At 47.0% G+C, this 72,089-nt stretch overlaps 1 protein-coding gene across 1 annotated transcript; it reads left to right on the forward strand.

Annotated features, from left to right (window-relative positions):
• The first annotated feature begins 27,704 nt into the window (after positions 1-27,704).
• On the forward strand, positions 27,705-57,453 carry VBP1 (VHL binding protein 1). The gene is made up of 6 exons (XM_063937272.1): positions 27,705-27,867; positions 37,429-37,553; positions 37,642-37,708; positions 38,222-38,320; positions 54,110-54,248; positions 56,486-57,453. Exons 1-6 carry the CDS (start codon positions 27,790-27,792, stop codon positions 56,554-56,556), a joined length of 579 nt encoding a protein of 192 aa, XP_063793342.1. The 5' UTR covers positions 27,705-27,789; the 3' UTR covers positions 56,557-57,453.
• The last annotated feature ends 14,636 nt before the right edge of the window (positions 57,454-72,089 follow it).

The raw sequence follows: 72,089 nt of genomic DNA on the forward strand, positions 1-72,089 counted from the left end.
CACGTCCCATGTTTTGCACTTACCTTGAATTTGGTGGTGCAGAATTTTTTAAAAAACGACAGGGGCGTGCAAGAGATGCTGTCGGTGGCCAGAAGAATTGCGGGACACTTTCGGCGTACAGGCACCACGTACAGAAGACTGGAGCACCACCAAAAACGCCTGAACCTGCCCTGCCATCATCTGAAGCAAGAAGTGGTAACGAGGTGGAATTCAACCCTATATATGCTTCAGAGGTTGGAGGAGCAGCAAAAGGCCATTCAAGCCTATACAATTGAGCACGATATAGGAGGTGGAATGTACCTGTCTCAAGCGCAGTGGAGAATGATTTCAACGTTGTGCAAGGTTCTGCAACCTTTTGAACTTGCCACACGTGAAGTCAGTTCAGACACTGGCAGCCTGAGTCAGGTCATTCCCCTCATCAGGCTTTTGCAGAAGAAGCTGGAGGCATTGAAGGAGGAGCTAAAAGGGAGCGATTCCGCTAGGCATGTGGGACTTGTGGATGGAGCCCTTAATTCGCTTAACAAGGATTCACGGGTGGTCAATCTGTTGAAATCAGAGCACTACATTTTGGCCACCGTGCTCGATCCTAGATTTAAAACCTACCTTGGATCTCTCTTTCCGGCAGACACAAGTCTGCTTGGGTTCAAAGACCTGCTGGTGACAAAATTGTCAAGTCAAGCGGAACGCGACCTGTCAACATCTCCTCCTTCACATTCTCCCGCAACTGGGGGTGCGAGGAAAAGGCTCAGAATTCCGAGCCCACCCGCTGGCGGTGATGCAGGGCAGTCTGGAGCGACTGCTGATGCTGACATCTGGTCCGGACTGAAGGACCTGACAACGATTACGGACATGTCGTCTACTGTCACTGCATATGATTCTCTCCCCATTGAAAGAATGGTGGAGGATTATATGAGTGACCGCATCCAAGTAGGCACGTCAGACAGTCCGTACTTATACTGGCAGGAAAAAGAGGCAATTTGGAGGCCCTTGCACAAACTGGCTTTATTCTACCTAAGTTGCCCTCCCACAAGTGTGTACTCCGAAAGAGTGTTTAGTGCCGCCGCTCACCTTGTCAGCAATCGGCGTACGAGGTTACTTCCAGAAAATGTGGAGAAGATGATGTTCATTAAAATGAATTATAATCAATTCCTCCGTGGAGACATTGACCAGCAGCAATTGCCTCCACAAAGTACACAGGGAGCTGAGATGGTGGATTCCAGTGGGGACGAATTGATAATCTGTGAGGAGCGGGATGTACACGGTGATATATCGGAGGATGATGATGAGGTGGACATCTTGCCTCTGTAGAGCCAGTTTGTGCAAAAAGAGATTAATTGCTTCTTTTTCGGTGGGGGTCCAAACCAACCCGTCATTTCAGTCACAGTCGTGTGGCAGACCCTGTCACTGAAATGATGGGTTGGTTAAAGTGTGCATGTCCTGTTTATACAACATAAGGGTGGGTGGGAGGGCCCAAGGACAATTCCATCTTGCACCTCTTTTTTCTTTAATTTTTATTTGCGTCATGTGCTGTTTGGGGAGTGTTTTTTGGAAGGGCCATCCTGCGTGACACTGCAGTGCCACTCCTAGATGGGCCAGGTGTTTGTGTCGGCCACTAGGGTCGCTTATCTTACTCACACAGCTACCTCATTGCGCCTCTTTTTTTCTTTGCGTCATGTGCTGTTTGGGGAGTGTTTTTTGGAAGGGCCATCCTGCGTGACACTGCAGTGCCACTCCTAGATGGGCCAGGTGTTTGTGTCGGCCACTAGGGTCGCTTATCTTACTCACACAGCTACCTCATTGCGCCTCTTTTTTTCTTTGCGTCATGTGCTGTTTGGGGAGTGTTTTTTGGAAGGGCCATCCTGCGTGACACTGCAGTGCCACTCCTAGATGGGCCAGGTGTTTGTGTCGGCCACTAGGGTCGCTTATCTTACTCACACAGCTACCTCATTGCGCCTCTTTTTTTCTTTGCGTCATGTGCTGTTTGGGGAGTGTTTTTTGGAAGGGCCATCCTGCGTGACACTGCAGTGCCACTCCTAGATGGGCCAGGTGTTTGTGTCGGCCACTAGGGTCGCTTATCTTACTCACACAGCTACCTCATTGCGCCTCTTTTTTTCTTTGCGTCATGTGCTGTTTGGGGAGTGTTTTTTGGAAGGGCCATCCTGCGTGACACTGCAGTGCCACTCCTAGATGGGCCAGGTGTTTGTGTCGGCCACTAGGGTCGCTTATCTTACTCACACAGCTACCTCATTGCGCCTCTTTTTTTCTTTGCGTCATGTGCTGTTTGGGGAGTGTTTTTTGGAAGGGCCATCCTGCGTGACACTGCAGTGACACTCCTAGATGGGCCAGGTGTTTGTGTCGGCCACTAGGGTCGCTTATCTTACTCACACAGCTACCTCATTGCGCCTCTTTTTTTCTTTGCGTCATGTGCTGTTTGGGGAGTGTTTTTTGGAAGGGCCATCCTGCGTGACACTGCAGTGCCACTCCTAGATGGGCCAGGTGTTTGTGTCGGCCACTAGGGTCGCTTATCTTACTCACACAGCTACCTCATTGCGCCTCTTTTTTTCTTTGCGTCATGTGCTGTTTGGGGAGTGTTTTTTGGAAGGGCCATCCTGCGTGACACTGCAGTGCCACTCCTAGATGGGCCAGGTGTTTGTGTCGGCCACTAGGGTCGCTTAGCTTAGTCATCCAGCGACCTCGGTGCAAATTTTAGGACTAAAAATAATATTGTGAGGTGTGAGGTATTCAGAATAGACTGAAAATGAGTGGAAATTATGGTTTTTGAGGTTAATAATACTTTGGGATCAAAATGACCCCCAAATTCTATGATTTAAGCTGTTTTTTAGTGTTTTTTAAAAAAAACACCCGAATCCAAAACACACCCGAATCCGACAAAAAAAATTCGGTGAGGTTTTGCCAAAACGCGGTCGAACCCAAAACACGGCCGCGGAACCGAACCCAAAACCAAAACACAAAACCCGAAAAATTTCAAGTGCACATCTCTAGTTCAAACCAGTGTGATTTAAGGAACTGCAACACCACGTTCAGGTCCCATGGTGCCACCGGGGGCACAAAAGGAGGCTGGATGTGTAGTACTCCTTTTACAAATGTCTGGACTTCTGGGAGAATATTGACAAGGCCGAAATCTGTACTTTAACAGAGCCTAACTTTAGGCCCATATCCACTCCTGTCTGTAGGAAGTGGAGAAAACGACCCAGATGGAAATCTTCCGTAGGAGCATTCTTGGTTTCACACCAAGAGACATATTTCAGCCAGATACGGTGATAATGTTTTACCGTCACCTCCTTCCTAGCCTTTATTAGAGTAGGTACGACCTCCTCCAGAATACCCTTCTCTGCTAGGATCCGGCGTTCAACCGCCATGCCGTCAAACGTAACCGCGGTAAGTCTTGGAACATGCAGGGCCCCTGCTGTAACAGGTCTTCCCTTAGAGGAAGAGGCCAGGGATCTTCTGTGAGCATCTCCTGAAGATCTGAGTACCAGGCCCTTCGAGGCCAGTCTGGAACAATGAGTATTGTTTGTACTCTTTTTCGATTTATGATCCTCAACACTTTTGTGATGAGAGGAAGAGGAGGAAACACGTAGACCGACTGGAATACCCACGGTGTTACCAGAGCGTCTACTGCTATTGCCTGAGGGTCCCGGGACCTGGCACAATACATCCGAAGCTTCTTGTTGAGGTGTGACGCCATCATGTCTATTTGAGGAACTCCCCAGAGATCCGTTATCTCTGCAAAGACTTCTTGATGAAGTCCCCACTCTCCTAGATGGAGATCGTGTCTGCTGGGGAAGTCTGCTTCCCAGTTGTCCACTCCCGGAATGAAGACAGCTGACAGAGCGCTTACGTGATTTTCCGCCCAGCGAAGAATCCTGGCGGCTTCCGCCATCGCGACTCTGCTTCTTGTTTCGCCTTGGCGGTTCACATGAGCTACTGCTGTGACAGTGTCTGATTGAATCAGAACCGGTAGGTTGCGAAGAAGAATCTCCGCTTGTCGAAGGCCGTTGTATATGGCCCTTAGCTCCAACACGTTGATGTGTAGACAGGACTCCTGGTCTGACCATAGTCCCTGAAAATTTCTTCCTTGGGTGACTGCTCCCCATCCTTGGAGGCTCGTGTCCGTGGTTACCAGGATCCAGTCCTGAATGCCGAACCTGCGACCCTCTAGAAGGTGAGCACTTTGCAGCCACCATAGAAGAGACACCCTGGCCCTGGGGGACAGTGTTATTTTTTGATGTAATTGTAGATGGGACCCGGACCATTTGTCCAGAAGATCCCATTGAAACGTCCTTGCATGGAACCTGCCGAAGGGAATGGCCTCGTAAGTTGCCACCATTTTCCCCAGAACCCGAGTGCATTGATGAGCTGACATTCTTTTCGGCTTCAGTAGTTCTCGGACCATGTTCTGGAGGTCCTGGACTTTTTCCAACGGGAGGAAAACTTTCTTTTGTTCCGTGTCCAGTATCATGCCAAGGAAGGCTAGTCGAGTTGTCGGAACCAACTGTGACTTTGGTAGATTAAGAATCCACCCATGTTGCTGAATCACTCTCTGTGAGAGTGCCACGTTCTCCAGTAATTGCTCTCTTGATCTCGCTTTTATCAGGAGATCATCCAAGTATGGGATAATTGTGACTCCTCGCTTGCGCAGGATCACGATCATTTCCGCCATTATCTTGGTGAAAATCCTCGGGGCCGTGGACAGCCCAAACGGCAACGTCTGAAACTGGTAATGACAATCCTGTACCGCGAATCTCAGGTACTCCTGATGAGAGGGATATATGGGGACATGAAGGTAAGCATCCTTTATGTCCAGTGACACCATAAAACCCCCCCCTTCCAGGCAGGCTATCACCGCTCGGAGCGATTCCATCTTGAATTTAAATCTTTTCAGGTACAGGTTCAGGGATTTTAGGTTTAAAATGAGCCTGACCGAACCATCCAGCTTCGGGACCACAAATAGGGTTGAATAATACCCTTTTCCCTGTTGGCTCAGGGGAACCCTGATAATCACTCGCTGTTGACACAGCGTTTGAATTGCAGCTAGCACTACTTCCCGCTCTGGAGTAGAAGCTGGTAAGGCCGACTTGAAAAATCGGCGTGGGGCAGCTCTTCGAATTCCAGCTTGTAGCCCTGGGTCCACGTCTGACTGAACCCAGACTTGGCTGAATAGTCGAAGGCGTGCCCCCACCTGAGCGGACTCCCGCAGGGGAGCCCCAGCCTCATGCGGTGGACTTAGCGGAAGCCGGGGAGGACTTCTGCTCTTGGGAACCAGCCTCAGCAGGTGTCCTCTTGCCTCTACCCTTACCTCTGGCGAGGAAAGAGGAGCCCGACCTCTTCTGGATCTATGCGACTGAAAGGACTGCATCTGATATTGTGGGGGTTTCTTTTGCTGTTGGGGAACAAAAGGTAAAAAGGTCGACTTACCCGCGGTAGCTGTCGAGATCAGGTCCGCGAGGCCGTCCCCAAACAATACATCACCTTTGTAAGGTAAAACCTCCATATGCCTTTTTGAGTCTGCATCCCCCTTCCATTGGCGGATCCACAAGGCTCTTCTTGCCGAAATAGCCATAGCATTGGCTCTTGAACCCAGTAAACCAATGTCTCTTTGAGCGTCCCTCATATATAAGACTGCGTCCTTAATATGAGCTAATGTTAACAAAATTGTATCCCTATCTAGGGTATCAAGGTCAGCTGACAGTGTATCTGTCCAAGCTGCTACTGCACTACATACCCATGCCGAAGCAATTGCCGGTCTAAGCAAAGTACCAGTATGAGTGTAGATAGACTTTAGTGTAGTCTCTTTCCTGTGGTCCGCAGGGTCCTTGAGGGCTGCTCTGTCAGGGGATGGTAGCGCCACCTTCTTGGAAAGGCGTGTTAAGGCTTTGTCCACTGTGGGAGAGGATTCCCAACGTACCCTGTCCTGTGTAGGGAAAGGGTACGCCATAAGAACCCTTTTGGGAATCTGCAGTTTCTTATCTGGAGTTTCCCAAGCTTTTTCACATAACTCATTAATTTCATGGGAAGGAGGAAAGTTTATAACCTGTTTCTTTCCCTTAAACATGTGTATCCTCGTGTCGGGCACCGAGGGCTCATCAGTGATATGTAACACATCTTTTATTGCAATAATCATGCACTGAATACTTATTGTCACCCTGGGATGCAACCTTGCTTCATCATAGTCGACACTGGAATCAGAGTCCGTGTCGGTATCTGTGTCCCTTATTTGTGAGAAGGGACGTTTCTGAGACCCCGACGGGTCCTGTGAGTCGGCACAATCTGTAAATTGATTACCTGCCGACGCTCTGGACTCTGCTTTGTCCAGTCTTTCATGCAGTGAAGCTACACTAGCATTTAACATATGCCACATATTCATCCAATCCTGAGTCGGCACCGCCAACTGAGACACACCACTCAGCTGTTCCACCTCCTCTTTGGATAAGCCTTTCGTTTCAGACATGCAGACACATATACCGACACCCCACACACACACTGGGATATAACTATAAGGGGACAATTCCCCAAAGTAGGCCCTTTGGAGAGACAGAGAGAGAGTATGCCAGCACACACCCGCGCCAACTGACCCAGGGAAAAACCCCAGATAGCGCTTTTACATATAAATGTATACAGAATTCCCCACTCACTGCGCTTTAAATATGTGCCCCCCTCTCTTATTTTCAGCCCTCTGATGCTCAGCAGGGGAGAGTCCGGGGAGCCAGCGTTCTCTGCAGCCTCTGTGGAGAAAATGGCGCTGATTAGTGCTGAGGGAAAAGCTCCGCCCCCTCGTGCAGCGGGCTTCGGTCCCGCTCGAGATTTTGAAAAAAATGGCGGGGATTCGTAGTTTACTGCCCCGCAGCCTAACTACATGCTTCTCACCTAAAAACGAGGTTTATTGCTGCCCAGGGCGCCCCCCCCCCCCCGCGCCCTGCACCCATCAGTGCCATGTGTGTGTGTGTAAATGTGGGAGCAATGGCGCGCAGCTACCTGCTACGCGCTTACCTCATGAAGATCTGAAGTCTTCTGCCGCCTGACGTCTTCTTATGATCTGTCATACTCACCCGGCTTCTTTTTTCCGGCATCTGTGAGGAGGATGGCGGCGCGGCTCTGGGACGAACCCCAGGGTGATACCTGTGTTCCGACTCACTCTGGTGCTAATGGTGTCCAGTAGCCTAAGAAGCAGAGCCCTTAACTCTTAAGAAGTGGGTCTGCTTCTCTCCCCTCAGTCCCACGATGCAGGGAGTCTGTTGCCAGCAGAGCTCCCTGAAAATAAAAAACCTAACAAAATTCTTTTTACAGAAAACTCAGGAGAGCTCCTGTAATGTACCCTATCTCCTCTGGGCACAAGATCTAACTGAGGTCTGGAGGAGGGGCATAGAGGGAGGAGCCAGTGCACACCATACTAGAAAGTTCTTTTAGGTGCCCATGTCTCCTGTGGAGCCCCGCAGCCTAACTACATGCTTCTTACCTAAAAACGAGGTTTATTGCTGCCCAGGGCGCCCCCCCCCCCTCGCCCTGCACCCATCAGTGCCATGTGTGTGTGTGTAAATGTGGGAGCAATGGCGCGCAGCTACCTGCTACGCGCTTACCTCATGAAGATCTGAAGTCTTCTGCCGCCTGACGTCTTCTTATGATCTGTCATACTCACCCGGCTTCTTTTTTCCGGCATCTGTGAGGAGGATGGCGGCGCGGCTCTGGGACGAACCCCAGGGTGAGACCTGTGTTCCGACTCCCTCTGGAGCTAATGGTGTCCAGTAGCCTAAGAAGCAGAGCCCTTAACTCTTAAGAAGTGGGTCTGCTTCTCTCCCCTCCCCACGATGCAGGGAGTCTGTTGCCAGCAGAGCTCCCTGAAAATAAAAAATCTAACAAAATTATTTTTACAGAAAACTCAGGAGAGCTCCTGTAATGTACCCTATCTCCTCTGGGCACAAGATCTAACTGAGGTCTGGAGGAGGGGCATAGAGGGAGGAGCCAGTGCACACCATACTAGAAAGTTCTTTTAGGTGCCCATGTCTCCTGCGGAGCCTGTCTATACCCCATGGTCCTTACGGAGTCCCCAGCATCCTCTAGGACGTAAGAGAAAGACTGATACAAAACAGTAACACACACTATCACTGACTGAGCTTCTGTGTGTGCATTATTGCTGCTGCTGGTCAGCCAATCAGCAGCAGCACATAGGACAAGGGACGGACTGTTTATCAGCTATTGTGAGTTCAGTGAGTGACAGTCTATTCATGAAGCAGTGAGAAGTTGCCAATGGTAACCATTCAGTGTTGAGATAACATTTATAAAATGCATTCTATAAAAATATACGTAGCAGCTGATTGGTTGCCATGGGCAACTTCTCCACTGGCTCACTTCTCCACACTTTCACTGCTTCATGAATAGACCCCAATGTCCACTTCATCCCCAACTCTTTCCTGCATTGTGCATACCCTCCAACATTTTACACATAAAAACCGGTACAAATTAGAAAAAGGGGTATAGCCAGTGGCGTGACAAGGGGGGTGCGGCCCGCTCCGGGTGTCACCCGCCTAGGGGGTGACACCAAAATGCCAGCTCCTGCTTAGAGACAGAAGCTGAGTGCTGCACTGTTACATTATGTGCAGCACTCGGCTCCTGTCACTCTGTAGGAGCCAGCACTGCAGGCACAGCACTCCCCGGGAGTGAGCCTGCACCTCCTAAACCCCACAAGTGACTAAAAAAACGGGTGTCGGGCCGCGAAGCCCCGCCCCTTCTCAGAAAGCCCCGCCCCTTTCCAGTCAGTCAAGCTGTGAAAACGGATGCCGGTCCGTGATGCCCCGCCCCTTCTTGTGAAGCTCCACCCCCTCTTTTGCCACCACATCGGGTGTCCAAGAGGTGAGTGACGCCTCTGGGTATAGCCACAGGTAGCCACGCCCCCTTTCCTATACTTTCAATGGAAGTTTGGATAGTCAAAAATCAGTACAGACCATAAAAAAAGGTACTGTACCTGCCTAAAAGGTACAGTTGGAAAGTATGCATTGTGCTGCCTGCTCCCTACCCATCTCTACATCCTGTATTGTGCAGACCCCCACCGACATGTTCTCATACCCTCCAACATTTTACACAGAAAAATCGGTACAAATGAGGAAAATAAGATTTTACTTACCGGTAAATCTATTTCTCGTAGTCCGTAGTGGATGCTGGGGACTCCGTAAGGACCAGGGGGATAGACGGGCTCCGCAGGAGACAGGGCACTTTAAGAAAGAATTTGGATACTGGTGTGCTCTGGCTCCTCCCTCTATGTCCCTCCTCCAGACCTCAGTTAAAGAAACTGTGCCCGGAAGAGCTGACAGTACAAGGAAAGGATTTTGGAATCCAGGGCAAGACTCATACCAGCCACACCAATCACACCGTATAACTTGTGATAAACTTACCCAGTTAACAGTATGAACAACAATAGAGCATCAGATCAACCCTGATGCAACTATAACATAACCCTTATGTAAGCAATAACTATATACAAGCATTGCAGAAGAAGTCCGCACTTGGGACGGGCGCCCAGCATCCACTACGGACTACGAGAAATAGATTTATCGGTAAGTAAAATCTTATTTTCTCTAACGTCCTAGTGGATGCTGGGGACTCCATAAGGACCATGGGGATTATACCAAAGCTCCCAAACGGGCGGGAGAGTGCGGATGACTCTGCAGCACCGAATGAGCAAACACAAGGTCCTCCTCAGCCAGGGTATCAAACTTGTAGAACTTTGCAAAAGTGTTTGAACCCGACCAAGTAGCTGCTCGGCAAAGCTGTAATGCCGAGACCCCTCGGGCAGCCGCCCAAGAAGAGCCCACCTTCCTTGTGGAATGGGCTTTTACTGATTTTGGCAGAGGCAATCCAGCCGCAGAATGAGCCTGCTGAATCGTGTTACAGATCCAGCGAGCAATAGTTTGCTTTGAAGCAGGAGCACTGAAGGGTTACCTCTTCTGTCTTTGTACATATTACTTTTTATATGATCAGTTTCCTTATAATAATTACAGTGTAAAAGTGAATATTTCTATTTCCCTAGTGAAGGGTTAAAACATGCTTTATGAACTCTTATGTGTTTGCAATGGATGCTGCTGCCCTGTGTTAGATGCCTTTGTCTCTCATACAGATACCAGGCTTGTGTGGGTCTGGCATCCAAGGTCAGCTCTCTACTAGATGAAACCTGCTTTTTCTACTTCTGTGTGTTACTAAAAGATCCTTTGTTAAGTTTCGCCTGATGCAACATATATAACATCTGCCTGGCAACTGCTATATCCAATTATGTTATGTCAAGTATTAACCACCCCTACGTACCCCACCCAGGAACCTACCCCTAAGCCAATGAGCCCTTTTACACTTGTCAGTTCCACCCATATGCATTGTCTTATATACTCTTGTTAACTTTATAATAAACAGTGTGAATTTTAACTGCTTGTGTGTGCATGTACCTTGTGGTTAAAAGTTTACACTCCAGACGTCTGTAAGGCCATCACATCGAGGGTTAAAGAAAATAAGGTCAAATCCTTTCAGCTGGGGGTTATGTCCGGGATTCAGTGATCGTCCCCGAATAATAAAGATAGAAGATTTATTGTCTGTCTTTGCTATGCGGGATTGCGGTCATACACTGAAGCTGAATCCGTGTCAGTGTTCCGGGAACACGTGACAAGGTAATATTTAAGTCCGGGACTTAATATTACGAAGTTTTTAAAACAGGTATCAGGGATACCATAGAATCTTTAATGTCTGGGACTTAAAGATACGTCTGAGAAGGGACCAGGGGTCCGAGCGCACTTCTCCAAAGACGTTAGTATCTGGGATACTTAAAATAGACCTGGGAGTCTATACGTAACGTAGAGAATACCCCGATTTGATCGCCTATATATTTTTGTATGTTTGTAGTGAGATAAGTTCTTATATTTGGTCCAGACGGCTGGTAAGTTTTCGTCTGCCAGATATCTTTACTCAAACACTTTTCTTGCTTCCTGTCTAAAACGCTGTATTTTTTCTGACATCTTGTACGAAGGTAAGCGTACCCGTCAAAAGATTTCATGTTCTCATTATACAGATAATATTGTGATATTGTCAATGACTAATTAACTGGTGTTAGCTAATGCATGCATAGAAAGTTTTTGTAAATTGCATTTTTTTTGTTGTGAAATTTCATAGAAAGTCTTTTTGTTGTGAAATTGCATAGAAGGTTTTTTTTGTAAACTGCATTTTTGTTGTGATATTGCATAGACAGTTGTTGTGGGTTGTTGTGGAAATTGCGTAGAAAGCTGGTGTAGATTGCATTTTTACTATGGGAGGGACCTATGTATAAGTAGAGTGTTGTATATTTTAGATAATTTTCTTTTAAAAGTTGTACTGTTGATTTATATTACTGTCTGACAATGGGCTCTAGTCAGAGTAAAAAAAACTGCATATCCCCCGCCCCTCCCTGGTGAGACATGCAGGATGTATGTTGCCCGTAACTCTACCTCAGAGTATTATTTAGTTAACCCATGGGTGGATAATTTAGCGGGATGGACAGAGAAAGCAGGACGGGACCCATTCCTACGGGAAGGCAGTAATTACCTTTTCTATATGGAGATTTAAGAAAAAATGTCAGTTTCCAATAGCACAGAAGCGAAGCTGCAGAGGAATTGTAAGTCTTTGAAATCCCTCTCGCCCCCCCCCCCCCTTTTGCATTCCAATGTATCCTGCGCTCAGAGACACAAATTTCTTGGCAGCAGTAACCCTTTCACACTAAATGGGATCGCTTCCAACTTCACTGCTGGAGGGTGCGTCCACTAGCTCTATCCCTAACGCACCAATAACCCAGAGTTTAGATAATAGTAAAACACTGTCCCAAGCCCACCATTACCCTCGATGGCTGTATATCTTATTTACGCAAAACTTGCAAAGGACGCAGCTATACACATATGAAGGAAGTTTTTTTTTTTTGCCTGTGTTTTTTTGCCTGTCGCTGTAGCTTGTAAAAAGAAACCTGCGCCCACTCATAACTATCAGAGCTCCAGACGCTTTGACAGACAGAACCAACCCCGCAGTCAGGGAACATTCCAAAGACCCCGCGCACTGACGGGGCCCGGAGGAGGGTATCCCAGCCTTTATTCAACTCTCCCGTCATAGTGAGATTCACCTCTGCTGCCACTTATTATAAATGGAAGTAAAATTCCCTTTTTAGTGGACAGCGGTGCAGCAGCCAGTGTTTTGTGTTCTGACTTATGCAATACCCCCTCTCACCAGAAAAGATAGAAGGTCTCCGCCCCATGATACAGCAATTCTTACAACAGGGTATTCTCAGACATGGTGTATCACCATACTGTACTCCTGTGAACCCTGTTGCCAAAGCTGATGGTAGTTTGGGATTTGTACAGGATCTCAGAGCGATCAATCAGTTAATTGTCCCAGTTGCACCAATTGTTCCAGATGTAAACTCACTCATTTCTGCAATCCCTGCAGATGCTGTGTTCTTCTCTGAAATTGATTTGAAGAATGCCTTTTTTTTTTTTCAGCATATCTGTAGATTCACAGACACAATTACTTTTTGCCTTTTCTTTTGAGGGTAAACAACTTACCTGGTGCAGATTATTGACGCACCTGTTGTCTCCAGGCCACATTGAGGCCCTGGCAACCTCACCATGGTTCAGTCCTGCTACAGTATGCAGATGATCTGCTGCTCTGTAGTAAAACTGAGGAGGCCTGCCGAGAGGATGGTGTTTCATTACTAAACTGGCTTTGTGAATGTGGACACAAGGTGTCCAAAATAAAAATGCAATGGTGTAAAAAGCATGTTGATTACTTAGGTTTTGTGCTCACTCAGGGAGAGAGAAAAGTCAGTCCACAATGCATACAGTCTGTATTGGGCCTGGTCACCCCAACTACCCAGAAGGAACTACTGTCCTTCCTGGGTATGGTAAATTACTGCAGACAGTGGATATCTGATTGCTCTTATTGTGATAACATTTTGAGACAAGCCACACTGAAGGACAAACCTAAAACTGTACAATGGTCACAAGAAATGTTAACTGCATATGAAAGTTTAAAATGTATGTTGATGAAAAGTCCGGCACTTGGCCTCCCCAGTTATGTACTACCTTTCCATCTATATGCAAGGGACAATTGTAAAACCATGGCGGGGGTGCTCACACAGTTTCATGGAGGGAAGTTGCGCCCCGTGGCATTTTTTTTTTTCCAAAGTCATGCCAGTGTCTGTACAAGGTATGCCTGCCTGCCTCAGGGCTTTGGCAGCCTGTGCAATGGTTGCAGAAATGGCCACTACCCTCACTTTAGGCCACATCACAGTACTCCACACCACACATGATGTCCTGGCAATACTTAAAGGCTTACACACAGCACATGTCAGCACAACGCCTTAGTGGATATGAAGTACTCCTTTTGAGTAACCCTACCCTTACCATTAAGTACACTGCTGGTTCTTCTGGCCCTGCACCCATTCTCAATGCCCTTTTAGGCTTGAAAGGTCCCGAGGATGAACCACCCGACCTACATGACTGTGCTGCTTCCATTGAAGCTGAAACTTCTCCCAGACTTGACATGTCTCCCGTTCCCATACCAGGCGCAGACATTGTTTTTGTTGACGACTCCTGTAGTAGGCCCAATGACAATACATACCAGGCTAGCTATGCCATTGTCACCCTCCCTGATACTGTGTTGGAAACCCTACCAATACCTTATCAGTCCGCGCAAGCTGCAGAACTCATTGCACTCACTAGAGCATGTCCCTCCCTTGACAACGTCCATCTGCTCACTCAACTTCAAGCTGCTGCGACTAATACTGATCTCTCCGACTGGACTTACCCAATTCTGCAGAAAAAATCCTAAATCAGGATTAATCTGCAAAGAGGGGAAACCCTGTATACCCCAGTCCAGTGCCCCTTTGCTCGTTGCCCAGTGCCGTGGTGTTGGTCACCGTGGTGAAGCCACAACACTCCTCCTACTAACCAGTGATTTTTATGTTACTAATGCCAAATCACTTGTGGACCAGTATGTTAGCAGATGCATCACTTGCCTCAGGAACAACCCTAATAAAGCTAAACACCAGCATCTTGAATACCCCACAGAAAACTCTAGGTTACTCCCCATTTAAAATACTAATGGGCAGGCCTTTTCCCACACCCTGGGCTAAGAAACCACTAGTAATACAGGAAGGAGATCTAGAACTCATCAGAGAAGAGTATGTCAGGTCCCTGATAACAAAACTGAATGAAATTGAACATGAGGTTGTTTGTAAAAACCCTTTTGAATCCACAGGAACCTACACACCCCTTTAAAGTCGGAGACAGAGTCGTGGTGAAGGTGCTCCCCAGGAACAAGAGCCCAGGAGACTTCACCTATGGTCCAGAGACAGAGGTCGTAGCAGTTACCCGAACAGCAGTCCTGACAGAGGAAAGTCCTACCTGGATCCATGCATCCCGAGTAAAAAAGGTTCCTAGACCAGACCTAGAGAGGGAAGCAAGTGATTCCAGTGAGGTACGAACCGGGGCAGACAGCCCTGACCTCCCACCTAGCGAAGAAAGAAGAACAGAAGAAGATGAGGAACCTGTCCCCTATCTTTATCCTGGGGACTACCTTGATAGCCCTACTGGCCCTCACTCACCACACAATATGTGAGGTTGATATTACACAGACTAATGGGATCCCCACCTTGTGGTACAATTCCTCCAATACACACGTAGCCACATATATCCTTGACTATTTTATGTTCCCCAAAATTGCTGATGACAAATATTATATACAACAAAGGAGGAAATCAGGAATGTCTGAGACAGTATATATTTGTGTTACTGACGAATGGTACTATGACAATAGATATTATGGATCTAATTGTAATTCCTGGGAAGCTGTGGGGTGGAATACAGGAGTAGATTGGAAATATGGCCCATCGTTTGCAAAGAATAGATGGAGCAAATATGGAGTACCCCTACTTTCTAGACTATCCATTCATAAGATGGATGAAGGCCCAAATTCATACAGGTTTAGACTAAACATAGTGAACCCTAGCAGAAGCGACAATGAGACTTATGTACTTGGTATATGGTGGCAAGCAGGGTATTATAGTGCAAGGCAAATGTTTTATTTATGGGATATGTATAAAAACCCAAAATACCAGCCTAAAATTGCTCCCCAAAACAAACCTTTAAAGCCCCATATTGCCACTTTTAAAGATATGGTGGCTATTACTAACCCTACCTTTGAAGACACCCTAGCTATTGAAACTGGTTTCTCTGACATTAATTTTTGGTTGGAATGGATGAAGTATAGTGCTAACAAACACAATAAAAGCAACTGTTATGTCTGTGGCAAATCTAGGCCCCACCTAGGTACAGTGCCCCTTAATATACCCCTAGAACAAGAAAATTGTTTTTTTCAGCCTTTTTAATGACACCAAAACAAATGACAGTCAGTGCGAAATGTGGAAAAGGGAATATCCCATATTGTCAAAAAAATCCCAACCCAGGAAGCACCATAACCATATATCCTGGAAACTATACCTGTTATACATCTAACATCACCCCAGGGAGAAATTTAAAAACCTTCCCACCAGGGTATTGTGCAAATAAAAGAACAACTGTTTTAGTCAACCAAACTAGATCATTAGGCGACATTTATTACATATGTGGGAAACTGTAAATAAAAACGTAGCCTGGATTAATTATATATATTATAATCAACAAAGATTTGTTAATGATACCAAAGATGCTCTTAAAGGTATAGCTGAACAGCTAGAAGCCACTTCCCAAATGACATTCCAAAATAGAATGGCCCTTGACATGATCCTAGCAGAAAAAGGCGGTACATGTGTTTACATTAGTAAGGTGGAAGGCTGTTGTACATATATTCCTGACAACACTGGTCCCAATGGTAAGGTTACTTTAGCCATAAACAAGTTAGAAACCTTATCCATAGAACTTAAGAAAAATTCAGGTATTGATAACCCATGGAGCCAATATTTTGGGTGGTTTGAAAATTGGAAACAGGCTCTTGTGCAAATAAGCATATTTAAACTCATAACTTTAATTCTTTTAGGCATTATAGTTTATTGTGTAATTCCCTGTGGAAAGAAACTTACCTCCAAAGGCATTGATAAGGCCCTGATGTATTATGACATAACCACCAGTCCTGTCACCTCCTCTGATAGTAAGGGACCCGACGATTATGTCCAATATCTCAAGAACTGGAGGAACAAGAAAGGAGCCTCACTCAAGAATCATGTCATATAATAATCATGATTCTAAGAGGGGATTGAAGGGTTACCTCTTCTGTCTTTGTACATATTACTTTTTATATGATCAGTTTCCTTATAATAATTACAGTGTAAAAGTGAATATTTCTATTTCCCTAGTGAAGGGTTAAAACATGCTTTATGAACTCTTATGTGTTTGCAATGGATGCTGCTGCCCTGTGTTAGATGCCTTTGTCTCTCATACAGATACCAGGCTTGTGTGGGTCTGGCATCCAAGGTCAGCTCTCTACTAGATGAAACCTGCTTTTTCTACTTCTGTGTGTTACTAAAAGATCCTTTGTTAAGTTTCGCCTGATGCAACATATATAACATCTGCCTGGCAACTGCTATATCCAATTATGTTATGTCAAGTATTAACCACCCCTACGTACCCCACCCAGGAACCTACCCCTAAGCCAATGAGCCCTTTTACACTTGTCAGTTCCACCCATATGCATTGTCTTATATACTCTTGTTAACTTTATAATAAACAGTGTGAATTTTAACTGCTTGTGTGTGCATGTACCTTGTGGTTAAAAGTTTACACTCCAGACGTCTGTAAGGCCATCACATCGAGGGTTAAAGAAAATAAGGTCAAATCCTTTCAAGCACCCAGCTTGTTGGGTGCATACAGGATAAACAGCGACTCAGTTTTCCTGACTCTAGCCGTTCTGGCTACATAAACCTTCAAAGCCCTGACCACATCTAGTAACTCGGAATCCTCCAAGTCACGAGTAGCCACAGGCACCACAATAGGTTGGTTCATATGAAAAGATGACACCACTTTTGGCAGAAATTGCGGACGGGACCGCAATTCTGCCCTGTCCATATGGAAAACCAGATAGGGGCTTTTATGTGACAAAGCCGCTAATTCTGACACACGCCTAGCCGAAGCCAAGGCTAATAGCATGATCACCTTCCACGTGAGAAATTTTAACTCCACGGTTTTAAGTGGCTCAAACCAGTGTGACTTCAGGAAACTCAACACCACGTTAAGATCCAAAGGTGCCACTGGAGGCACAAAAGGGGGCTGAATATGCAGCACTCCCTTTACAAACGTCTGAACTTCAGGTAGAGAAGCAAGTTCTTTTTGAAAGAAAATGGATAGGGACGAAATCTGGACCTTAATGGAACCCAATTTTAGGCCCAAAGTCACTCCCGCCTGTAGGAAGTGAAGGAAACGGCCCAGCTGGAATTCCTCCGTAGGGGCATTCCTGGCCTCACACCAAGCAACATATTTTCGCCATATACGGTGATAATGTTTAGCCGTCACGTCCTTCCTAGCCTTTATCAGCGTAGGAATAACCTCATCCGGAATGCCTTTTTCTGCTAGGATCTGGCGTTCAACCGCCATGCCGTCAAACGCAGCCACGGTAAGTCTTGGAACAGACAGGGCCCCTGTTGCAACAAGTCCTGTCTTAGAGGCAGAGGCCATGGGTCCTCTGTGAGCATTTCTTGCAGCTCTGGATACCTTCTTGGCCAATCCGGAACAATGAGTATTGTTCTCACTCCTCTTCTTCTTATGATTCTCAGCACCTTGGGTATGAGAGGAAGAGGAGGAAATACATATGTGGCATACTGGAATGTTAGGAGACAAGAGATATTGGAAAGTTCCAAAAGCCATTTAATTCTTATCAGTGAGTGGGGGAGTTTTATGTCCCCAAAACCAGTTCTGGCAGACCCTGCCACATGTAGGGGTTTAGGACAGGAAGTGCAGGGGGATTTTAGCAAAAGGAACAAAGCACAGGACAGTTGAGTGGGAGCTAAGGTCTGAGGATGGAGGGCACAGGCTAGTGTCCGTGAGAAACGCAGTCCGGGGACTGTGGAACAAGCATGGTCCACAGTCCCTGGCATGATGGAGAGAAGAGCAGCGTGTGGGTGTTGCTATGAAGAGAGGGAGAGCCCATATCTGCAGTGTAACAGGAGAGCCAGCAGCTTCAGTGAGAGATGGAGAGTGCAGTGTGAGATCCACAGTATGCAGAGTACAGTGGAAGGAACCAGGAACAAAGGACGTTCAGGTGTACCCAAGAAGCAGGACGGGAGGTGTGAGTCTGCGGGAGAGGATGAGCTGGGTGAGTGGTAGGAACCACGTTTGGCGGAAGGCCCCCAGTAACGTGTCCATGAGAGATCCCGTTTAGATAGAGCCCCTAGCGAATGGGTGAGAGCACACTGAAATGAATCTCAGTTTGCGGAAGCTGCACTACTGATTCCCAGAGACTGCGCTGGTATGTACTGTACTGTAATGCTGTCACATCATTGTTAATGCTGTTATTGCCAGTGAAGCAAATGAAAGGAGATGTAACCTGATGTAACCCATATGAATATTGTGCTGTTGAGAAGAAAAAGAAGTTAAATGTTATTGTCGTGATAACCCTGTCTGATCTGTGAATAAACTGCTTGCTTATGTGATGAGACGGCCTGGTGTGCAATGCTTTTTAATATGACTGATGGACCGGCCGCTGCCCGGCTATCACACATAGACCGACTGGAACACCCACGGTGTCACTAGTGCGTCTACAGCTATCGCCTGAGGGTCTCTTGACCTGGCGCAATACCTCTGTAGCTTTTTGTTGAGGCGGGATGCCATCATGTCTACTTGTGGCAGTTCCCATCGACTTGCAATCTGCGTGAAGACTTCTTGATGAAGTCCCCACTCTCCCGGGTGGAGGTCGTGCCTGCTGAGGAAGTCTGCTTCCCAGTTGTCCACTGCGGACAGTGCTCTTACGTGATTCTCAGCTCAGCGAAGAATTCTGGTGGCTTCCGCCATCGCCACCCTGCTCCTTGTGCCGCCTTGGCGGTTTACATGAGCCACTGCGGTGATGTTGTCTGACTGAATCAGCACCGATCGGTCGCGAAGCAGGGTCTCCGCTTGTCGTAGGGCGTTGTATATGGCCCTTAGTTCCAGGATGTTGATGTGAAGGCAAGTCTCCTGACTTGACCACAGACCTTGGAAATTTCTTAAACAACTAAAACAAAATCACCAAGTAGGCGCACGGTACCAGTGATGTTGATAAAAACACAATTTATTAACATAAAACCAATAACAAACTGATTAAAAGACACAACACTACACAGAGCATATAACTGAGGTATTATACCTTATAGTTCACACATAAAGTGTATAAATAAGTGAAAGGGACACTAATATGCAGGAGAACCCGTCTCTGTAAGATAGGGTTAATCTCTCACATTAATTCCATATCAGACAGTTTAAATGAAAAGGAAGTCCTGTAATTAGGAAGTCCTGATGTAATTAGCGTTTGTGACCATAAAGGTGTCCAGATTTAAATAGTGTTTCCTTGGAGCAAAATAAACCAGCCGATTAATGTTACTCACTGAGACGTAATGATCTCTTGCTGTACGGGATAAATGGTTAAGAAACCGCTTGTTATCACCCTGTGCATGGGTGAGACATCCGTCAGCGGTATATTCAGATGAAAGCCACTTCTTTCTGTGCAGCACCAGTTGCCTGTATTAGATCACCATACAGATCCTCCAGCTTGCTGAGCGACGCCCGGCCGGGCAGGAGGTAACAATGTTCCAAATGCAAGGAGAGTTAGAGTGGAGTGATTGAATCACAGGCTGGATCATTCACCGGTAACTTGTAACAAACGGCTGAAAGTGATGGATGTCGTGCTCCGTGGGACACTTAATGGTCAAGTGTGGCCCTTACTTCTGTACCCTCTCAAGAGGCAGAGTGAGAGGGTACAGAAGTACAGAAGTAAGGGCCACACTTGACCATTAAGTGTCCCAATCACTCCACTCTAACTCTCCTTGCATTTGGAACATTGTTACCTCCTGCCCGGCCGGGCGTCGCTCAGCAAGCTGGAGGATCTGTATGGTGATCTAATACAGGCAACTGGTGCTGCACAGAAAGAAGTGGCTTTCATCTGAATATACCGCTGACGGATGTCTCACCCATGCACAGGGTGATAAGCGGTTTCTTAACCATTTATCCCGTACAGCAAGAGATCATTACGTCTCAGTGAGTAACATTAATCGGCTGGTTTATTTTGCTCCAAGGAAACACTATTTAAATCTGGACACCTTTATGGTCACAAACGCTAATTACATCAGTTTACAGGACTTCCTTTTCATTTAAACTGTCTGATATGGAATTAATGTGAGAGATTAACCCTATCTTACAGAGACGGGTTCTCCTGCATATTAGTGTCCCTTTCACTTATTTATACACTTTATGTGTGAACTATAAGGTATAATACCTCAGTTATATGCTCTGTGTAGTGTTGTGTCTTTTAATCAGTTTGTTATTGGTTTTATGTTAATAAATTGTGTTTTTATCAACATCACTGGTACCGTGCGCCTACTTGGTGATTTTGTTTTAGTTGTTTCACTTTCAGGAGGCCGGCTACCTCCTTACCAAGTGGCTGCCATTACCAGTGCTATATTTGCACGACCCTGTTCAGCGCCTAAAAACCTTTTTTCTGCTTGGAAATTTCTTCCCTGTGTGACTGCTCCCCACCCTCGGAGGCTTGCGTCCGTGGTCACCAGGACCCAGTCCTGAATGCCGAATCTGCGGCCCTCGAGAAGGTGAGCACTCTGCAGCCACCACAGGAGAGACACCCTGGCCCTGGGGGATAGGGTGATCACCCGATGCATTTGTAGATGTGATCCGGACCACTTGTCCAACAGATCCCATTGAAAGGTCCTCGCATGGAACCTGCCGAAGGGAATGGCCTCGTATGATGCCACCATCTTTCCCAGGACTCGCGTGCAGTGATGCACCGACACCTGTTTTGGTTTTAATAGGTCTCTGACCAGTGTCATGAGCTCCTGAGCCTTCTCCATCGGGAGATAAACCCTCTTCTGGCCTGTGTCCAGAATCATGCCCAGGAAGGGCAGACGAGTCGTAGGAATCAACTGCGACTTTGGAATATTTAGAATCCAGCCGTGCTGTTGTAACACTTCCCGAGAGCGTGCCACGCTGATCAGCAACTGCTCTCTGGACCTCGCCTTTATGAGGAGATCGTCCAAGTATGGGATAATTGTGACTCCTTGCTGTCGCAGGAGCACCATCATTTCCGCCATTACCTTGGTAAATATCCTCGTGCCGTGGAGAGACCAAACGGCAATGTCTGGAATTGGTAATGACAATCCTGTACCACAAATCTGAGGTACTCCTGATGAGGTGGATAAATGGGGACATGAAGGTAAGCATCCTTTATGTCCAGAGACACCATAAAATCCCCCCCTTCCAGGCTTGCGATGACCGCTCTGAGCGATTCCATCTTGAACTTGAACCTTTTCAGGTATATGTTCAGGGATTTTAAATTCAATATGGGTCTGACCGAACCGTCCCGGTTTCGGTACCACAAACATGGTCGAATAGTAACCCCTTCCTTGTTGAAGGAAGGGAACCTTGACCACCACCTGCTGAAGATACAATTTATGAATTGCAGCTAACACTATTTCCCTCTCTAAGGGGGAAGCTGGCAGGGCCGATTTGAGGTAACGGTGAGGGGGCATCTCTTCGAATTCCAGCTTGTATCCCTGAGACACAATCTCTATAGCCCAGGAATCCACCTGGGAGTGAACCCACTTGTGGCTGAAATTTCTGAGACGCGCCCCCACCGGGCCTAGCTCCGCCTGTGGAGCCCCAGCGTCATGCGGTGAATTTAGTGGAAGCCGGGGAGGACTTCTGTTCCTGGGAACTAGCTGTATTGTGCAGCTTCTTTCCTCTACCCCTGCCTCTGGCAAGAAAGGACGCACCTCGGACTTTCTTGCCTTTTTGTGATCGAAAGGATTGCATTTGGTAATACGGTGCTTTCTTAGGTTGTGAGGGAACATATGGCAAAAAATTTGACTTTACAGCCATAGCTGTGGAGACCAGGTCCGAGAGACCCTCCCCAATCAACTCCTCACCCTTGTAAGGTAAAACCTCCATGTGCCTTTTTGAGTCGGCATCTCCTGTCCATTGCCGAGTCCACAGGACCCTTCTGGCAGAAATCGACATTGCATTTATTCTAGAGCCCAGTAGGCTAATGTCTCTTTGAGCATCTCTCATATATCGGACAGCATCTTTTATATGCCCCAGGGTCATCAATATAGTATCCTTGTCCAAGGTATCAAGTTCCTCAGATAAGGTATCCATCCATGCTGCTACAGCACTACACATCCAGGCCGACGCAATCGCCGGCCTTAGTAAGGTACCTGAATGTGTATAAATGGACTTCAGGGTACCCTCCTGCTTTCTATCCGCAGCATCTTTTAGGGTGGCCGTATCCTGTGACGGCAGGGCTACCCTCTTGGATAAGCGTGTTAAAGCTTTGTCTACCCTAGGGGAGGATTCCCAGCGTAACCTGTCCGTTGGCGGGAAAGGATACGACATAAGCATCCGTTTGGAAATCTGCAGTTTTCTATCTGGAGAATCCCAAGCCTTTTCACATAACTCATTTAACTCATGTGAAGGGGGAAAGGTCACCTCTTGCCTTTTTTCCCCATACATATAAACCCTCTTGTCAGGGACTGGGGTTTCCTCTGTGTTGTGCAACACATCCTTCATTGCTATAATCATGTAACGGATGGCTTTAGCCATTTTAGGCTGTAACTTTGCATCATCGCCATCGACACTGGAGTCAGAATCCGTGTCGATATCTGTGTCAACAATTTGGGATAGTGGGCGCTTCTGAAACCCTGACGGCCTCTGCGACATAGGATCAGGCATGGGCTGAGACCCCGGCTGTCCCAAGGCTTCAGCTTTATCCAACCTTTTATGCAAGGAAGTAACATTATAATTTAAAACCTTCCACATATCCATCCAATCGGGAGTCGGCGCCGTCGGCGGCGACCCCACATTCATTTGTTCCCGCTCTGTTTCCACATAGCCTTCCTCGTCAAACATGCCGACACAAGCGTACCGACACACCACACACACAGGCGATGCTCTATTTGAAGACAGTTCCCCCACAAGGCCTTTTGGAGAGACAGAGAGAGAGTATGCTAGCACACAACCCAGCACTATATGTCCCAGGAATCACACAGTAACTTAGTGTTAACCCAGTAGCTGCTGTATATACTGTTTTTTGCGCCAAATTTATGTGCCCCCCATCTCTTTTTACCCTCTTCTACCGTGATTCTGCAGGGGAGAGCCTGGGGAGCTTCCTCTCAGCGGAGCTGTGGAGAGAAAATGGCGCTGGTGAGTGCTGAGGAAGAAGCCCCGCCCCCTCAGCGGCGGGCTTCTGTCCCGCGTTTCTGTGTAAAAATATGGCGGGGGGCCATGCATATATACAGTGCCCAACTGTATATATGCCCACTTTTGCCAAGAGGTCTCTAATTGCTGCCCAGGGCGCCCCCCCCCCCCCCTGCGCCCTGCACCCTACAGTGACCGGAGTATGTGGGTTTAGTGTGGGAGCAATGGCGCACAGCTGCAGTGCTGTGCGCTACCTCATATGAAGACTGGAGTCTTCTGCCGCCGATTTCGAAGTCTTCTTGCTTCTGTCACCGGCTTCTGTCTTCCAGCTCTGCGAGGGGGGCGGCAGCGCGGCTCCGGGATCGGACGACAAAGGGTGCGATCCTGTGTACGATCCCTCTGGAGCTAATGGTGTCTAGTAGCCTAAGAAGCAGGACCTATCTTCAGTGAGTATGGCTGCTTCTCTCCCCTCAGTCCCACGTAGCAGAGAGTCTGTTGCCAGCAGATCTCTCTGAAAATAAAAAAACCTAACAAAATACTTTCTTTTTAGCAAGCTCAGAAGAGCTCACTAAGTAGCACCCAGCTCGTCCGGGCACAGATTCAAACTGAGGTCTGGAGGAGGGACATAGAGGGAGGAGCCAGAGCACACCAGTATCCAAATTCTTTCTTAAAGTGCCCTGTCTCCTGCGGAGCCCGTCTATCCCCCTGGTCCTTACGGAGTCCCCAGCATCCACTAGGACGTTAGAGAAAGGGGGCATGGCCACAGATAAAGTGGGCATCGCCACGTCCCTTTTCATATACTTTCAATGGAAGTTTGAAGAGCCAAAAATCGGTACACAGTCAGACCATAAAAAAAAGGTACTGTACCTGGTAAAAAGGTACAGTTGGAGGGTATGCATGTTCTGCATTGTGCTGTCACCCCCTCCACGATCCCCATCTGTATTTCCTGCATTGTGCTGTACTAGTCCTCCTCCTTATCTGCATACCCTCCAACATCTTACACCTAAAAATCGGTACAAATTAGTAAAGGGGGCGTGGTCATGGGTAAAGGGTTTTCCTATACTTTTAATGGAAGTTTGGAGAGCTAAAAATCAGTACAGACCATAAAAAAAGGTACTACGGGGTATATGCAATTGCCGGCGAATCGCAGCAATTTTTCGCCCGTTTTTTAATTCGACACAATTCGACCGTCGAATTCCGGCAAGTGGGTGCCGAAATTCAACATATTCAATAAAAAACGGATTCGACAGTCCCGCTGTCGAAAAACGGCCGATTTGACGGATTTTGATCCGATTTTAAAAAAACGGGAAAAAACCCGGAAAAAAATTGCGCGGGGTCCCCCCTCCAAAGCATAACCAGCCTCGGGCTCTTCGAGCCGGTCCTGGTTCTAAAAATCCGGGGGGAAAACTGACAGGGGATCCCCCGTATTTTTAAAACCAGCACCGGGCTCTGCGCCTGGTGCTGGTGCAAAAAATACGGTGGACAAAAAGAGTAGGGGTCTCCCGTATTTTTTACACCAGCATCGGGCTCCACTAGCTGGACAGATAATGCCACAGCCGGGGGTCACTTTTATACAGCGCCCTGTGGCCGTGGCATTAAATATCCAACTAGTCACCCCTGGCCGGGGTACCCTGGGGGGAGTGGGGACCCCTTCAATCAAGGGGTCCCCCCCAGCCACCCAAGGGCCAGGGGTGAAGCCCGAGGCTGTCCCCCCCATCCAAGGGCTGCGGATGGGGGGCTGATAGCCATGTGTAAAATGATAGAATATTGTTTTTTCCAGTAGTACTACAAGTCCCAGCAAGCCTCCCCCGCACGCTGGTACTTGGAGAACCACAAGTACCAGCATGCGGGAGAAAAACGGGCTCGCTGGTACCTGTAGTTCTACTGGAAAAAAAATACCCAAATAAAAACAGGAGACACGCACCTTGAAAGTAAAAGTTTATTTCACACCTGCCGTCACACACATACTTACCTATGTTGACCCGCCGACTGCCACGCCCCCCTCATCACTGAAGAATCCGGGGTACCTGTGAATAAAATTATACTCACCTGATCCAGTGTCCAGATTATAATCCACGTACTTGGCAAAAAAAAAAACCGAACACCCGGACCAGGCGGACTGAAAGGGGTCCCATGTTTACACATGGGACCCCTTTCCCCGAATACAGAGACACCCCCCCCCCGTGACTCCTGTCACAGAAAGGTCTCTTCAGCCAATCAGGAAGCGCCACGTCGTGGCACTCTCCTGATTGGCTGTATGCGCGTCTGAGCTCAGACAGCGCATCGCACAGCTCCCTCCATTACTTTCAATGGTGGGAACTTTGCGGTCAGCGGTGGGGTTACTCGCGGTCAGCGGCTGACCGCGGGTGACCTCACCGCTGACCGCAAAGTTCCCACCATTGAAAGTAATGGAGGGAGCTGTGCAATGCGCGTCTGAGCTTAGACGCGCATACAGCCAATCAGGAGAGTGCCACGACGTGGCGCTTCCTGATTGGCTGAAGAGAACTTTCTGTGACAGGAGTCACGGGGGGGTCTCTGTATTCGGGGAAAGGGGTCCCATGTGTAAACATGGGACCCCTTTCAGTCCGCCTGGTCCGGGTGTTCGTTTTTTTTTTTTTTTGCCAAGTACGTGGATTATAATCTGGACACTGGATCAGGTGAGTATAATTTTATTCACAGGTACCCCGGATTCTTCAGTGACGAGGGGGGCGTGGCAGTCGGCGGGTCAACATAGGTAAGTATGTGTGTGTCGGCAGGTGTGAAATAAACTTTTACTTTCACGGTGCGTGTCTCCTGTTTTTATTTGGGTATTTTTTCCCCAGTAGAACTACAGGTACCAGCGGGCCCATTTTTCTCCCGCATGCTGGTACTTGTGGTTCTCCAAGTACCAGCTTGCGGGGGAGGCTTGCTGGGACTTGTAGTACTACTGGAAAAAACAATATTCTTTCATTTTTCTCAAGGCTATCAGCCCCCCATCCACAGCCCTTGGATGGGGGGGACAGCCTCGGGCTTCACCCCTGGCCCTTGGGTGGCTGGGGGGACGACCCCTTGATTGAAGGGGTCCCCACTCCCCCAGGGTACCCCGGCCAGGGGTGACTAGTTGGATATTTAATGCCACGGCCGCAGGGCGCTGTATAAAAGTGACCCCCGGCTGTGGCATTATCTGTCCAGCTAGTGGAGCCCGATGCTGGTGTAAAAAATACGGGGGACCCCTACTCTTTTTGTCCCCCGTATTTTTTGCACCAGCACCAGGCGCAGAGCCCGGTGCTGGTTTTAAAAATACGGGGGATCCCCTGTCAGTTTTTCCCCCGGATTTTTAGAACCAGGACCGGCTCGAAGAGCCCGAGGCTGGTTATGCTTTGGAGGGGGGACCCCACGCAATTTTTTGTCTGATTTTTACCATTCCGTTTAAAAGAGAAAAAAAATAATATTTTTTAAAAATATATAAATAATACTTGTGCCTCCAAAATAGACAAACCAAGTACCTAATCCCTTCTAATATAAATAGATATGCTATTACCAATAAAAAAAACACCAAAAAAAACATGTTTTAAATTTTTTTTATTAGATTCCGCCACCAAAGTGTGGCGAATTGAAAATGACGAATTTACTGTCTAAAAGCACGGTTGTCAAATTTCCAAACTTCAATTGAATATACTTTTGTCGAATTGCCGCATTTGTACCATTGCACAAATGTCGAATTTGACAAATGTCGAATTTCAAAAAGTCGAATTTGGAAAGTCCGTTTTTTGGGCGAAAAGTACTGAATTGCATTGTCGAATTTTTTTTTTTGGCGAAAATGTCCAGTTTTTCGACATTTTCGGGAATTCGACCGCAATTGCATATACCCCTATACCTGCTAAAAAGGTACAGTTGGAGGGTATGTATCTGTATATCCTGCATTGCGCTGCCCACCCGTAAACCACTGACATTCTGTGGACCTATATTAAAGTGAGCGTGTGTGTGTAAAACTGTAAGCCTCCAAGATAAACATAAAAGGATGAGTTATCATTTCAGAAGCTTATAAGTGTATTATATGCTTAGCCAGTTCATTAAAATAGAAATTCGGTCAACATCGGTCTCACAGTACCAATGTTTAGGTCTAAACAATGTTTTGTAACCAATGTTGAAAAACATAATTTAACCGATATTTTCTCTCGATGTCCCATCCAAGTCACAGACACAGGCCGCCTCCCAGCTACACCAAAGATCACACCCTCTTTCTTACGTAGCTTTAACGGCACGCGGATCAGCTAACGCTTCTCGGCCAATCATCAGAGCTCATCTTACGCTTGTCAGCCAATCAGCACTCCCGAGAGCCGAGTTCCGGAGACTACGCAGCCGTAGTAATACAGCACGTGACGGCGCTGCGTGCGTACGCTAAGCTTCCAAGATGGCGTTGGCCAACGAGGGTGGTGGTGTGGCGAGTGTGAAGCGGGTGCACCTGGGCATCCCGGAGGCTGTGTTTGTGGTGAGAGTCCCGGCTGTTTCCATGCAGTCTGTGCGCGAGCTATAGAAGCAGACCTGTGGCAGGCTCGGACCGTGGGATAGACGACGGCCCTGGCTAGGGAGGCTGTAATCATGGTTACCTAGGCGGCCGCATCCCTACATGGCATCATCTGCAGTCGCCTGCCCCAACCCCCTCCCCGCACTGCGGGAGCCGCCTCCACCCCCATGTCAGACACACTGCATATATACGGTGTATTATCTACCCTATATACAGTGTTGGCTGTGCCCGGCCCTGTCTCTTCTATGATTACCTTATTATTCACAGTACAGTTACTGTGCCCACCGGAGTTTATACCCCTGACAGTGTGCCGTACATGCACAGCTCCTGCACTCCTTTATTCCGCCGGTGTTTGTTGCACCCCCTGTGTATGTTACTGTAGCGGGAGAGACTGGATACATTACTGTGTGTGCGGAACTCTCTGATAGCTCATCTATAAACCCCGGCGTGCGTAGAGTTCTGTAGACAAGTGCACAGAATAGTTGTTGCTGATAGCACATCCTATGTGAGTCTCCTACTGACTACGGCAATGGGACAATTTAAAGCTAAACTGTTACAACACACTGTTGGGATTAACAAATTGGTGTTCATACTAGCCTCTGCACCTAATCCGTGAACAAGGCAGATTTAAGATTTGTGATGTATCTCTAATACTGTAGTGCTACATCACATATAAAATGTTACCCTTAAATTAAAATATGCCCCCTTCACTGATGATGTGCAGGGTGCTAGAATGAACACTACAAATGTCTGTGCTTATGCCTGTCATTCACATTGGAGTCCTGTCAGTATGCCATACATCTGAATTAAGAAGTTTTACAATATGGCTGCAAATTAAAAAAAAAGTTCTTTGCTAAACAATTATAAAAAAATGTAACCATGAGATATTCCGAATGAGTATATCTATGGGGTCAATTCTATTCGGCAACTAAAGAATAGCGCCGGGAATTAGCTCCCGACGCTATTCAATTCTGCTACTAGTTGCCCGCAATTGTCGGGAATTCTTCTCTCATCCCCGGGGGATGAGAGAATAAACCCGACAAAAGTGCTGCCTCGCGGCCGGCGCGAGGCTGATTCTGTCGGGAATCAGCCTCGCGCCGGGTAGTTAAGTCGGAGAATGCCCGTTCTCCCGACAAAACTACCTGTTAAGTCGGCGAGAACGGGACATCGCCGACTTAACTTTAGCTGAATTGAATAGCGTCGGGAGCTAATTCCCGGCGCTATTCTTTAGTTGCCGAATAGAATTGACCCCTATATATCTATCTCTTTGGGCAGTAAGATTTTTTCTCTAACGTCGTAAGTGGATGCTGGGGACTCCGTAAGGACCATGGGGAATAGCGGCTCCGCAGGAGACTGGGCACATCTAAAGAAAGCTTTAGGACTAACTGGTGTGCACTGGCTCCTCCCCCTATGACCCTCCTCCAAGCCTCAGTTAGATTTCTGTGCCCGACGAGAAGGGTGCACACTAGGGGCTCTCCTGAGCTTCTTAGTGAAAGTTTTAGTTTAGGTTTGTTATTTTCAGTGAGACCTGCTGGCAACAGGCTCACTGCATCGAGGGACTAAGGGGAGAAGAAGCGAACTCACCTGCGTGCAGAGTGGATTGGGCTTCTTGGCTACTGGACATTAGCTCCAGAGGGACGATCACAGGTTCAGCCTGGATGGGTCCCGGAGCCGCGCCGCCGGCCCCCTTACAGAGCCAGAAGAGCGAAGAGGTCCGGAAAAATCGGCGGCAGAAGACGTTCCTGTCTTCAATAAGGTAGCGCACAGCACTGCAGCTGTGCGCCATTGCTCTCGGCACACTTCATACTCCGGTCACTGAGGGTGCAGGGCGCTGGGGGGGGGCGCCCTGAGACGCAATAAAACACAATAAAAATACCTTACATGGCAAAAAATGCATCACATATAGCTCCTGGGCTATATGGATGCATTTAACCCCTGCCAGAATATACAAAAAAAACGGGTGATAAGGCCGCCGAAAAGGGGGCGGAGCCTATCTCCTGAGCACACTGGCGCCATTTTCCCTCACAGCTCAGTTGGAGGGAAGCTCCCTGGCTCTTCCCTGCACTACAGAAAGGGTTAACAAAAGAGAGGGGGGCACTAATTAGGCGCAGTATTAAAACATACAGCAGCTATAAGGGGAAAAACACTTATATAAGGTTATCCCTGTATATATATATATATATATATATATAGCGCTCTGGTGTGTGCTGGCATACTCTCCCTCTGTCTCCCCAAAGGGCTAGTGGGGTCCTGTCCTCTATCAGAGCATTCCCTGTGTGTGTGCTGTGTGTCGGTACGTTTGTGTCGACATGTATGAGGAGAAAAATGATGTGGAGACGGAGCAGAGTGTCTGTAACAGTGATGTCACCACCTAGGGGGTCGACACCTGAGTGGATGTACTGTTGAAAATTACGTGACAGTGTCAGCTCTGTATAAAAAAACAGTGGTTGACATGAGACAGCCGGCTACTCAGCTTGTGCCTGTCCAGACGTCTCAAAGCGCCCGTTACCTCAGATGGCAGATACAGACGCCGACACGGATACTGACTCCTGTGTCGACGGTGAAGAGACAACCGTGATTTCCAGTAGGGCCACACGTTACATGATTGAGACAATGGAAAATGTTTTATACATTTCTGATAATACGAGTACCACCAAAAAGGGGTATTATGTTCGGTGAGGGAAAAACTACCTGTAGTTTTCCTGAATCTGACAAATAAAATGAGGTGTGTGATGATATGTGGGTTTCCCCCCCGATAACAATTGATAATTTCTTAAGTATTGGCTGTATACCCTTTCCCGCCAGAGGTTAGGGTGCGTTGGGAAACACCCCCTAGGGGGGGATAAGGCGCTCACACGCTTGTAAGAACAAGGGCTCTACCCTCTCATGAGATGGCCGCCCTTAAGGATCCTGCTGATAGAAAGCAGGAGGGTATCCCAAAATGTATTCACACACATACTGGTGTTATACTGCGACCAGCAATCGCCTCAGCCTGGAGGTGCAGTGCTGGGTTGGCATGGTCGGATTCCCTGACTGGAAATATTGATATCCTAGATAAGGATAGTATATTATTGCCTATAGAGCATTTAAAAGATGCATTTCTATATATGCATGATGCACAGCGGAATATTTGCCGACTGGCATCAAGTATAAGTGCGTTGTCCAATTCTACCAGTAAAATGGTCAGGTGATGCGGATTCCAAACGGCATTTGGAAGTATTGCCTTTAAAAGGGGACATTTGGGGTCGGTCTTTTAGACCTGGTGGCCACGGCAACAACTGGGAAATCCACGTTTGTACCCCAGGTCGCCTCTCAAAATAAGACGCCGTATTATCAGGCGCAGTCCTTTGTTGGCAAGCGGACAAAAGGTTCCTCTTTTCTGCTCGTGACAGAGGGAGAGGAAAAAGGCTGAAGAGATTACCCAGTTCCCAGGAACAGAAATCCTTTCCCGCCTCTGCAAAAGCCCTCAGTATGACGCTAGGGCCTTACAAACTCAGGCACGGTGGGGGCCCGTTCTCAATGAATTTCAGTGCGCTGTGGGCTCACTCGCAAGTAGACCCCTGGATCCTTCAGGTAATATCTCAAGGGTACATATTGAAATTCGAGACGTCTTCCCCTCGCCGTTTCCAAAAGTCGGCTTTACCGACGTCTCCCTCTGACAGGGAGGCAGTTTTGGAAGCCATTCACCCAGCAGGTGATAATCAAGGTACCCCTCCTGCAACAGGGAACGGGGTATTATTCCACACTATTGTGGTACCGAAGCCAGACGGCCTGGTGAAACCGATTCTAAATCTAAAATCTTTGAACACTTACATACAGAGGTTCAAATTCAAGATTGAGTCACTCAGAGCAGTGATTGCGAACCTGGAAGAAGGGGACTACATGATGTCTTGGGACATCAAGGATGCTTACCTTCATGTCAAAGTTTACCCTTCTCACCAAGGGTACCTCAGGTTATGGTACAGAACTGTCACTATCAGTTCAGACGCTGCCGTAGGGATGGTCCACGGCACCCCGGGTCTTTACCAAGGTAATGGCCGAAATGATATCCCTTCGAAGGAAGGGAATTTTAGTTATCCCTTACTTGGACGATTCCCTGATAAGGGTAAGATCCAGGGAACAGTTGGAAGTCGGTGTAGCACTATCTCAGGTAGTGTTGCGGCAGCACGATTGGATTCTCAATATTCCAAAATCGCAGCTGGTTCCGACGACTTGTCGTCTTTTTCCTAGGGATGTTCCTGGACCCAGTCCAGAAAAAAGGTGTTTCTCCCGGAAGAGAAAACCAGGGAGTTATCCGAGCTAGTCAGGAACCTCCTAAAACCGAACCAAGTCTCAGTGCATCAATGCACAAGGGTTCTGGGTAAAAATGGTGGCTTCCTACGAAGCAATCCCATTCGTTAGATTCCACGCAAGAACTTTCCAGTGGAACCTACTGGACAAATGGTCCGGGTCGCATTTTCAGATGCATCAGCGGATAACCCTTTCACCAAGGACAAGGGTATCCATCATGTGGTGGTTGCAGAGTGCTCATCTTCTAGAGGGCCGCAGATTCTGCATTCAGGACTGGGTCCTGGTGACCACGGATGCCAGCCTGCGAGGCTGGGGAGCAGTCACACAGGGAAGGAATATCCAGGGCTTAGGGTCAAGCCTGGATACATCACTTCACATAAATATCCTGAAGCTAAGGGCCATTTACAATGCTCTAAGCTTAGCAAGACCTCTGCTTCAAGGTCAGCCGGTGTTGATCCAGTCGGACAACATCATGGCAGTCACCCACGTAAACAGACAGGGTGGCACAAGAAGCAGGAGGGCAATGGCAGAAGCTGCAGGGATTCTTCGCTGGGCGGAAAATCATGTGATAGCACTGTCAACAGTATTCATTCCGGGAGTGGACAACTGGGAAGCAGACTTCCTCAGCACGACCTCCACCCGGGAGAGTGGGGACTTCACCCAGAAGTCGTCCACATGATTAAAAAACTCGACAGGTATTGCGCCAGGTCAAGAGACCCTCAGGCAATAGTTGTAGACGCTCTGGTAACACCGTGGGTGTACCAGTCAGTGTATGTGTTCCCTCCTCTGCCTCTCATACCCAAGGTACTGAGATTGATAAGATGAAGAGGAGAAAGCACTATATTCGTGGCTCCGGATTGGCCAAGAAGGACTTGGTAACCGGAACTTCAAGAGATGCTCACGGAGGATCCGTGGCCTCTACCTCTAAGAAGGGACCTGCTCCAGCAAGGACCCTGTCTGTTCCAAGACTTACCGCGGCTGCGTTTGACGGCATGGCGGTTGAACGCCGGATCCTGAAGGAAAAAAGGCTTTCTGGATGAAGTCATCCCTATCCTGATCAAAGCCAGGAAGGATGTAACCGCAAAAACATTATCACCGCAAATGGCGAAAATATGTTGCGTGGTGCGAGGCCAGTAAGGCCCGATGGAGGAAATTCAACTGGGTCGATTCCTACATTTCCTGCAAACAGGAGTGTCTATGGGCCTGAAATTGGGGTCCATTAAGGTTCAAATTTGCGGCCCTGTCAATTTTCTTCCAAAAAGAACTAGCTTCAGTCCCTGAAGTTCAGACGTTTGTAAAAGGGGTACTGCATATACAGCCTCCTTTTGTGCCTCCAGTGGCACTTTGGGATCTCAATGTAGTTTTGGGTTCCAAAAGTCACATTGGTTTGAACCACTTAAATCTGTGGAGTTAAAATATCTCACATGGAAAGTGGTCATGCTGTTGGCCCTGGCCTGGGCCAGGCGCGTGTCAGAATTGACGGCTTTATCCTGAAAAAGCCCTTATCTGATTTTCCATTCGGACAGGGCGGAATTGAGGACTCGTCCTCCGTTTCTCCCCAAGGTGGTTTCAGCGTCTCACCTGAACCAACCTATTGGTGGTGCCTGCGGCTACTAGGGACTTGGAGGCCTCCAAGTTGCTAGACGTTGTCAGTGCCATGAAAATATGTTTCCAGGACGGCTGGAGTCAGGAAATCTGACTCGCTGTTTATCCTGTGTGCACCCAACAAGCTGGGTGTTCCTGCTTCTAAGCAGACTATTGCTCGTTGGATTTGTAGTACAATTCAGCTTGCACATTCTGTGGCAGGCCTGCCACAACCAAAAATCTGTAAATGCCCACTCCACAAGGAAGGTGGGCTCATCTTGGGCGGCTGCCCGAGGGGTCTCGGCTTTACAACTTTGCCGAGCAGCTACTTGGTCAGGAGCAAATACGTTTGTAAAATTCTACAAAATTAATATCCTGGCTGAGGAGGACCTGGAGTTCTCTCATTTGGTGCTGCAGAGTCATCCGCACTCTCCCGCCCGTTTGGGAGCTTTGGTATAATCCCCATGGTCCTTACGGAGTCCCCAGCATCCACTTAGGACGTTAGAGAAAATAAGAATTTACTTACCGATAATTCTATTTCTCATAGTCCGTAGTGGATGCTGGGCGCCCATCCCAAGTGCGGATTGTCTGCAATACTTGTACATAGTTATTGTTACAAAAATCGGGTTATTATTGTTGTGAGCCATCTTTCAGAGGCTCCTCTGTTACTTATCATACTGTTAACTGGGTTCAGATCACAGGTTATACGGTGTGATTGGTGTGGCTGGTATGAGTCTTACCCGGGATTCAAAATCCTTCCTTATTGTGTACGCTCGTCCGGGCACAGTATCCTAACTGAGGCTTGGAGGAGGGTCATAGGGGGAGGAGCCAGTGCACACCAGTTAGTCCTAAAGCTTTCTTTAGATGTGCCCAGTCTCCTGCGGAGCCGCTATTCCCCATGGTCCTTACGGAGTCCCCAGCATCCACTACGGACTATGAGAAATAGAATTATCGGTAAGTAAATTCTTATTATCTTTCATGTATATTTTGAAGTACATCCTGTTACAAGTTTATGCTATAGATTTTCAACAAACTAGTCAAGTGCTAAAAGGTTTGTTTTGTCATGTCTGTAACTGGCCTGTTAGGTGAAAAGGTTTTTGTTGAAATGTTAATTTCTTTATGAGAGCATTATATTGTCTTTCTGCCATCATCACATGACTTTTGACCACTTGCACAGTGGTCCCATTGCAGTTACTGGAATGGGGGTAAAGACTTTTGCAGCCTGACTTCTAAGGTCTGTGTACTCCATTATGTCTGCAGTTTTCAGTGCTGAATCCTGTTACTCTGTAATCTGCTTTGTGAATGGTTAGCTGTCTGTATACATGGGCAAACGTGTTGGTAGATGGCAGGGTGCTGTTTGATTTTATTAGCATTAAACACATACACACTTTATCTGTGTAAAATGTGTATTCACAAAACTATCACTGAATGTGGGGTACTTATAAGGACCAGGTTCAAGGTGGTATCCGAGGACCCTTCCCCCCTGTCTTTTCTGGCTGCTGCCAGCCATCATATTTGATAGAGCTGGTGGGACCTGGATCTGTTTCGGCTCCCACAGCCGGTCTGCATGTTTTGTGTATACTTATATTAGAAATGATGCGTCTGGCTCAGTCACTAAGGTACTGCATTGACCTACTTCACTTCCTCTCCTGTCTTTAGCAGTGGCAGTTGTCCTTCAGACACACTGGGTGAGTGCTGCATATAGGGTTATAGGGAGGGAGGTGTGGTCAGTGGCAGGTCACTACTACTACTCTGGCATTATGTGTAAGGGGCACAACTACTAGTGTTCCCGCGAGGAAGCGGGCAGGCTGCTATGGAGAGGGTATATTATCCGAAAATGGCTGTGGCTGACCAAGGAGGGGTATGGTACAGCTCCCTTGGTTTCACAACTTTGGGGCATGCCCAGTCTCAGTCACATCTGTGGGGTGTACGTAGCACTTATGGAGGGCTGGGTTTCCCCCAAGGTCTCCCCATAATGTGAATAGACATCATGTGCATGGCATCAATTCATACTGTGGCAAATAGGAACTGGGCAGGTTGTTTTAGCTGGGCGCCGGTAAAAGGGAAGGGTGCAATTTGTCCTTCAAAAATCGGGCCACTAAATTACTACTCTGTGGCATTATGGCCTTGTTTGTTATATGTACCACATTCCCCCAGTGTGGCAAAAATGAGGGGTCTGGCTCGCAAGGGCGGCGCGTACTGTGTGGCCACTCCCCTTTTCCTGAATCAGAATCCGTTTATTGCCAAGTATATCTACAAAAATACACAAGGAATTGGTTTCCGATAGCTACAGCTCCCAACAACATATGATGAACAGCAAAGACAAAAAGAGGAAGAAGAACGTGTGACGTGTAACTAGAATACACAAGTAGGGATTTGAATATGATAGTAATGCTAGGTGAGTGTCGAGTTGAACAGTTTGATTGCTTGGGGAAAGAAGCTGTTCCTATGTCTAGCAGTTCGAGCTAGTTGCGAGCAGTACCGTCTGCCAGACGGTAGCAGACTGAACATATCATAAGCAGTATGAGAATGGTCATCAATAATCCTCCCCGCCCTCTTCATTACCCTTGCCCGATAGATATCCTCGACTGCCGGAAGGTTTGTCCCTATGATTTTTTCAGCAAACCTTACAACCCGCTGTAGCCTACTTGTGTCATGGATTGAGGCAGAGCCAAACCACACTATTATTGAGGAGCAGAGGATGGATTGAATGATTGCAGAGTAGAAGAGGATTAGAAATTCTTGCGGCAATTTGAACTTCCTAAGCTGACGTAGAAAGTACAGTCTCTTAGGAAGTCACCGTTAACCGCCCCCCTTTCTTCCCCTATCATGGTACCCCCTTGTTGTTGTTTTTCTTTAAATTTTGTTGTTGATCAACCCCTGGACACAATGACCACACAAATAAAGAATCCAACTCTGTTTTATTGTGAGAGGAAACAATTGACATGTAAAGGGGGGGTACACACGGCGAGATCCGTGCTTAAATTCTGAGCAATCTGACTAGTGTGTTTAAAAATTAAGCACGGATCTCTGTGTGTATGCCGATAGTGATGCGCAGCCCCGCGTGTTGCTATCGCTGACTGTAGAGTTGGCATGCATGCCAAATCTAGTAGGTCGCTCACTTCACTGCTGTGTGAAGTGAGCGGCCCGTCTGTCTCAATGGACTGGGTTCTTTCACTGTTTTCGGTCATTGGGGTCCTTATGCGGCTTCTCTCTCACTGCCTTCCCATTGTGGATGTTCTGCAGGGGTCTTCATGATTGCCTGAGGATCCTTCTGTCCCTGCAGCTGCTCTTGATGCTCCACCGGCTTTACTTAGGGTTCCAGCTTTGCTGTCATTCAGATAGGTGTCCGTGATTGGTTAATTCACAGATTATTCCAAAATACGGAAAAATCCGATTTCCAAAATACTTCTGGTCCCAAGCATTTTGGATAAGGGATACTCAACCTGTATAGTGCAGTATGGTCAATATGTAAGCGTCATAATCACAGTAAAAGTCATAAAAAGGACATAAAAGCAGAGACCCAAGCATCTGTGTGTTTCCCAAGTGAGTTTGCAAAGAGCAATTACCAGCTGAGAATAAAGAACTGTATAGTGAAATTGGGTCACACTGGTAATAGCCCATTTTTTTTTTCTTTTTAATCTCCTGTAGGAAGATGTTGATTCTTTTATGAAGAAACCTGAAAATGAGACAGCTGATGCGGTACTCAAGAGATTGGATGAACAGTATCAAAAATATAAATTTATGGAATTAAATCTCTCTCAGAAGAAAAGGAGGTACTGTTTTGTGTGTGTGTGATAAGATATTGCACCTGTTGGCGGACAGTACTTAACGATTACTTTTTTTCCTTTTTCTCTCTCAAAGGCTAAAAAGTCAAATCCCAGAAATTAAACAGACTTTAGAAATTTTAAAGCATATGCAGAAGAAAAAGGTACTCCTTTAAGGCAGCAGTGTTTTTCCTGCTCAGTGTGTTTTCTGCATGTTGGTCTTTGTTCATAATTCTGATCCTCTATACAGCACATCACATCAGTGCGCAGAGAATATATGACCCTTCACACCCCTGCTGCCCCATTGGAGCTTAGGCTAGTTCTCTACTGCACAATACGCACAGACACTGCTTTTCATCAGCAGCTTATTACTCTGCCATTATGTGGTTTTGGACTCGCTCAACAAACCGAGTACATACAAACTCAGCACAGATAGTAGATCAGACGGAATCAGTCCCGTGGCAGAAGCGTTGAGCCAGTAATGCTAACTGCTGCGCTATCCAAACCACAATATTCCCTTTAAATTATACCTTTTTCTTTTTTGTTCATCTATTTGGCAAGCTAGAATTCTTGCTGTGAATGGTTCCTTGTAGGATTGTAGTTTGGAAGAATGTTGTAACAATTGATTTCTACACGTTTCTAGTAGATTCTGTTATTAAATTCTGACTATTTGGCAGGGCACCACTGAGCCGATGGAAACCAGGTTTTTACTGGCGGATAACCTGCATTGTAAAGCGTTAGTACCACCTACAGACAAAGTTTGCTTGTGGCTTGGGGTGAGTAGCAAATAAGGAAAGTACATATGTTAAAATTGTTCCCATTTTTTTTCTTCTAATTTTCTTACATAAGTGTTATATCTCCAATGGAATCTATGTAGTAGTATTGGTCAGTCAGATGTATTTCTCTGACGTCCTAGTGGATGCTGGGAACTCCGTAAGGACCATGGGGAATCGCGGCTCCGCAGGAGACTGGGCACAAAAGTAAAGCTTTAGGACTACCTGGTGTGCACTGGCTCCTCCCCCCATGACCCTCCTCCAAGCCTCAGTTAGATTTTTGTGCCCGGCCGAGAAGGGTGCACACTAGGGGCTCTCCTGAGCTTCTTAGTGAAAGTTTAGTTTTAGGTTTTTTATTTTCAGTGAGACCTGCTGGCAACAGGCTCACTGCATCGAGGGACTAAGGGGAGAAGAAGCGAACCTGCCTGCTTGCAGCCAGCTTGGGCTTCTTAGGCTACTGGACACCATTAGCTCCAGAGGGACCGAACACAGGCCCAGCCTCGGAGTCCGGTCCCAGAGCCGCGCCGCCGGCCCCCTTACAGAGCCAGAAGCAAGAAGAGGTCCGGAAAAATCGGCGGCAGAAGACGTCCTGTCTTCAACAAGGTAGCGCACAGCACTGCAGCTGTGCGCCATTGCTCCTCAGGCACACTTCACACTCCGGTCACTGAGGGTGCAGGGCGCTAGGGGGGGGCGCCCTGAGCAGCAATGTAAAACACCTTGGCTGGCGAAAATACACCACATATAACCCCCAGGGCTATATGGATGTATTTTAACCCCTGCCAGAATTCACCAAAAAGCGGGAGAAAAGGCAGCCGAGAAGGGGGCGGAGCCTATCTCCTCAGCACACGGGCGCCATTTTCCATCACAGCTCCGCTGGAAGGACGTCTCCCTGACTCTCCCCTGCAGTCCTGCACTACAGAAAAGGGTAAAAAAGAGAGGGGGGGCACTAATTTGGCGCAGTTTTGATAATAACAGCAGCTATAAAGGGAAAAGCACGTTATATAGTGGTATTCCTGTCTATATATAGCGCTCTGGTGTGTGCTGGCATACTCTCCCTCTGTCTCCCCAAAGGGCTAGTGGGGTCCTGTCCTCTATCAGAGCATTCCCTGTGTGTGTGCGGTGTGTCGGTACGATTGTGTCGACATGTTTGAGGAGGAAAATGAGATGGAGGCGGAGCAATTGCCTATAATAGAGTTGTCACCCCCTAGGGAGTCGACACCTGAGTGGATGAGCTTATGGAAGGAATTGCGTGACAATGTCAGCTCTTTACGAAAGACAGTTGACGATATGAGACAGCCGGCTACTCAGCTTGTGCCTGTCCAGGGGTCTCAAACGCCATTAGGGGCTCTAAAACGCCCGTTACCTCAGATGGCAGACACAGACACGGATACTGACTCCAGTGTCGACGATGATGAGACAAGTGTGACTTCCAGTAGGGCCACACGTTGCATGATTGAGGCAATGAAAAATGTTTTGCATATTTCTGATAATACAAGTACCACTAAAAAGGGTATTATGTTTGGTGAGAAAAAACTGCCTGTAGTTTTTCCTGTATCTGAGGAATTAAATGAAGTGTGTGATGAGGCGTGGGTTTCCCCCGATAAAAAACTGATAATTCCTAAAAGGTTATTGGCATCATACCCTTTCCCGCCAGAGGATAGGGCACGTTGGGAAACACCCCCTAGGGTGGATAAAGCGCTCACGCTTGTCTAAATAGGTGGCACTACCCTCTCCTGATACGGCCGCCCTAAAGGTACCTGCCGACAGAAAGCAGGAGAATATCCTAAAATGTATATACACTCACACGGGTGTTATACTGCGACCGGCAATCGCCTCAGCCTGGATGTGCAGTGCTGGGGTGGCGTGGTCGGATTCCCTGACTGAAAATATTGATACCCTAGATAGGGACAGTATATTACTGACTATAGAGCATTTAAAAGATGCATTTTTATATATGCGTGATGCGCAGAGGGATATTTGCTGACTGGCATCAAGAGTTAGCGCGCTGTCCATTTCTGCAAGAAGAGGGTTATGGACGCAGCAGTGGTCAGGTGATGCGGATTCCAAAAGGCACATGGAAGTATTGCCTTATAAGGGGGAGGAGTTATTTGGGGTAGGTCTATCAGACCTGGTAGCCACGGCAACTGCTGGAAAATGATGATACTCCTTCGAAGAAAGGGAGTTTTAGTTATCCCTTACTTGGACGATCTCCTGATAAGGGCAAGATCCAGGGAACAGTTGGAAGTCGGGGTAGCACTATCTCAGATAGTGTTGCGGCAGCACGGTTGGATTCTCAATATTCCACAATCGCAGCTGATCCCGACGACACGCCTTCTATTCCTAGGGATGATCCTGGACACAGTCCAGAAAAAGGTTTTTCTCCCGGAGGAGAAAGCCAGGGAGTTATCCGAGCTAGTCAGAAATCTCCTAAAACCAGGCCAAGTCTCAGTGCATCAATGCACAAGGGTCCTGGGAAAAATGGTGGCTTCCTACGAAGCAATCCCATTCGGCAGATTCCACGCAAGAACCTTCCAGTGGGATCTGCTAGACAAATGGTCCGGGTCGCATCTTCAGATGCATCAGCGGATAATCTTGTCACCAAAGACAAGGGTGTCTCTCCTGTGGTGGTTGCAGAGTGCTCATCTTCTAGAGGGCCGCAGATTCGGCATTCAGGACTGGGTCCTGGTGACCACGGATGCCAGCCTGAGAGGCTGGGGAGCAGTCACACAGGGAAGAAATTTCCAGGGCTTGTGGTCAAGCCTGGAGACATCACTCCACATAAATATCCTGGAGCTAAGGGCCATCTACAATGCTCTAAGCCTAGCAAGACCTCTGCTTCAAGGTCAGCCGGTGCTGATCCAGTCAGACAACATCACGGCAGTCGCCCACGTAAACAGACAGGGCGGCACAAGAAGCAGGAGGGCAATGGCAGAAGCTGCAAGGATTCTTCGCTGGGCGGAAAATCATGTGATAGCACTGTCAGCAGTGTTCATTCCGGGAGTGGACAACTGGGAAGCAGACTTCCTCAGCAGGCACGACCTCCACCCGGGAGAGTGGGGACTTCATCCAGAAGTCTTTCACATGATTGTGAACCGTTGGGAAAAACCAAAGGTGGACATGATGGCGTCCCGCCTCAACAAAAAACTAGACAGGTATTGCGCCAGGTCAAGGGACCCTCAGGCAATAGCTGTGGACGCTCTGGTAACACCATGGGTGTACCAGTCAGTGTATGTGTTCCCTCCTCTGCCTCTCATACCCAAGGTACTGAGAATTATAAGACGGAGATGAGTAAGAACTATACTCGTGGCTCCGGATTGGCCAAGAAGGACTTGGTACCCGGAACTTCAAGAGATGCTCACTGAGGACCCGTGGCCTCTACCTCTAAGAAGGGACCTGCTCCAGCAGGGGCCCTGTCTGTTCCAAGACTTACCGCGGCTGCGTTTGACGGCATGGCGGTTGAACGCCGGATCCTGAAGGAAAAAGGCATTCCGGATGAAGTCATCCCTACCCTGATCAAAGCCAGGAAGGATGTAACCGCACAACATTATCACCGTATTTGGCGTAAATATGTTGCGTGGTGCGAGGCCAGGAAGGCCCCTACAGAGGAATTTCAACTGGGTCGTTTCCTGCATTTCCTGCAAACAGGACTGTCTATGGGCCTAAAATTAGGGTCCATTAAGGTTCAAATTTCGGCCCTGTCGATTTTCTTCCAGAAAGAACTGGTTTCAGTTCCTGAAGTTGACGTTTGTCAAGGGGGTACTGCATATACAGCCTCCTTTTGTGCCTCCAGTGGCACCTTGGGATCTCAATGTAGTTTTTGGGGTTCCTAAAATCACATTGGTTTGAACCACTCACCACTGTGGACTTAAAATATCTCACATGGAAAGTGGTAATGCTGTTGGCCCTGGCTTCGGCCAGGCGTGTGTCAGAATTGGCGACTTTATCCTATAAAAGCCCTTACCTAATTTTTCATACGGACAGGGCAGAATTGAGGACTCGTCCTCAATTTCTTCCTAAGGTTGTTTCAGCGTTTCACCTGAACCAGCCTATTGTGGTACCTGCGGCTACTAGGGACTTGGAGGACTCCAAGTTGCTGGATGTAGTCAGGGCCCTGAAAATGTTTCCAGGACGGCTGGAGTCAGAAAATCTGACTCGCTGTTTATCCTGTATGCACCCAACAAGCTGGGTGCTCCTGCTTCTAAGCAGACTATTGCTCGTTGGATTTGTAGTACAATTCAGCTTGCACATTCTGTGGCAGGCCTGCCACAGCCTAAATCTGTAAAAGCCCATTCCACAAGGAAGGTGGGCTCATCTTGGGCGGCTGCCCGAGGGGTCTCGGCTTTACAACTTTGCCGAGCAGCTACTTGGTCAGGGGCAAACACGTTTGCTAAATTCTACAAATTTGATACCCTGGCTGAGGAGGACCTGGAGTTCTCTCATTCGGTGCTGCAGAGTCATCCGCACTCTCCCGCCCGTTTGGGAGCTTTGGTATAATCCCCATGGTCCTTACGGAGTTCCCAGCATCCACTAGGACGTCAGAGAAAATAAGAATTTACTTACCGATAATTCTATTTCTCGTAGTCCGTAGTGGATGCTGGGCGCCCATCCCAAGTGCGGATTGTCTGCAATACTTGTACATAGTTGCTGTTACAAAAATCGGGTTTTTGTTGTTGTGAGCTATCTTTTCAGAGGCTCCGCTGTTATCATGCTGTTAACTGGGTTCAGATCACAGGTTGTACGGTGTGATTGGTGTGGCTGGTATGAGTCTTACCCTGGATTCAAAATCCTTCCTTATTGTGTACGCTCGTCCGGGCACAGTATCCTAACTGAGGCTTGGAGGAGGGTCATGGGGGGAGCCAGTGCACACCTGGTAGTCCTAAAGCTTTACTTTTGTGCCCAGTCTCCTGCGGAGCCGCTATTCCCCATGGTCCTTACGGAGTTCCCAGCATCCACTACGGACTACGAGAAATAGAATTATCGGCAAGTAAATTCTTATTTTTTTTACTTAAGGATTTTTAATTATTTTCTCTAACATCCTAGAGGATGCTCAGACTCCGTAAGGACCATGGGGACAGACGGGCTCCGCAGGAGACATGGGCACTTTAAGAAAGACTTTGGATCTGGGTGTGCACTGGCTCCTCCCTCTATGCCCCTCCTCCAGACCTTCGTTTGATACTGTGCCCAGTGGAGACTGGGTGCTTTCAGTGAGCTCTCCTGAGTTTCCTGTAAAAGAAAGTATTTTAGTTAGGTTTTTTATTTTCAGGGAGCCTGCTGGCAACAGACTCCCTGCATCGAGGGACTGAGGAGAGAGCAACAGACCCACTTCTCTGAGTTTCAGGGCTCTGTTTCTTAGGCTACTGGACACCATTAGCTTCAGAGGGATCGGTACGCAGGTCTCACCCTCGCCGTCCGTCCCAGATCCGCGCCGCCGTCCTCCTCGCTGAGCCGGAAGAAAGAAGCCGGGTGAGGAAAAGACTTCAGAGGCGGCAGAAGAGATGATCTTCATAAGAGGTAACGCACAGCAGTGAAGCGGTGTGCCATTGCTCCCATTCACCTCACACACTCCGGTCACTGTAAGGGTGCAGGCCGCAGGGGGGGCGCCCTGGGCAGCAATAAACACCTCAGGTGGCAAATGCACATATATACATGTACAGCTGGGCACTGTACATGTATAAAAAGAGCCCCCGCCATGTTATTTGTAAATTTGAGCGGGACAGAAGCCCGCCGCCGAGGGGGCGGGGCTTATCCATCAGCACTCACCAGCGCCATTTTTTCTCCACAGCACCGCTGAGAGGAAGCTCCCCGGACTCTCCCCTGCTTGACACACGGTGAAAGAGGGTTTTAAAGTAGAGGGGGGGCACATAATTGGCGCATATACATTATACATAAGCGCTACTGGGTAAACATTGTGTTTTTTCCTGGGTCATATAGTGCTGGGGTGTGTGCTGGCATACTCTCTCTCTGTCTCTCCAAAGGGCTTTGTGGGGAACCTGTCTTCAGAAAAGAGCTTCCCTGTGTGCGTGGTGTCGGTACGTGTGTCGACATGTCTGAGGTTGAAGGCTCACCTAAGGAGGAGGGGGAGTATGAATATTAGGTCTCCGTCGGCAGCGCCGACACCTGACTGGATGGTTATGTGGAATGTTTTAAGTGCTAATGTAAATTTATTGCACAAAAGATTAGACAAAGCTGAAGCTAGGGTACAGTCAGGGAGTCAACCCATGTCTGTCCCTATGTCGCCGGGACCTTCGGGGTCTCAGAAGCGCCCACTATCCCAAATAGTTGACAAAGATACCGACACGGATTCAGACTCCAGTGTCGACTACGATGATGCAAAGTTACAGCCTAAATTGGCTAACGCTATACGTTATATGATTATAGCAATGAAGGAGGTGTTGCACATCACAGAGGAAACCCCAGTCCCTGACAAGAGGGTTCATATGTATGGGGAAAAAAGGCAGGTGGTGACCTTTCCCCCTTCACATGAGCTAAATGAGTTATGTGAAAAAGCTTGGGAATCTCGAGATAAAAAACTGCGGATTTCCAAACGGATGCTTATGGCGTATCCTTTCCTGCCAACGGACAGGCTACGCTGGGAATCCTCCCCTAGGGTGGACGAAGCTCTAACACGCTTATCCAAGAGGGCAGCCCTGCCGTCACAGGATACGGCCACCCTAAAAGATGCTGCAGATAGAAAGCAAGAGGGTACCCTGAAGTCCATTTATACACATTCAGGTACCTTACTAAGGCCGGCAATTGCGTCGGCCTGGGTGTGTAGTGCTGTAGCAGCATGGACGGATACCTTATCTGAGGATCTGGATACCTTGGACAAGGATACTATATTAATGACCCTGGGTCATATAAAAGACGCTGTCCTGTATATGAGAAATGCTCAGAGACATTAGCCTACTGGGCTCTAGAATAAATGCAATGTTGATTTCTGCCAGAAGTGTCCTGTGGACTCTGCAATGGACAGGCGATGCCAACTCAAAAAGGCACATGGAGGTTTTACCTTACAAGGGTGAGGAATTGTTTGGGGAGGGTCTCTTGGACCTGGTCTCCACAGCTACTGCTGGAAAGTCAAATTTTTTGCCATATGTTCCCTCACAACCTAAGAAAGCACCGTATTACCAAATGCAGTCCTTTCGTTCACAAAAAGGCAAGAAAGTCCGAGGTGCGTCCTTTCTTGCCATAGGCAGGTGCAGAGGAAAGAAGCTGCACAACACAGCTAGTTCCCAGGAACAGAAGTCCTCCCCGGCTTCCACTAAATCCACCGCATGACGCTGGGGCTCCACAGGCGGAGCTAGGCCCGGTGGGGGCGCGTCTCCGAAATTTCAGCCACAAGTGGGTTCACTCCCAAGTGGATCCCTGGGCAATGGAGATTGTGTCTCAGGGATACAAGCTGGAATTCGAGGAGATGCCCCCTCACCGATACCTCAAATCGGCCCTGCCAGCTTCCCCCTTAGAGAGGGAAATAGTGTTAGCTGCAATTCACAAATTGTATCTTCAGCAGGTGGTGGTCAAGGTTCCCCTCCTTCAACAAGGAAAGGGTTATTATTCGACCATGTTTGTGGTACCGAAACCGGACGGTTCAGTCAGACCCATATTGAATTTAAAATCCCTGAACATATACCTGAAAAGGTTCAAGTTCAAGATGGAATCGCTCAGAGCGGTCATCGCAAGCCTGGAAGGGGGGGATTTTATGGTGTCTCTGGACATAAAGGATGCTTACCTTCATGTCCCCATTTATCCACCTCATCAGGCGTACCTCAGATTTGTGGTACAGGATTGTCATTACCAATTCCAGACGTTGCCGTTTGGTCTCTCCACGGCACAGAGAATATTTACCAAGGTAATGGCAGAAATGATGGTGTTCCTGCGAAAGCAGGGGGTCACAATTATCCCGTACTTGGACGATCTCCTCATAAAGGCGAGGTCCAGAGAGAAGTTGCTGATCAGCGTAGCACGCTCTCTGGAAGTTTTACAACAGCACGGCTGGATTCTAAATATTCCGAAGTCGCAGTTGATCCCTACGACTTGTCTGCCCTTCCTGGGCATGATTCTGGACACAGGCCAGAAGAGGGTTTATCTCCCGATGGAGAAGGCTCAGGAGCTCATGACACTGGTCAGAGACCTATTAAAACCAAAACAGGTGTCGGTGCATCACTGCACGCGAGTCCTGGGAAAGATGGTGGCATCATACGAGGCCATTCCCTTCGGCAGGTTCCATGCGAGGACCTTTCAATGGGATCTGTTGGACAAGTGGTCCGGATCACATCTTCAGATGCACCGGCTGATCACCCTATCCCCCAGGGCCAGGGTGTCTCTCCTGTGGTGGCTGCAGAGTGATCACCTTCTCGAGGGCCGCAGATTCGGCATTCAGGACTGGGTCCTGGTGACCACGGATGCAAGCCTCCGCGGTTGGGGAGCAGTCACACAGGGAAGAAATTTCCAAGGTCCTTTGGTCAAGTCAAGAGACTTGTCTTCACATCAACATCCTGGAACTGAGGGCCATATTCAACGCCCTACGTGAAGCGGACACCTTACTTCGCGACCGACCGGTGCTGATTCAGTCGGACAACGTCACCGCAGTAGCTCATGTAAACCGCCAAGGCGGCACAAGGAGCAGAGTGGCGATGGCGGAAGCCACCAGAATTCTTCGCTGGGCGGAGAATCATGTAAGTGCACTGTCGGCAGTATTCATTCCGGGAGTGGACAACTGGGAAGCAGACTTCCTCAGCCGACACGACCTGCATCCAGGAGAGTGGGGACTTCATCAGGAAGTCTTCGCACAGATTGCAAGTCGGTGGGGATTGCCCCAAATAGACATGATGGCGTCCCGTCTCAACAAAAAGCTACAAAGGTATTGCGCCAGGTCAAGAGATCCTCAGGCGGTAGCTGTGGATGCCCTAGTGACACCGTGGGTGTTCCAGTCGGTCTATGTGTTTCCTCCTCTTCCTCTCATACCCAAGGTGTTGAGAATAATAAGAAAAAGAGTGAGAACAATACTCATTGTTCCAGATTGGCCACGAAGGACCTGGTATCCGGATCTGCAGGAAATGCTCACAGAAGATCCGTGGCCTCTTCCTCTAAGACAGGACCTGTTGCAACAGGGTCCCTGTCTGTTCCAAGACTTACCGCTGCTGCGTTTGACGGCATGGCGATTGAACGCCGGATCCTAGCTGAAAAAGGTATTCCGGATGAGGACATTCCTACGCTAATAAAGGCTAGGAAGGACGTGACATCAAAACATTATCACCGAATATGGCGAAAATATGTTTCTTGGTGTGAGGCCAGGAATGCTCCTACGGAAGAATTCCATCTAGGCCGTTTTCTTCACTTCCTACAAACTGGAGTGAATTTGGGCCTAAAATTAAACTCCATTAAAGTTCAGATTTCAGCCTTATCCATTTTTGTTCAAAAGGAATTGGCCTCTCTCCCAGAAGTACAGACGTTTGTGAAGGGAGTACTGCATATTCAGCCTCCTTTTGTGCCTCCGGTGGCGCCTTGGGACCTTAAAGTAAGTTTTCTTAAGTCACATTGGTTAGAACCACTTAAAACAGTGGAGTTGAAATATCTCACTTGGAAGGTGGTCATGTTGTTAGCCTTGGCTTCGGCTAGGCGAGTTTCGGAATTAGCGGCTTTATCACATAAAAGCCCCTATCTGGTTTTCCATATGGATAGAGCGGAATTGCGGACCCGTCCTCAGTTCCTACTTAAGGTGGTCTCATCCTTTCATATGAACTAACCTATTGTCGTGCCTGTGGCTACACGGGACTTGGAGGATTCAGAGTCCCTTGATGTGGTCAGGGCTTTGAAGATTTACGTGGCCACAACGGCTAGGATCAGAAAAACAGAAGCACTGTTTGTCCTATATGCAGCCAACAAGGTTGGGGGCCCTTCTTCAAAGCAGACTATTGCTCGCTGGATCTGTAACACGATTCAGCAGGCGCATTCTACGGCAGGATTGCAGTTACCAAATCGGTTAAGGCCCATTCCACTAGGAAGGTGGGCTCCTCTTGGGCGGCTGCCCTGGGCAGCATATATAACCTCTATAACTCACTGGCAAGAGTGGACATAGTGCCAGGGCACTGTCCACTGTCCGGACCCCCGCCAGTATAAACATTTATTTAAAAAGAGCGGGTCTGAAGCGTGCCATTACGGGGGCGGAGCTTAGTCCTCACAGCCCGGCGCCAGTTTCTCTACACAAGGCTGCAGAGACTCACACTGCTGCATAAGTATCAGGGTGAAAAACGGTTGGGGGGGGGGGGGGGGGGGCACAGTTATTTTGGTGCATTATATGTGAATTATAAAAGCGCTGCAGGTCTGGGGCATTTCTGTGGTTTCAGGCCGGGATTGGGCGCTGGGGTGTGAGCTGGCAACAACTCCCTCTGTGTGTCTCTGACAGGCTTTACTGTGGGTCTGTCCCCTATAGGCCTAGTGTGTCTGCGTGTTTTGGGTGCACGTGTGTCGGCATGTCTGAGGCGGAGTGCTCTTCCCAGGAGGAGACTGTTAGGGACACAAACGGCTGTGGGAGTGACCCTGTTGGCACCGCCGACACCTGATTGGGTGAATGTTTTGAGTGCTTTGAATGCTAATGTGGCTCTGATAAATAAGAGATTGGATAAATCTGAGTCTCAGAACCAGGCATGGAAGAAATCCATAGAGGATGTGTTTCAAGCCCAGACCCCCTCGGGGTCACAAACGTTCATTTGCCCAGCTGGCAGAGACGGATACCGACACGGACACTGACTCAAGTGTCGACTATAGTGATGCCAGATTAGATCCAAAACTGGCAAAGAGCATTCAGTACATGATTGTGGCAATAAAAGACGTATTGCATATCACTGAGGACCCTACTGTTCCTGATACTAGGGTCTGTATGTATAAATGTATAAAGGGAAGAAACCTGAGGTTAACATTTCCTCCCTCTCATGAACCGAACACGCTTTGTGAAAAGGTTTGGAAAAATCCTGACCGTTTCAGATTCCCAAAAGGATTGTAGTGGCGTATCCGTTTCCCTCTGGGGATAGGGAAAAATGGGAGTTTCCCCCCATTGTGGACAAAGCTCTATCACGGCTGTCCAAAAAGGTGGCTCTTCCGTCCCCTGACACAGCAGCCCTAAAGGATCCTGTGGATCATAGGCAGGAAAGTACATTGAAATCCTTTTATGTCACCACAGGTACGCTACTCAGACCAGCCATTGCATCTGCGTGGGTGAGTAGTGCTATCGAAAAATGGGCAGATAACTTGTCATCTGAAATGGATACCCTGGATAGGGATAGCATTCATTTGACACTGTGTTATATCGGGGACGCTGCAGTCTACCTAAAGGAAGCTGCGAGGGATATTGGCCTCTTGGGATCACTGGCCAATGCCACGGCAGTCTCAGCTAGGAGAGCATTGTGGATTCATCAATGGAATCTGACTCTACATCAAATAGATGCTGACTCTAAGAAAGCTATGGAGTCTCTACCGTATAAAGGTGGTGTATTGTTTGATGACGGCCTCGCTGATTTGGTATCTACGGCTACCGCGGGTAAGTCATCATTTTTACCTTATGTTCCTGCGCCACAAAAGAAAGCACATCACTATCAGATGCAGTCCCTTCGGCCCAATAAATACAGAAAGGGGCGAGGGTCTTTCTTCCTTGCTACTAGAGGAAAGGGAAAAGGTAAACTATCACCGGCCGTGGCTGGTTCCCAGGAGCAGAAGTCCTCCCCGGCTTCTGGCAAATCCCCTGCATGACGCTGGGGCTCCTCTGCGGGAGTCCGCGCCGGTGGGGGCACGTCTCGAGCTCTTCAGTCAGTTCTGGGCTTGTTCGGCCCTGGACCCATGGGTTTTAGAAATAGTGTCCCAGGGGTACAAACTGGAGTTTCAAGACGTTCCCCCTCACATTTTTTTCAAATCGGCCTTACCAGCTTCTCTTCCGGACAGGGAGGTGGTATGTGCCGCAATACAAAAATTGTGTCATCAAGTCATTGTCAGGGTTCCCCTGTCGCAACAGGGAGAAGGCTTTTATTCGAGCCTGTTTGTGGTCCCGAAGCCAGACTGCTTAGTCAGACCAATCCTGAACCTCAAATCCCTCAATTTCTACCTGAAAAAATTCAAATTCAAGATGGAATCTCTCCGGGCATGGTGTCGGTTGATATAAAGGATGCCTACTTACATGTTCCCATTTATCTTCCACATCAGGCTTACCTGAGGTTTGCAGTTCAGGATTGTCATTACCAATTTCAGACGTTGCCATTTGGTCTGTCCACGGCTTTGAGGGTTTTCACCAAAGTAATGGCCGAAATAATGGTTCTCCTGCGCAAGCAAGGAGTCACAATTATCCCGTACTTGGATGATCTCCTGATAAAGGCGAGATCCAGGGACCAATTAATGCAGAACATTACGCTCTCCCTGACAATTCTGCAGCAACATGGTCGGCTCTTAAACTTGCCAAAATCACAGTTGGTTCCGACGAGACGGCTGTCCTTTTTGGGAATGATTCTGGACACAGAATTACAGAGTTTTTCTTCCAGTGGAAAAGGCTCTGGAAATTCAGAACCTGGTCAAACAAATGCTGAAACCAGCAAGAGTGTCGATCCATCAATGCACTCGGTTGCTGGGGAAGATGGTGGCGGCCTACGAGGCCATTCGGTTTGGCAGATAACATGCCAGTGTGTTTCAGTGGGACCTGTTGGACAAATGGTCCGGGTCCCATCTGCACACGCACTGAAGGTTACCCCTGTCTTCCAGGACCAGAATCTCACTCCTGTGGTGGCTGCACAGCTCTCGCCTCCTAGAGGGACGCAGGTTCGGGATCCAGGACTGGATCTTAGTGACCACGGATGCGAATCTCCAAGGCTGGGGAGCAGTCACACAGGGGGAAAGCTTCCAGTGAAGATGGTCAAGCCAGGAAATTTGTCTACACATAAACGTTCTGGGGTTAAGGGCCATTCATAACGGCCTTCTGCAAGCGGAACATCTTCGCAATCGGCCCGTCTTGATTCAGTCGGACAACATAACAGCAGTAGCGTACATAAACCGCCAGGGCGAACAAAGAGCAAAGCGGCAATGGCAGAGGCCACAAAGGTTCTCCGTTGGGCGGAAAGGCATACAAGCGCTCTGTCGGCAATCTTCTTCATTCCAGGAGTGGACAACTGGGAAGCAGACTTCCTCAGCAGACACCCTCAGCAGACACGATCTCCATCCAGGAAAGTGGGGTCTTCATCAAGAGGTCTTTGCAGAAGTGACAAGTCTTTGGGGAGTTCCTCAAATAGACATGATGGCGTCTCGCCTCAACAAGAAACTTCAGAGATATTGTTCCAGGTCGAGAGACCCTCAAGCAATAGCAGTGGACGCCCTAGTGACACCGTGGGTGTTTCAGTCGGTGTACGTGTTTCCTCCACTTCCACTCATTTCAAAAGTGATAAAGATCATAAGAAGAACAAAGGTTCAAGTGATCCTCATTGTTCCAGACTGGCCAAGGAGGGCTTGGTATCTAGATCTTCAGGAATTACTCCTAGGAGATCCCTGGCCTCTTCCTCTGAGGGAGGATCTGTTACAGCAGGGGCCGTGCGTGTATCAAGACTTACCACGACTTCGTTGGACGGCTTGGAGGTTGAACGCCGGATCCTAGCCCGAAAGGGTATTCCCAAGGAAGTCCTCCCCACTCTTATTCAGGCCAGGAAAGGAGTAACGTCTAAACATTACCACTGTATTTGGAGAAAATACGTGTCTTGGTGTGAATCCAAGACTGCTCCTACGGAAGAATTTCAGTTAGGACGTTTTGTCCATTTTCTACAAGCCGGTGTGGATGCGGGCCTAAAGTTGGGCTCAATTAAAGTACAAATTTCAGCCTTATCGTTTTTCTTCCAAAAACAATTGTCCTCCCTTCCAGAAGTTCAGACTTTCGTGAAAGGCGTGTTGCACATCCAACCTCCCTTTGTGCCCCCTGTGGCACCGTGGGATCTTAACGTGGTGTTGCAATTCTTTCAGTCTCATTGGTTTGAACCTTTACAGAAGGTAGAGTTGAAGTTCCTCACTTGGAAAGTGGTCATGCTGTTGGCCTTGGCATCCGCCAGGCGGGTGTCTGAATTGGCGGCCTTGTCTCACAAGAGCCCTAATTCTATCTTCCATGAAGATAGATAGAGCAGAGTTGAGGACTCGTCAGCAGTTTCTGCCGAAAGTGGTTTCGTCGTTCCACTTGAACCAACCTATTGTGGTGCCAGTGGCTACTGACGCCTTGCTGGAATCGAAGTTTCTCTACGTAGTCAGAGCTTTGAAAATTTATGTAGCCAGAACGGCTCAGTTTAGGAAAACGGAGGCTCTTTGTCCTGTATGCTCACAACAAAATTGGGGCTCCTGCTTCCAAGCAGACTATTGCGCGCTGGATCTGTCATACGATTCAGCATGCTCATTCTACGGCTGGATTGCCGTTACCGAAATCGGTGAAGGCCCATTCTACCAGAGAGGTGGGCTCGTCCTGGGTGGCTGCCCGGGGGGTCTCGGCATTACAACTGTGCCGAGCGGCTACTTGGTCGGGTTCAAACACCTTTGCGAAATTCTATAAGTATGATTCCCTGGCTGATGAGGACCTCATGTTTGGTCAGTCGGTGCTGCAGAGTCATCCGCACTCTCCCGCCTGTTCTAGAGCTTTAGTATAACCCCATGGTTCTTGAAGTGACCCCAGCATCCTCTAAGACTTATGAGAAAATAGGATTTTAATACCTACCGGTAAATCCTTTTCTCTTAGTCCGTAGATGATGCTGGGCGCCTGTCCCAGTGCGTACTGTATCTGCAGTTTTTTGTTACGTTTCAACACATGTTGTGTTACGTTTTAGTCAGCCTGTTGCTGACGTTGTTCATGCCGTTAGCTTGCGTTACGTTGAATGCCATGTTCTACAGCGTGCTTGAGGTGTGAGCTGGTATGCATCTCACCTTAGTTTAACAATAAATCCTTTTCCTCGAAATGTCCGTCTCCCTGGGCACAGTTCCTATAACTGGAGTCTGGAGGAGGGGCATAGAGGGAGGAGCCAGTTCACACCCCTTTGAAAGTCTTAAAGTGCCCATGTCTCCTGCGGATCCCGTCTATACTGCATGGTACTTGAAGTGACCCCAGCATCCTCTACGGACTAAGAGAAAAGGATTTACCGGTAGATATTAAAATCCTATTTTCACCAACACTGAGTTATCTTATTTAGGTCACTCTTCATATTGGGACTATTTACCAAGTATTATGTCTACAGCATTACAGTAGGACATACTTGACAGGGCAGAATATGCACAGTTGTGTAGTGGATAACCTGTTCTCAGTTTAATTTGTACATAGGCCCACATACACCTATCATATAGCTCCAAATAGCCCCATTTAGTGTACTATGGACTGTTTTAGCTGCACCAAAATAATACTAAGTGGGAGTTTCAAATGTTTGAAAAGTCAGTTGGGAGTCTATTTTTTGCCATCTAATAGACAGGAAAAAACAGATACCCAACCGACTTTTCAAAGATTTGAATTCCACCCAAAGTATCTAGTACACTATTGGCGTACTAAGATCGAAAAAATACACAATTTAGGGCAAAAGACATGATGTGCCTCATCGCAACTTTATCTACATTCCCTTGCTAAAATAGTTATTTTAGGTACCTACTACACTATAAGCAAAGATGCAGAATTGATGAAAGTTTTTATCGTGGGAATGGTGTCATGTGGCACAAAAAGGACAGGCAAATAAGGACACCTCTCTTGCTGAACTTCAGAAAGCTCTCTTTATAGAGGAAGCCTAACCTAATTTACTCATTTACTAGGCCAATGTAATGCTTGAGTATGATATTGATGACGCTCAGGCGCTGCTAGAGAAGAATTTGTCAACAGCTACAAGGAACCTCGTATCCACAGAAGAGGATCTAGACTTCCTGCGGGACCAGTTCACCACAACAGAAGTCAGTATCCTTTTTGGAGATACTTTATTCTATCTAAGTAAAGGTAAAGTGGTAAGTTTTACTCCACGTTTCTAATATATTAAATATACTACTGTAACTGCCACTGTGAACATTGATTAGTGCTGGATATTCTACTTCCCCCTAGCAGGATATGTGCAGAAGCTTGAGATTTGTGGAGTACTAGCCATATGAATGTCATAAACTACTTGACTTGACTTGACACTTGGGTGGTTGTGGGGGGAGAGGGGTTCACACGTTAGCACCAGCAGATGGTGCCCAATGGAGCTTTTCCTTTGTAACTCTGTTCAGGCATGATCGGCTGCCGAAGCTGACATTTCATCTAGCACCCTCTGGGGGTGGCAAGCTGAAATGAACTAAAATTTACCTGTTTGGGTGACCCAAAAGGCACTTTTCGCGTTTGCGAACATTAGTTTAACCGGGTTAAGCGGCTTCACGCAGCTAAACCTGACACTAATGGGAGCGACAGGATGCATCCATTGAATATCGCCCCTGTGATCTCCTATTACTTTAGACTGAGATCAGGCAGATATATCAATTGAATTCCCCCCTTTAATGATCTAGGGCCTCGTTCAGTAGTAGTTGCTACTGCGATGCGATCACATCTGTCTGATTTTCAGGCTAGTGCGCAGGGTCTGGGAGATGCGATGGCAGTGACTGACAGGCATGGGCGGTCGTGGGTAGTGACATGGCAGTGTTGGGGCAAAACTGAAGCTGAATAAGGCCTTCTCAGGTGTTGGCAATCCACGAATCTCTCAGAGCTAATATAAACTCTCTATGGAGCTCTGTGGGAGATTTCCCCCCTCCTTCATTTGTTATGTAGGGTCAGGTAATATTGCCAGTTCTTGCACAAAAGTAATATTAATAAGAATAATCTGGGTGGTGCCTAATAATACATGAGATAACCAGTGTATAAATAAAGTATTTATTCAGCTAAAATGACAATCTGAATGAACCTCCCAGGGGTATTTCAACCATTTTATAACAGTGTACACATTAAACATTAATTATTCATATTAAAACACAATTTGAGTATTTAGAAATGTCAGACTATATGTGGGCAATTTAGAGTATTTTGAGTGGCGTAATTCCCACAAGATTAGTAAAGAGTACAGAGTGACCGGTGTAATATTTGCCATGCTCCGTGTGGTATTCGGAGCAGCTCACCGGATGGTACTCCAATCACTGCAGTAATAAAGGCATGGGAGCGGTCACACTATAGTGGAAACGTGGGTAGTTTTCCGTGCACCAGGAGGGATAAGAAAGTCCTATTTCCTTAACGCGTTTCAATGCACAGCAGGGCGTCTTTGTCAAAAGACAAGTGTCTTACCCTTTAAGTGACCTGATCTGTTTTGTTCTCTAGTGTTTGGCTTTAGATAGTTATTTTTTATTTTTATGTATTTGTGGGAATATGCAAACATTTCAGAAGGACACCTATTGCTATATAAGCTATGACAGGGTCATTTTAGGTTACTATATCTTATTTTTCTAAAGAAAACTTTATTGAAAGAATTGGAGGCCATAGTCAAATAACATACGCAGAGGTCCATAAAAGACAAATGTTAAAACAATAAGAAGCAAGAACCTTAAACTTAGAAGTATCATCATTAACTCACATGTACACTGAGGGAGTATTATGCAATTTTACAGTGTATAGTATTGTAGAGAAGAATAAGAATGTAGGGATGAAAAAGCAAAATAGAGGTAGAGGGGTGGCTGACCACAAAGAAAAAGGGGTGAGAGAGGGGAGAAGAGAGGTGGAGATGTCGACTAAAAGTTTTAACACAACTGTTAGTTAGCAAAACCGGGCATAGGTGTAACTTGCCCACGCATAGAATTAGTGAGGGAAGGGAGCTCTGTTTTTTCCAAGCAGCCGTAAGTTGACATTTTAGCTACAAGGGCCAAATGGCAAAACCATGTGTGTTGATGGGAAGCTGCATCAGGAACACAGGCAAAAGAAAATGATTTAGGATTAAAAGGTACAGATCGGTGCTTGCAAGGGTACTAATATTTTCCAAAGGAAACAATCTTTGGGCCGCTCCGCCATGTATGCAGAAATGTTCCGATGTCAAAACCGCAACTCCAGCGCAAATTACATTTCTGGGTGCATCCTGATCAGCCTGGAGGGAATTTTAGGTTTTTATACTAAATGTTTAATTACATGGTGATGTATGTGTTTAATTAAACTAAAATTAAAAGCCTTTCCTTTAACACACAATTCAGATATGGCTAGAGTTTACAATTGGGATGTAAAAAGAAGAAACAAGGATGACCCCTCCAAAAGCAAAGCATAAATTATTATTTTTAAAGTTTCCGAACACCGATTATTTTAAATACGACCCACATAGACATCTGGCCATTTGGATTGGGAGCTCAGACATGCATTTTCTGTTTGTTTTTTATTTAATTGTGTAATCCAATTTCATGCATGCCTAAAGGTGTATGTAACAACAATATCCACTTTGCCCACTGCATAAAGTAGAACAGAACAATAAATTGTACTTTGTATGCAGGAAGGTATCCACATGCTGGTTTAATACTGTACAAATAAACATTAAATGTAACGCTCTAATAAATCCACTAAAGGGTTTTCTGTACTTCATAATGATTTTGCCGACTTACAGGACTTATTAATATTGGTGTTGGAATAATGAAACGACTAAACTATTTGATTTAGAAATGGGAGGCGAGTGCATTTTAAATTATCCTTACAAATGTTATTGGTTGTTTGGAATGCCATTTTTCTTTTTTTTATTATATATTATTTATATTTTTATATAATCCTTAGTAGTTCACAAGCACTGAAATTTTGGATTGTGTACAAACTTTCTTTTCCTCCTGTACAGGTACATTGTGTGGTGTTAGCTAAAATGGGCTGTGAAAGCTAAGAACTCTTTCTTGTAAGTGTTGCACTGTCACCAATGGTTAACTAACTGTTAAATGCAACCCAAACATCCAGCTTGAGTCGATTGAATTACTATCATTATATTTTTATTTTATTTTTTTTGTCCCCTCAAACACTTTAAGCTTTAGTTTCACAATTGTCTATTCGGTGGACTCCAGTTCTGACACTTCACATACTGTACTGTAGCTCTAGTTCTGTCTTCAGGAATTAAACAATGAGATGGCAAAGTTTTTGTATTTTTTATTCCACAATGTTAAAATTGTAAAAACAATTTGTTGCAAACACATATTGTGTTGTGTTTTATTTCTTCATAATTAATGTAAATGTTATGGACTGACTGTATTTTCTAATTTGCAGGTTAGTAACAGTTTATACTTTAGTATAGATCAGGGGTCCTTATTACCCCACACAGTGCATGTTTTGCAGATAACCCAGCAAGTGCACATGTGTATTAATTACTCACTGACACATTTTAAAAGGTCCACAGGTGGAGCTAATTATTTCACTTGTGATTCTGTGAGGTGACCAGCAAAACATGCACTGAGGAACGAGTTTGAGAACCTGTGGTATAGGTCATTTGGATTACCTCCAGCTGCTTTTTATTAAAGCTTGAAGAGAGATAACATTATGAGAAATAAAGTACCAACCAATCTGCTATTAACTGTCCTTTCTCTAACGTCCTAGTGGATGCTGGGGATTCCGTAAGGACCATGGGGAATAGACGGGCTCCGCAGGAGACATGGGCACTTTAAGAAAGAATTTAGATTCTGGTGTGCTCTGGCTCCTCCCTCTATGTCCCTCCTCCAGACCTCAGTTTGAATCTGTGCCCGGACGAGCTGGGTGCTTTTCAGTGAGCTTTCCTGAGCTTGCTGTGAGAAAGTATTTTGTTAGCTTTTTTTATTTTCAGGGAGCTCCCTGCATCGTGGGACAGAGGGGAGAGAAGCAGCCCTACTCTCTGAAGCTAGGTCCTGCTTCTTAGGCTACTGGACACCATTAGCTCCAGAGGGATCGTACACAGGATCTCACCCTCGTCGTCCGATCCCAGAGCCGCGCCGCTGTCCCCCTCGCAGTGCCGGAAGACAGAAGCCAGGTGAGTATGAGAAGCAAGAAGACTTCGAAATCGGCGGCAGAAGACTCCAGTCTTCAATGAGGTAACGCACTGCAGCTGTGCGCCATTGCTACCACACACCTCACATACTCCGGTCACCTGTAAGGGCGCAGGGGGGGGCGCCCTGGGCAGCATTGGGACCTCTTTTTGGCAAAAGTGAACATATATACAGTTGGGCACTGTATATATGTATGAGCCCCCGCCAAGAAAATACATCTTTAAGCGGGACAGAAGCCCGCCGTTGAGGGAGCGGGGCTTCTTCCTCAGCACTCACCAGCGCTGTTTTTTCTCCACAGCTCCGCCGAGAGGAAGCTCTCCCCTGCAGATACACGGTAGAAGAGGGTAAAAAGAGAGGGGGGGCACATAATTAGGCGCAAAAATCAATATAACAGCAGCTACTGGGTTAACATTAAGTTACTGTGTTTTCTCTAAAGTCCTAAGTGGATGCTGGGGACTCCGTCAGGACCATGGGGTTTAGCGGCTCCGCAGGAGACGGCACAATAATAAAAGCTTTAGGATCAGGTGGTGTGCACTGGCTCCTCCCCCTATGACCCTCCTCCAAGCCTCAGTTAGATTTTTGTGCCCGGCCGAGAAGGGTGCAATCTAGGTGGCTCTCCTGAGCTGCTTAGAATAAAAGTTTGTTAGGTTTTTTTTCTTTCAGTGAGACCTGCTGGCAACAGGCTCACTGCTACGAGGGACTTAGGGGAGAGAAGTAAACTCACCTGCGTGCAGGATGGATTGGCTTCTTAGGCTACTGGACACCATTAGCTCCAGAGGGAGTTGGAACACAGGTCTCACCCTGGGGTTCGTCCCGGAGCCGTGCCGCCGACCCCCCTTGCAGATGCCGAAGTTGAAGAGGTCCAGAGGTCCAGAAACAGGCGGCAGAAGACTTTCAGTCTTCATAAGGTAGCGCACAGCACTGCAGCTGTGCGCCATTGTTGTCAGCACACTTCACCAACAGTCACCAACTGTCACTGAGGGTGCAGGGCGCTGGGGGGGGCACCCTGGGCAGCAATGTATAATACCTTTTTATGGCTAAAATACATCACATATAGCCCTTGAGGCTATATGGATGTATTTAACCCCTGCCAGATCTCACAAACTCCGGGAGAAGAGCCCGCCGAAAAGGGGGCGGGGCCTATTCTCCTCGGCACACGGCGCCATTTTCCTGCTCAGCTCTGCTGTGAGGAAGGCTCCCAGGCTCTCCCCTGCACTGCACTACAGAAACAGGGTTAAAACAGAGAGGGGGGGGCACTTATTTGGCGATATGATTACATATATAAAAATGCTATAAGGGAAAACACTTGTATAAGGGGTTGTCCCTGTATAATTATAGCGTTTTTGGTGTGTGCTGGCAAACTCTCCCTCTGTCTCCCCAAAGGGCTAGTGGGGTCCTGTCCTCTATCAGAGCATTCCCTGTGTGTGTGCTGTGTGTCGGTACGTGTGTGTCGACATGTAGGAGGACGATGTTGGTGAGGAGGCGGAGCAAATTGCCTGTATTGGTGATGTCACTCTCTAGGGAGTCGACACCGGAATGGATGGCTTATTTAGGAATTACGTGATAATGTCAACACGATGCAAGGTCGGTTGACGACATGAGACGGCCGGCAAACAAATTAGTACCTGTCCAGGCGTCTCAGACACCGTCAGGGGCTTGTAAAAACGCCCATTTACCTCAGTTGGTCGACACGGACACTGACTTCAGTGTCGACGGTGAAGAAACAAACGTATTTTCCTTTAGGGCCACACGTTACATGTTAAGGGCAATGAAGGAGGTGTTATATATTTCTGATACTACAAGTACCACAAATATGGGTATTATGTAGGGTGGGAATAATCTACTTGTAGTTTTTCCTGAATCAGATAAATTAAAGTGTGTGATGATACGTGGGTTTCCTCCGATAGAAAATTATTGGAGGTATACCCTTTCCCGCCAGAAGTGAGGGCGAGTTGGGAAACACACCTTAGGGTGGATAAGGCGCTCACACGCTTATAAAAACAAGTGGCGTTACCGTCTCCAGATACGGCCGCCCTCAAGGAGCCAGCTGATAGGAAGCTGAAAAATATCCTAAAAAGTATATACACACACACTGGTGTTATACTACGACTAGCAATCGGCTCAGCCTGGATGTGCAGCGCTGGGGGGGCTTGGTCGGATTTCCTGACTGAAAATATTGATACCCTTGACAGGAACAATATTTTATTGACTATAGAGCATTTTAAGGATGCATTTCTATATATGCGAGATGCGCAGAGGGATATTTGCATTCTGGCATCAAGAGTAGATGTGATGTCCATATCTGCCAGACGATGTTTATAGACACGACAGTGGTCAGGTGATGCAGATTCCAGACGGCACATGGAAGTATTGCCGTATAAAGGGGCGGTCCATCGGACCTGGTGGCCATGGCAACAGCTGGAAAATCCACTTTTGTTACCCCAAGTCACATCTCAGCAGAAAAGGACACAGTCTTTTCAGTCTCAGTCCTTTCGTACCCATAAAGGCAGGCGGGCAAAAGGCCAGTCATATCTGCCCAGGGTTAGAGGAAAGGGAAGAAGACTGCAGCAGGCAGCCCATTCCCAGGAACAGAAGTCCTCCACAGCTTCTGCCAAGTCCGCAGCATGACGCTGGGGCCATACAAGCGGACTCAGGTGCGGTGGGGGGTCATCTCAAGAGTTTCAGCACGCAGTGGGCTCACTCGCAAGTGGACTCCTGGATCCTACACGTAGTATCCCAGGTGTACATTGGAAATTCGAGACGTCTTCCCCTCACAAGTTCCTGAAGTCTGCTTTACCAACGTCTCCCTCCGACAGGGAGGCAGTATTGGGAAAAAATTCACAGGCTGTATTCCCAGCAGGTGATAATCAAAGTACCCCTCCTACAACAAGGGAAGGGGTATTATTCCACACTATATTGTGGTACTGAAGCCAAACGGCTCGGTGAGATCTAAAAGATTTGAACAATTACATACAAGGGTTCAAATCAAGATGGAGTCACTCAGAGCAGTGATAGCGAACCAGGACGATATGGTGTCACTGGATATCAGGGACGCTTACCTACATGTCCAAATTTTGCCCTTCTCACCAAGGGTATCTCAGGTTCGTGGTACAGAACTGTCACTATCAGTTCAGACGCTGCCGTTTGGATTGTCCACGGCACCCCGGGTCTTTACCATGGTAATGGCCGAAATGATGATTCTTCCTAAAAGAAATATGGACGCTTTCCTGATAAGGGCAAGGTCCAGAGAACAGTTGGCGGTCGGAGTAGCACTATCTCAAGTAGTTCTACGACAGCACGAGTGGATTCTAAATATTCCAAAATCGCAGCTTTTTCCGACGACACGTCTAATGTTCCTAGGAATGATTCTGGACACAGTCCAGAAAAGGATGTTTTCTCCCGGAGAAGAAGGCCAGGGAGTTATCCGAGCTAGTCAGGAACCTCCTAAAACCAGGAAAAGTATCAGTGCATCATTGCACAAGGGTCCTGTGAAAAATGGTGGTTTCTTACAAAGCGATCCCATTCGGTAGATTTCACGCAAGAACCTTTCAGTGGAATCTGCTGGGAAAATGGTCCGGATCGCATCTTCAGATGCATCAGCGGATAACCCTGTCTCCAAGGACAAGGGTGTTTTCTTCTGCGGTGGCTGCAGAGTGCTCATCTATGAAAGGGCCGCAGATTCGACATTCAGGACTGGGTCCTGGTGACCACGGATGCCAGCCTGAGTGGCTGGGGAGCAGTCACACAAGGAAAAAAAAAAATTTCCAGGGAGTGTGATCAAGTCTGGAGACTTCTCTCCACATAAATATACTGGAGCTAAGGGCAATTTACAAGGCTCTAAGCTTAGCAAGACCTCTGCTTCAAGGTCAGCCGGTATTGATCCAGTGGGACAACATCACGGCAGTCGCCCACGTAAACAGACAGGGCGGCACATGAAGCAGGAGGGAAATGGCAGAAACTGCAAGGATTCTTCGCTGGGCGAAAAATCATGTGATAACACTCTCAGCAGTGTTAATTCCGGGAGTGGAAAACTGGGAAGCAGACTTCCTCAGCAGGCATAACCTCCACCCGGGAGAGTGGGGACTTCAGCGGGAAGTCTTCCACATGATTGTAAACCGTTGGGAAAAACCAAAGGTGGACATGATGGCGTCCCGCCTGAACAAAAAACTAGACAGATATTGCGCCAGGTCAAGGGACCCTCAGGCAATAGCGGTGGACGCTCTGGTAACACTGTGGGTGTACCAGTCAGGGTATGTGTTCCCTCCTATGCATCTCATACCAAAAGTACTGAGAATCATAAGGAGGAGATGAGTAAGAACGATACTCATGATTCCGGATGGGTCAAGAAGGACTTGGTACCCGGAACTTCAAGAGATGCTCACGGAAGAACCGTGGCCTCTACCTTTAAGAGAGGACCTGCTCCAGCAGGGGCCTTGTCTGTTCCAAGACTTACCGCGGCTGCGTTTGACGGCATGGCAGTTGAACGCCGGATCCTGAAAGGGCATTCCAGATGAAGTCATCCCTACCCTGGTCGAAGCCAGGAAGGATGTAACCGCAAAACATTTTCACCGCATTTGGCGAAAATATGTTGCGTGGTGTGAGGCCAAGAAGGTCCCTACAGAGGAATTCCAACTGGGTCGTTTCCTACATTTCCTGAAAACAGGACTGTCTATGGGCCTAAAATTAGGGTCCATTAAGGTTCAAATTTCGACCCTGTCGAATTTCTTCCAGAAAGAACTGGCTTCAGTGCCTGAAGTTCAGACGTTTGTAAAAGGGGTACTGCATATACAGCCTCCTTTTGTGCCCCCAGTGGCACCTTGGGATCTCAATGTTGTTTTGAGTTTCCTAAAGTCACATTGGTTTGATCCACTCACCACTGTGGAATTAAAATATTTCACATGGAAGGTGAAGATTCTATTAGCCCTGGCTTCAGCCAGGCGTGTGTCAGAATGGGCGGCTTTATCATATAAAAGCCCTTACTTAATTTTTCATTCTGACAGGGCAGAATTGAGGACTCGTCCTCAATTTCTCCTTAAGGTGTTTTCTGTTTTTCACATGAACCAACCTATTGTGGTACCTGCGGCTACTAGGGACTTGGAGGACTCCAAGTTACTTGACGTTGTCAGGGCCCTGAAAATATGTTTCCAGGACGACTGGAGTCAGAAAATCTGACTCGCTGTTTAGCCTGTATGCACCCAACAAGATGGGTGTTCCTGCTTCTAAGCAGACGATTGCTCGCTGGATTTGTAGTACAATTCAGCTTGCACATTCTGTGGCAGGCTTGCCACAGCCAAAATCAGTAAAAGCCCATTCCACAAGGAAGTGGGCTCATCTTGGGCGGCTGCCCGAGGGGTCTCGGCTTTACAACTTTGCCGAGCTGCTACTTGGTCAGGGGCACACCCTGACTGAGGAGGACCTGGAGTTCTCTCATTCGGTGCTGCAGAGTCATCCGCACTCTCCCGCCCGTTTGGGAGCTTTGGTATAATCCCCATGGTCCTGACGGAGTCCCCAGCATCCACTTAGGACGTTAGAGAAAATAAGAATTTACTTACCGATAATTCTATTTCTCGTAGTCCGTAGTGGATGCTGGGCGCCCATCCCAAGTGCGGATTGTCTGCAATACTTGTACATAGTTATTGTTACAAAAATCGGGTTATTCTTGTTGTGAGCCATCTTTTCAGAGGCTCCTTCGTTGTTATCATACTGTTAACTGGGTTCAGATCACAGGTTGTACGGTGTGATTGGTGTGGCTGGTATGAGTCTTACCCGGGATTCAATATCCTTCCTTATTATGCACGCTCGTCCGGGCACAGTATCCTAACTGAGGCTTGGAGGAGGGTCATAGGGGGAGGAGCCAGTGCACACCACCTGATCCTAAAGCTTTTATTATTGTGCCCTGTCTCCTGCGGAGCCGCTAAACCCCATGGTCCTGACGGAGTCCCCAGCATCCACTACGGACTACGAGAAATAGAATTATCGGTAAGTAAATTCTTATTATTCCTGGGTTTATAGCGCTGGGGTGTGTGCTGGCATACTCTCTGTCTCTCCAAAGGGCCTTGTGGGGGAACTGTCTTCAAAAAGGGCATTCCCTGTGTGTGTGGTGTCGGTACGCTTGTGTCGACATGTTTGACGAGGAAGGCTATGATAAAGGGATCCCCAGGAAAGGGCACCTTTTGCTTAACCAAGTTCAAGCACGCATTCAGTCAGTCAGCATCAGGTTCATACACTGCTGCAGCCAGTGACCAGTCAACAAAATAACCTTTGTAATAACTAGCCACACGTGTATAAAGTGGAAAGTAATAGAGCAGAGAGAGAGAGCTTTATTTCCTACCAGCAGTACATTATTAAGTGATACCAATTAACATATTGTGTCGTCGATTCCTGACACGAAGCTTAATCCTATTGGCTAATAAAACTTCAATCTTATACGTAATATGTTTGCCAACGTCTATATTTTTTATATGAGCTCTTAAGTGGAATAACTAGGGGTTTTTGCTAACCTCAAAACCTACATATGTCTGGTTATATTTTTACACCTGCTGTACCGTAAACTGACAAATACCCTTTGAAGCTCACATGTCTAGCTGCTGACATTATATTTCTGCTAGGAAATTACCGTAAAATATATCTTGGATAAAGGTCATAACTTCACAATGTGGGTTCAAACAAAATGCAGTGTCTGTACTTTTTCCTGTGTCAGATCTAAGTTGAAAACAATTTGAAACAGCTTGTCAGATGTCAATTATAAATGGAGTCTTATGAACAAATATGGCTTTCATCTTTATCAACTTCCCCTCTTTGTTTCTAATTTTTACCTTTAATTTACCCTTCCTTTACCTGGTCATTGATTCTATAGGGACACCTACTTTTACGACTGGTGTACCATAAGGGCACTCCAGGCATGGGCTAGTCCATTTAACATCCCTATGCTCGGGCAGAACCAATGTTCCCTATTCTCTTATCCCTAACCACAAGAGAAAGTTCATAAAGCAGAGGAGTCTTTTGAGGATGGAATCATTATAATGTTCATGGTCCTTGCTCAATAGTCCTTGAAAGTCTTTTTGACTCAATATTGTGACAGCAAAGTTCATTAGATTACGTCATTATAACAGTAGGGACAGCTGGAAGCTTCTGTGTATCTGGTATGGCAGGTCTCACAGTAGAAGAATGTGGAATTGTATATTATAGCTCCTCCAATAAGTTTCATATAAATTGGTTGCGGTTTAGCAGTTTCAGCAATGCCTTAGGTAGAAAAACATTTTAGTGTCAGTATCCACATAATAAGCCTTAAAATATGCAATTAATAGCAAAACAAGTCCCTTAGCAACAATAGATAATATTCCTGAAAAGCAATTGGTTGTATAGTGTTTATAAAACCAAGAGAAGAAAGAATCTGGAAATACACTGGTATAATTATGATTAGTAGCGAACTGATTTTTCAACTGTATTACTTCATTCATCTTTTCATCAATAATATTTTCTGGGCTAGTATAATTTATTAAATAAGTACAACATTTTACTCCATACATGGTCTGCAAAGTGACATACTAGCCTGCAGATACAGTAAACAATTGGAGACAACTGTTTATATTGGTCCTGTTTTACATTTAATGACCAGCATCTTTTATGCCTATTTGTCTTTACCTGGGTAATTGTTGACATCCTATGTGTATTCCCTTTTGTTCTGTTATTTTTGGCATAGTTACTGATTATTGCACTATCACTTGACTCCTTATATAAGTAAGGTTCAATCATTACTGTTTATATAAGATTAACCATGCTAACAAGAAGTACTAAGTTACACATTATACATCCCCCAGACCCTTATATGGCATGGGGCCTATTAAATTGTATCCATATATTTTGATTATGTATCGTGATTGGATAATACTTCCTTTGTCACTTTTTCGCAATGAGATGCGTTTATTTACGAGTTTCTTTCACTCAACGTGACTGAAGTGGCGGTAGTCAACAGAACTTAAAACGGTCCTTTGAACTTGGGTTCAAGAGACTTTCTTAGTGACCACCCAATCACCTTGCTTTAGTTCATGTGAGTCTTGAGAACAGTTGGAATCTGGGAATAGATTTAAAAACTTTGCCGTGCAATTTGGTTAGTTGCTGTTGTATATGCATTACATAATAAGTTAAGTCACCATGTTTATGTTGCAGTTGCTGTGGAAAATAGCATACTGTCCTAGCAACAATACCAAAATAAGATTTAATATGGTATTAACCCATGCTTTTCACTTGAAGTATTTGTGAGAACAAAGCAATGGGTAAACCTAGCCATGTTTTGCCTGTTTTTGTAACTTATTTTTATAGCTTTAGTTTTAAGGTAATAGATAAGTTTTTCTACATGTTTACTACTTTGCCTATAGGGAGTGTAAAAGGCCTGAGTAACACCTAAATCTGACAGAATTTTGCCTAATACTTCTCCTGTGAACTGGGTACCTCTGTTGCTTTCAATAACTTAAGGTACTCCATATCTACATATTACTTCTTGCATTAACTTCTTTGCAACTGTTTTTGGCGTTTGCTGCTCTACAACGCCAAGCTTCAACCCAATTTGAGAATAGGTCTTTGCACACAAGTACATTTTCATACCCAGAACATTTAGGTAACTGGATAAGGTCTATTTGTAATCGCTGAAAGGGGTAGCAGGTTTGTGGGGTACTTTTTGCTGGAACCTTTACAACCTTTCCTGGGTTATGTAAAGCACAAGCTACACACCCTGCAACATAAGCCTGTGCTGCTTGTGTGAAACCTGGTGCCACCCAATGCTGGTTCAAAATCCTCACCATTGCATCTCTTGATTGGTGAGTTTTTTAATGCAATATTTGTGCTAAGACTGGGTAAAGTGAGTGTGGTAAACAGATACGGTTTTCCACCATCCATCTGTCACCGTGTATTCGCCCACCTAATTTTTCTCAATCCTTTTTCTCCTTGCCTAAGGCCTGTGCTTGTAATTTGCACAATAACTGTAAGTCTAATGACTCTGATGTGACAGTTAACATCACCTGAGTGTCTGGCAGAGGCTGGACTGCTGCAGCTTTTGCAGCCTGATCAGCTAGAGCGTTTCCTCTGACCTCTGCAGTATCCTCTTTAGTGTGCGCTTTGACCTTTATGACTGCTAATTTCTTTGGCAATTGAAAGGCAGCAAATAATGCCCTAATACAGTCTGCATGTTTTATTGGTTTTCTGTGCCTGTCATTTCATCATCACTCGCACCATTCCCCTCTTTTGAAACCAGCGGCAATAATGTAGCTGGGTTCAAAGAAGTACAACTTTTGATAGTGACATTGGATGGTATAAGCAATGCTACTTCATATTTGGTTAGTCTAGCAGCAGATAAATGTTTAGTCTGCGCTTGGTTCAGAATTTCAGTCCCTGAGTGAGGCACCTGTACAGTTGAGGGATGACCCAGAACAATATCAGCAGCTTTGTCTAACAGTAACGCTGCTGCTGCTACTGACTTGACACATGTTGGTGCTGCCCGTATGACTGGGTCTAACTGTACTGAGTAATACGCTAGGGGTTGCTGTTTGTTACAATGTACCTGCGTTAATATTTTCTCTGACGTCCTAGTGGATGCTGGGAACTCCGTAAGGACCATGGGGAATAGACGGGCTCCGCAGGAGACTGGGCACTCTATAAGAAAGATTTGGTACTATCTGGTGTGCACTGGCTCCTCCCTCTATGCCCCTCCTCCAGACCTCAGTTAGATTTCTGTGCCCGGCCCGAGCTGGTTGCACACTAGGAGCTCTCCTGAGCTTCTAGAAAGAAAGTTTAAATTAGGTTTTTTATTTTACAGTGAGACCTGCTGGCAACAGGCTCACTGCATCGAGGGACTAAGGGGAGAAGAAGCGAACCTACCTGCTTGCAGCTAGCTTGGGCTTCTTAGGCTACTGGACACCATTAGCTCCAGAGGGATCGACCGCAGGACCCGTCCTTGGTGTTCGTTCCCGGAGCCGCGCCGCCGTCCCCCTTACAGAGCCAGAAGCATGAAGATGGTCCGGAAAATCGGCGGCAGAAGACTTCAGTCTTCACCAAGGTAGCGCACAGCACTGCAGCTGTGCGCCATTGCTCCTCATACACACTTCACACTCCGGTCACTGAGGGTGCCAGGGCGCTGGGGGGGGGCGCCCTGAGCAGCAATAAAAACACCTTGGCTGGCAAAATAGCCACAATATATAGCCCCAGAGGCTATATATGTGGTAATTACCCCTGCCAGAATACAGAAAAAAGCGGGAGAAAAGTCAGCCGAAAAAGGGGCGGAGCCATCTCCCTCAGCACACCGGCGCCATTTTCTCTTCACAGTGTAGCTGGAAAACAGCTCCCCAGGCTCTCCCCTGTAGTTTTCAGGCTCAAAGGGTTAAAAAGAGAGGGGGGGTACTAAATTTAGGCGCAATATTGTTTATACAAGCAGCTATTGGGGAAAATTCACTCAGTGATAGTGTTTATCCCTACATTATATAGCGCTCCGGTGTGTGCTGACATACTCTCTCTCTGTCTCCCCAAAGGGCTGTGTGGGGTCCTGTCCTCGGTCAGAGCATTCCCTGTGTGTGTGCGGTGTGTCGGTACAGCTGTGTCGACATGTTTGATGAGGAGGCTTATGTGGAGGCGGAGCAGATGCCGATAAATGAGATGTCGCCCCCTGTGGGCCGACACCAGAGTTGGAAGGTATTAACTGACAGTGTCAACTCCTTACATAATAAAAGGCTGGATGACGTAACAGCTATGGGACAGCCGGCTTTTCAGCCCGCGCCTGCCCAGGCGTTTCAAAGGCCATCAGGGGCTTAAAAACGCCCGCTCCCTCAGATGGCAGACACAGATGTCGACACGGAGTCTGACTCCAGTGTCGACGAGGTTGAGACATATACACAATCCACTAGGAACATCCGTTACATGATCCCGGCAATAAAAAATGTGTTACACATTTCTGACATTAACCCAAGTACCACTAAAAACAAAAAAAGGGTTTTATGTGTGGGGAGAAAAAGCAGGCAGTGTTTTGTTCCCCCATCAAATGAGTGAATGAGGTGTGAAAAAGCGTGGGTTCCCCCTAAATCAGTGAAAGCCCATTCCATCTTGGGCAGCTGCCCGAGGGGTCTCGGCTTTACAACTTTACCGAGCTGCTACTTGGTCAGGGGCAAACACGTTTGCTAAATTCTACAAATTTGATACCCTGGCTGAGAAGGACCTTGAGTTCTCTCATTCGGTGCTGCAGAGTCATCTGCACTCTCCCGCCCGTTTGGGAGCTTTGGTATAATCCCCATGGTCCTTACGGAGTTCCCAGCATCCACTAGGACGTCAGAGAAAATAAGATTTTACTCACCGGTAAATCTATTTCTCGTAGTCCGTAGTGGATGCTGGGCGCCCATCCCAAGTGCGGATTGTCTGCAATACTTGTATATAGTTATTGTTGAGCCATCTGCTGAGAGGCTCTGTTATATTTCATACTGTTAACTGGGTATAGTATCACGAGTTATACGGTGTGATTGGTGTGGCTGGTATGAGTCTTACCCTGGATTCAAAATCCTTCCTTATTGTGTCAGCTCTTCCGGGCACAGTATCCTAACTGAGGTCTGGAGGAGGGGCATAGAGGGAGGAGCCAGTGCACACCAGATAGTACCAAATCTTTCTTATAGAGTGCCCAGTCTCCTGCGGAGCCCGTCTATTCCCCATGGTCCTTACGGAGTTCCCAGCATCCACTACGGACTACGAGAAATAGATTTACCGGTGAGTAAAATCTTATTTTTTTTTTCGCATGGCCTGAAACTTCACAACAAAACAAGTTGAAAGGCCTTGCATAATTAGGAAGTCCTAATGCTGGTGCTGATATTATGTCTGTTTTTAGCTGACAAAAAGCATCTAGCTGTTCTTGTGTCATGAGTAATGCACCTTGTGCATTTTGTCCCTTTAGGGCATCATATAACACTTGTAGTTTCTGTGATGCGCCTACAATCCACTTTTTGCAATAAGTGATCAGTCCTAAAAGGATATGAGTTGTTTACATGTTTGAGGAGGTTTAACTTTTGAAATAATTTTCCTCCTTTTTGTAGTGATATGCTTACTATAAGCAGAAATGCAGTGTCCTAGAAATTGTACTTTGTTTTGTGCATATTAACTTACTTCTATGTACCCTATATTTCTTTTTTATATATGAATAGCAATAAGGCTTGACATTTGGGTTCTATTTAAAAATACCTTACACTTGTTCTTTTGATGGCATCATATAAAACTTAGTTTTCTGTGATGCCCTTGGAATGTATTTTGTACAATAGGTGATTCATTTTTTTAGAAATGACTTAAGCTGTTGTAAGTAGAGATGAGCGGGTTCGGTTCCTCTGAATCCGAACCCGCCCGAACTTCAGTTTTTTTTACACGGGGCCGAGCGACTCGGATCTTCCCGCCTTGCTCGGTTAACCCGAGCGCGCACGAACGTCATCATCACACTGTCGGATTCTCGCGAGGCTCGGATTCTATCGCGAGACTCGGATTCTATATAAGGAGCCGCGCGTCGCCGCCATTTTCACACGTGCATTGAGATTGATAGGGAGAGGACGTGGCTGGCGTCCTCTCCGTTTAGAAATTAAAATAGGAGAGAGAGTGAGACACGTTCATTACTATACTTACTGGAGCTTAGGAGGAGTTATTATATTATACTACTAGTGACTGATGACCAGTGACCTGACCACCAGTGCAGTTTTATAATTTATTAATATTTAAATAATAATCCGTTCTGTTCTTGTTCTCTGCCTGAAAAAAAGATACACAGCTTAATTGTGGGGGAGACTGGGGAGCAGTTATAGGTTATAGCAGGAGCCAGGAGTACATATTAAACAGTGCACACTTTTGCTGCCAGAGAGAGACTAGTGCCACTGCCAGTGTGACTGACCACTGTGACCAGTGACCTGACCACACTGACCACCAGTACTATAGTACTATATTTATTGATTGTCTGCCTGAAAAAGTACACTCGTCGTGGACTCGTGTGACTTGTGTGGTGTTGTTTTTTTCTTCTTTAAAAAACTCATTCTGCTGACAGACAGTGTCCAGCAGGTCCGTCATTAATATCTGACTGTGCTCACACAGCTTAATTGTGGGGGAGACTGGGGAGCAGTTATAGGTTATAGCAGGAGCCAGGAGTACATATTAAACAGTGCACACTTTTGCTGCCAGAGAGAGACTAGTGCCACTACCAGTGTGACTGACCACTGTGACCAGTGACCTGACCACACTGACCACCAGTACTATAGTACTATATTTATTGATTGTCTGCCTGAAAAAGTACACTCGTCGTGGACTCGTGTGACTTGTGTGGTGTTTTTTTCTTCTTTAAAAAACTCATTCTGCTGACAGACAGTGTCCAGCAGGTCCGTCATTAATATCTGACTGTGCTCACACAGCTTAATTGTGGGGGAGACTGGGGAGCAGTTATAGGTTATAGCAGGAGCCAGGAGTACATATTAAACAGTGCACACTTTTGCTGCCAGAGAGAGACTAGTGCCACTGCCAGTGTGACTGACCACTGTGACCAGTGACCTGACCACCAGTACTATAGTACTATATTTATTGATTGTCTGCCTGAAAAAGTACACTCGTCGTGGACTCGTGTGACTTGTGTGGTGTTTTTTTCTTCTATAAAAAACTCATTCTGCTGACAGACAGTGTCCAGCAGGTCCGTCATTATATAATATTATATACCTGTCCGGCTGCAGTAGTGATATATTTTTTATATCATTATTTATCATCCAGTCTATACTAGCAGCAGACACAGTACGGTAGTTCACGGCTGTAGCTACCTCTGTGTCGG

This window comes from Pseudophryne corroboree, chromosome 8 (assembly GCF_028390025.1).
Source record: "Pseudophryne corroboree isolate aPseCor3 chromosome 8, aPseCor3.hap2, whole genome shotgun sequence".
In the NCBI taxonomy this organism is placed as follows: domain Eukaryota; kingdom Metazoa; phylum Chordata; class Amphibia; order Anura; family Myobatrachidae; genus Pseudophryne; species Pseudophryne corroboree.

Bases quoted from the DNA above. Each gene is read 5' to 3' on its own strand.
- VBP1 (XM_063937272.1), top strand. From the start codon at position 27,790: ATGGCGTTGGCCAACGAGGGTGGTGGTGTGGCGAGTGTGAAGCGGGTG. The intron at 37,554-37,641 runs GTACTGTTTTGT...TCTCTCTCAAAG, and splicing joins CTCTCTCAGAAGAAAAGGAG to GCTAAAAAGTCAAATCCCAG. The intron at 37,709-38,221 runs GTACTCCTTTAA...ACTATTTGGCAG, and splicing joins AGCATATGCAGAAGAAAAAG to GGCACCACTGAGCCGATGGA.